The 71,553-nt window shown below is 45.9% G+C and overlaps 5 long non-coding RNA genes across 5 annotated transcripts; 3 read left to right on the forward strand and 2 right to left on the reverse strand.

Moving 5' to 3' along the window:
* Nucleotides 1-3,236: 3,236 nt before the first annotated feature.
* Nucleotides 3,237-7,710, reverse strand: LOC132592131 (uncharacterized). Its single transcript, XR_009557546.1, has 2 exons — nt 6,923-7,710; nt 3,237-4,688 (listed from the first exon to the last, which is right to left on the reverse strand). It is a non-coding gene; the product is annotated as an uncharacterized LOC132592131 (long non-coding RNA).
* A 12,357-nt stretch (nt 7,711-20,067) lies between these two features.
* Nucleotides 20,068-25,062, reverse strand: LOC132592132 (uncharacterized). The gene is made up of 2 exons (XR_009557547.1): nt 21,428-25,062; nt 20,068-21,389 (listed from the first exon to the last, which is right to left on the reverse strand). It is a non-coding gene; the product is annotated as an uncharacterized LOC132592132 (long non-coding RNA).
* Nucleotides 25,063-37,868: 12,806 nt separating this feature from the next.
* On the forward strand, nt 37,869-40,824 carry LOC132592103 (uncharacterized). Its single transcript, XR_009557535.1, has 3 exons — nt 37,869-37,958; nt 38,550-38,645; nt 40,568-40,824. It is a non-coding gene; the product is annotated as an uncharacterized LOC132592103 (long non-coding RNA).
* Nucleotides 40,825-64,899: 24,075 nt separating this feature from the next.
* Nucleotides 64,900-66,359, forward strand: LOC132592104 (uncharacterized). The gene is made up of 3 exons (XR_009557536.1): nt 64,900-65,396; nt 65,582-65,671; nt 66,263-66,359. It is a non-coding gene; the product is annotated as an uncharacterized LOC132592104 (long non-coding RNA).
* Nucleotides 66,360-67,976: 1,617 nt separating this feature from the next.
* Nucleotides 67,977-69,829, forward strand: LOC132592105 (uncharacterized). Its single transcript, XR_009557537.1, has 3 exons — nt 67,977-68,400; nt 68,781-68,895; nt 69,454-69,829. It is a non-coding gene; the product is annotated as an uncharacterized LOC132592105 (long non-coding RNA).
* Nucleotides 69,830-71,553: the final 1,724 nt, after the last annotated feature.

Genomic DNA, 71,553 nt, shown 5'->3' on the forward strand with positions numbered 1-71,553 from the left:
CTCAGTTATGCAGGAGCACTGGCTTTGGAGATTTATTTGCAAGATACTGCCCTGCACTCTCAAGCATCCCTTCCTTGACAGAGAGCTAGATACAATCCTAACCCGGAAGTAAGTAACCTGAGGTGTTTGAGGCCTAGCAAGGCCTCCACCAAGGCCCAGAGCGAAACCCCGGCCTCCGCAAAGCCATCCGAAGCTCTGTGGTTGCGCTGCATCACCAAAGGCCCTCAGATCGCTCTGAGAAGGCCCGGAGCCTCGGATGGCTTAGCGGAGGCCGGGGCTTTGATCCGGACCTCTGAGAAGGCCTGGGCTTGGATTGGGGCATCCACGAAGGTCTGGATCGAAGCCCGGGCCTTCTCAGAGCGATCCGAGGGCCTTCGGTGCTGCAGCGCAACCACAGAGCCTCGGATGGCTTCGCGGAGGCCGGGGTTTCGCTCTGGGCCTTGGCGGAGGCCTCCCTAGGCCTCAAACACCTCAGGTTACTTACTTCCGGGAGCCTCGGATGGCTTTGCGGAGGCCGGGGCTTCGATCCGGACCTTTGCGGAGGCCCCGATCCAAGCCCCGGCCTTCTCAGAGCGATCCAAAGGCCTCCGGTGCTGCAGCCTTTAAAAAGCTTCAAGGCAAAGACTGGAGGAATTCAAGAAATGCCCCCTCCCCAGCTGGCCTGGGGGGGGGGATGACCAGAGGCCTCCACAACTGCCCCACAGGATGCCCAGCAGGGAGCTTCCCAGCCCCAAAGTTCGGTCAGGAACACTTACCTAGCGAAGAGAAAGAGCTGTGAAGAAACAAAGATGAGGCTGCCGAAAAGCCCTTGACCCCCAACTGTAGAAAGGTAAGCCCACCCTGGGGGGTTAAACTGCTGCTTTAGGGGGGGGGGGCTTTCAACGCCTGCAACGGATGAATCCACTTTCCATGACTTTCCATGGGAAAGCTCGCTTCCGTTGATGAAGAGACTTCCGGAACCAACTGTCGTTGTAAACCGACTTGGGTGAGATTGGAGAGGAGGAGACGGTAGTGCCTTGTTGTTGTTGTTGTTGTTGTTGTTGTTGTTGTGCAGGAACACTTAGCCGTTCTTCCTGCCAGCTTCAAGCTTGTGCATCCTTTGTCTCTCTCTTATTAAAAATTAAATTCATCTTTATTTCTTATTTTAAAAAGAACACAAATACACAACACAATAAAGCATAACATAATCAAATCAACACCGATTTACATACAAAAAGAAAAGAAAAATGAACAACAACAAAAAAGAACAAGCAACAACAAAAAAATACTGTTTTAAAAAAATGAACTTCCAAACATTTTAACATCGGTTCCCTTCTCGTATGAAATTTCTACCAGGCTTTTCCCTTATCAGTTGAATCCTATACCATATCTTATTTACCTTATATTAATTAATTAATTACTTTATCAACTGGTGCATTTTACTCTAAGCATATCACCCACTTCGAACTTATACCTTCATTGTAAAAATGTTCCTCCTCATAACTCCACTCTGCTTTAATTTTTGTTTGGGGACTCACCTAATTATTGCCGTCAACTTGGCTAAATTCATGTATTCCGCCAATTTGATATACCATTCCTGTATAGATGGAACTTTATCTCCATTCCAATTCTGGGCTACTGTTAGGACACCAGAAATGTAATATGGATGATTGGCTTCCCAAATTGACCAGACGAAATCTCAGGCAGTTGTACATATTATAAAACAGATTTATTAAAACATTTATTGCAATAAATGGTGGCAGTGAGAATGAGTTTCTCATTCTGCCCGACCCATGGGCATACACAGAGTGCTTTTATACCTTTTTTGACAGAGTGAAGTGAAGATCAGCCTTTCTGCAGTACTTCATCAACCAATCAAGAGAGAGCACCCCAAGATGCAAAGTCACCCGCCCAACTCTACTAGGTGGCGTTATGTACCTGGTACCTTCATACACGTGTCTATGTGGAATTTTACAGGCACAATTGTGGTTGTGCTCTACTTAGAATTTGCGGTGGGCTGCATCCTCTTGCTCTTGTGGTTTATGCTAGAATTTCTTAGAAGTGCTGTGTGTGGTTAGATCTTTGCATTAGATGTGCAAACATGCTGTGCCTGTAAACAGAGAGATTTAGAATTGAATATACAAAATGGAGTTCTTCTTGCTCTCCTGCGTGGCCTGACCAGGATTATTCTGGCCCTGGTCATTGCCACCCTAGATTCCCTCCTCTTCAATATGGAGATGAAGAACAGGTGTGTTTCTGCATCTCCATTTGATTGACCCATTGCACTACAGTGTTTCCTGGTGTTTCCTGCTTGGCAGGGGGTTGAACTGGATGGCCCTTGTGGTCTCTTCCAACTCTATGATTCTACAGAGGAGCCAGCAGCTTCCCATGCTCCAATGTTAGGCCAAAGGATGGGCAACAGAGAGCAAAGTAAGTGAGGAAGCTTCTGCTGACTTTTCCCAGCTTGTTACTCAGCTTGTCTCAGAAGGGTTACCAGAAGCTTTTTACAAACCAAGGTTCTGCATAGGGCTAAGACAATAAGAAAGAAAATTGATATTACGAGCAGAATCTCTTTTAACTATGACCAACCTGGGAGCCAAGAACTAATCTAACTCCATACACTGGGCAGACCTTCACCGTCTAGGCTAACCTTGTGGTACAAGTCAGCCTGCTTCTTAATGTTTTTAACATCACTCTCAACATGTTTACTCTGGTTGTATACAGATGCTAGTTCAGAGCCCTCAGAAGATTGCTGGGCTGCAAAGAGGTATGTAGGGCAGAAGAAGGCTAACTGGAAGCTTGCTCAAATGTTAGGTTTTTGACTTCCAGGGAAACAGTGCAAGGCAGATAGAGAACTTCGGGGTGGGGGCTGCCTTTTCTACTGAACAGTTAAAATACCTGACCAAGGCTGTTAAATGTTTCTTAGTGTCACCAGAACTAAAAAGGTTCCAGGAACCTCCGGCTGTGATCAGGAACTAGCAGTCATTAATGACATAGTACATTGCTTTTCTTAAATCAAATAGCAAAATATTTTACAAACAGACCTAAATTTTGTTACCTGGCACATTCAGACCTTCATTTTGAAACTTCTTAACTTAAGGTATACAAGCTAGTGTTTCTAAAACTTGTGAATAACGTGCATTACTAAGCAGTTTCTTAAAAATGCTACCACACATACACATGGGGTTGGAAACTTTCCTAAGGGGGAAAGGATAATTCATTGTTAGGATAGACACCATCAGCTAATTCATAGGGCTATACACAAACTCTGAGAGCCTGTAGATTAAGGCATTCAGTCTGCAGAACTGTCAGTGTAAAATAACCATGAAAGTTTTTTTTTTTCCTGCTTCAGCTTGATGCTATAAAGCAGAGTAAAAATGCTTGCTGAATTTAAGCCTGGTTCAGCTTTTGATTAATCTATTTCCATAACTCCTAAGCATTTTCTGTTGAAGTTTTTAGCCTTCGTGTTAGACCTAACTGGAAACACATATTTGCATTATACAAACATCATTTTTGTCGAAGCACAAGTGCCACTTTCTACTACATTGCATTTCCATTTGAGGCACAACAAAAAAATCGCAATACAGACTTTTGGCAACAAAGGGTTCTTTCTCTCAGGTGGGCCATGAATCTATAATGGCCACACTAGTCTTCAGAGATACTAGGATACTATAGTTGCTGGAAATCTAAAAGCCAAGGGGCTTTAGCCACTGTTTCCAAAACTTTATGTCAGCAGGAAAATACACAGTTCTCTCTCAGCTCAGTACTGGGCTTCAATGCAAATCAGTGGGTTTCAAAAGTTCCTACACAGTTCTAAAGGCCAGGAATATATATATATATATAACAATTGGAGGTTTGTCCTAGCTGAGCATTTGGCTACAGAAAGAATGGCTATTGTTCCAGTTTGCCAGAGTCAGGAGAGGCTTACATTAGACATCAGTGGGCTACCATCATTTCCAAAGCCAGAACTGAGGGGTGCACCTGGCCAACTTCTTCCAGTTACATCCCCAACCCAGCTATAGCCCTGTATCATCTAGGGAGTTGCTGGAACCCTCCCCATATCTGTATGACCTAGGGAGTTGCTGGAACCCACCCCATGTCTGTATGACCTAGGGAGTTGCTGGAACCCTTCCCATAATTTTCCATGGTCCAATTTCTGAAACTGTTTTGGGTCTGTTCGCTCAAGTGAGGCAGGTACACTGCCCTTCCTTCCAAATTAAGGATACTGCTTTGGGGGCAGGTAGACTTCTACTGTGGGTCCCACTCAATTGATGCCTCCCATACAAATATACATACATACATACATATATAAGGGTCTAAGATTTACTGCATCTCCTTGTCTCCTTGATGTTTGGTGCTGCATAAGATGGACATTCCTCAACCCGTGCGTCGAGTGACAGCGTCCGGAGTGTCACAGCAGGGGCTACTTCGGTTTCCCATGCGCTGGGCGTCTTTTGCCGGTCAGACGCTGCAAGGGGAAACTGGTGCACCGTGCGCTGGGTACCCACTTCTGATTAGGTACAGCAGGGTGTGGATGCAGGGGGTCACCTCAGGCACTTTCACCGGTTGGAATGGATACCTCACCACCTAGGAATGAAGAGGGTCTCGTCTCCCTTCCTTCAAGGATTCACTCAGGGACTCGCTAGCATCAGGCTGGAACCATCGTGTCAGGCTCCGCAAGGCTACACGCTCTTCGCTCGAGTGATTTCCTGTAGATAAAAAACAAAGGAAGGGGGGGGGAAGAGAGATTGTCCTTGTAGCTGCCGCTGCTGTTTTAGAACTTCTTGCTGGTAAGTCCACCACCAAACTCTCCGAGGTAGTGCGTCCCACGTATTGGACATTGAGGTGTGTCTGGCACACAGAAGTCATCTCTGGGATGTAGCAGCAGTTAGTTGAGAAGTCATCTCTGGGATATAGCAGCAGTGCCTTGCAGCAGTCTTTGCAGAATTTCACAAGGCTTGCAACAGGATTCCACGTCTGGTCCATCTTTCAGGATCTCCCCGTGGTTTCTCTTTCCTTCCACAGAACTTCATGCATGTGCAGGGTTAAGGAGGGGTCCTTTAAATCCGTATTTGCCTCCCATCCAGCTGCCGACGGCTGAGTTCTGCTAGGATACTGAAGCCTGTTTTTCAAATTATGCAAAGTCTTGTGGTTTCTAGAAGAAGAAAAAACTTACAGCTGCTTTGTAGCAACGGGCTGTTTCTGTGAGACATAAAATTTTTTAAAGTCAAAGCATTTAGAGCAGTAGTGTTTTTGTAAGCTGAAACGTGGACCTCCAAAGCATAACATCTTTTTCTCCCTACTTTCACAGCAACGGTCTTGGTCACACAATGTCACACAATAGAATGTCCGAAATGGCAACACCAGCCAGGCACAGCCACAGTCTCTAAGTGCAGGTTGCAGGAGAAAGCAAGTTGTGCAAATACAAATCATGCAGAATCGCTTGTGTAACCAAATAAGGGGGGTTACGCCACACATCTCTGCCGGAGGTTTGAGAGACTGCTTGAGATTTTTCGCAGCCTGTCTTCCAATGGTAGTGTTAGATTCAAACAGACAATGTCTTTACACACAAATCTCCATTCAGTATAACTTCCTTCTACCTTATCCTGAATTCTTTAGTTGATAAACATTCATTTCACTAAAATATGCAGTTCTACAAATTTTCCAACGTTGCTGTCACAAAAACATATGAAATGGGGTTGCAGGTAGGAGGGTAAAACCCTTTAAACGTAGTTTGCTTTTAGAAGGACTCAAATGTCTCTTTTTTCCCCATTCTTGTAAGTTTCCCCAAAAACTAAAGTCTGCACAGCTACAACAGGACTTGGGGAAAAGATTATAATTGTTCAAATAAAATCTATTGTCTCTTGCGTTGTGAACTACTTAAGTACATGATTTTTTTCTTTTCTTTTCTTTTGAAGCCAGCTGAAGCATATGAAAACATTTTCTGAGCACCGTTACTGGCATTTTGTCAGTTTCCTGTGGGGGGGGGGGTAGCCTCATTTCTAGTATGGTGAATAGCATTCTAAAGGTTGCAGAGATGATTTTTTCTGAACCAATCCTCCGCTGTCTGTTTGTACAGCCCTTTTAGGCATAAAATCAGTCTGATGCTTCTTTTGGCTTTTTGGGGCTGTTTCAAGGATATTTAAAAACAGAATACTGGGTGCCTATATTTATAACAAAGTCCAGATGCAGGTAACTCTTAAGTCACCTTGACCATGGCTCCTTGCCATGCCTGCCAAACCGACGAACTCTCTTCTGCTGGGACCCCCTTGTCCCATCTTTCTCCGAACACTCTTCCTTCCTCTTTTACATTGACCGAGACATCTCCGTCCGAGCAACTGACCTTCACCAGTGACCTTTGAACCCCTTCTGGTTCCTCACTGGTCCTTGAGCCATTATTTGTTGCTGTTTAACCACTGCCTTTCTCTTCATCTTCTTTCTCAAAATGCCTTTCTTCTCTCTGGGGGGGGGGGAATACTGGTTTGCGCCACCCTTTTTCTCTGAACTTGTTGTTGGCAGGACTTGTAAATTAAATTTCTTTTATGACATTCTGAATTTATCTACCATGAATTCTAGGGAAATCACATTTTTCCCTCCTCTTGACCATACTCCTCCCATTTATGGCCCTGTAAAGTATCCCCTCATTCACAGCACACACTGCAAACTTTGCCACACATACCATGCATTGGACACTTTACCACACTCTACCTCCCAGTTTTTCCTTGTTTCCTAAGTGTCTATTTGTCAGGGGACCTCCTCCCTACTGACTACTAACATACACATTTTCCTCCTCCCTTTGCCTCTTACCCAAAGCGCATGGTTTTCCCAGTTGACCTCTAATTAACTGAGTACTACCAACACGCTGGAGATGTGATCAGGATCTCCCTTCCCCTCATTAAAGGGGGCCAATTCCCTTCAAGGTACCTTTTCCCTTTCTACTTACCCCAGCCGGCTTTTCCTGTTCTTCCCTTCCAACCTCAGTCCTTTTGCCTCTTCGTCCAGGGCACGGAAACTCAAGGGCCACCTCTGATCCTCCGGAAAAAGTCTGCTGGTGTGCACCAGACCAGAGGCGCCGTTAGGAATCTGCGCCCTGTCCAGTGGGGCAAAAAGGGGACTGCCTCTGGTTCAGGGAAAAGCCCTCATCCGAGTCACGCATGGCACCAGAAATGTTAGGACACCAGAAATGTAATATGGATGATTGGCTTCCCAAATTGACCAGACGAAATCTCAGGCAGTTGTACATATTATAAAACAGATTTATTAAAACATTTATTGCAATAAATGGTGGCAGTGAGAATGAGTTTCTCATTCTGCCCGACCCATGGGCATACACAGAGTGCTTTTATACCTTTTTTGACAGAGTGAAGTGAAGATCAGCCTTTCTGCAGTACTTCATCAACCAATCAAGAGAGAGCACCCCAAGATGCAAAGTCACCCGCCCAACTCTACTAGGTGGCGTTATGTACCTGGTACCTTCATACACGTGTCTATGTGGAATTTTACAGGCACAATTGTGGTTGTGCTCTACTTAGAATTTGCGGTGGGCTGCATCCTCTTGCTCTTGTGGTTTATGCTAGAATTTCTTAGAAGTGCTGTGTGTGGTTAGATCTTTGCATTAGATGTGCAAACATGCTGTGCCTGTAAACAGAGAGATTTAGAATTGAATATACAAAATGGAGTTCTTCTTGCTCTCCTGCGTGGCCTGACCAGGATTATTCTGGCCCTGGTCATTGCCACCCTAGACTACCAACATTCGGGCCGCTGCACACACATATAAGAAGATGTTCCTTCTGCCGCTCGGCACGCTCTCCGGAATTAAACTTAATAATAAAATTTCTGGTTTCCCCCCAAACGTACATTTTAACATCTTTTTCATTTTATCATATGCCTCTGTCCAAAATGTATTAATCTTTTTGCAACTCCACCAGCAATGAAGATAATCCCCTACTTTCTCTTTACATTTCCAACATTTATCCTGATCATTTTTATATATTTTTGCTAATTTAGCTGGTGTTAGATGCCACCTATATACCAATTGCCACATATTTTCCCTTATCCCCAGACAGGCCGTAAAATTTATATCCTCCAAAAATGGTCCAAAAATGAATTATACTCCCCTTTTTTCCCTTTAATAGGTAAGTGTGCCAGCCTCCTACATTCCCGAAGCCTTCCAATCTGAGCAGCTCCAGGTCCTTTGTCTCTTATTTTGATGTTACAGGACTTTGGTGGCATCTTCAAAAAAAAAAAAATTATAGAAAATTAACCGTCCAGGGGTCCTTTATAAAGCCTAGCTGAATAATCTAGCTGAAGTTGTGGCATACAAAAAGAGTATACCATCTTTTGGGGGGGTCTCATCTCCAACTATTCCAAGCAAAAAGGCCTCTGGTTTCTTTTTGTTATATATAAAGGTATTCTTTAACACCTTTTTAAATTCATTATAGATGAGTAACACTCCAAAGAAGATTAAATAAAGCCTCTGGACTGAGAGACACACCATTCATTTAAAGCACTTTGTTTCCTGCCATGAACCGACAGAACCTGGGCATTGTGGCTATTACTATTATTTATTAAATTTCTGTACTGCCCTTCATCCAAAGATCACAGGGCGGTTTACAATATAAAAGCACAAAAAGACATACCATAATGACAAACAGAAAAAAGACCACCCCCAGTACGATGATTTATCACACGCTGCTGCCTGTGAGAGCCTGGGGGACTGCTCCCTTGTCCTGCCAATTCCACCTGGCCTAGGGGGCGGGGCCTGCACCCACCATCACAGCTAAAAAGCCTGCAGAGAGGCCTGGGACATTGCTGCTGTTGCTGCACATACTCTCTGCAGCAAGTGGTGGAAATGTTTTTAAATGCCTTATGTGTTTTAATCCGTTGCACCTTGAAGGGTGGTTTTTCCCCCTCTTTTATGATAGTAGATTATTTTATTATTTATTTCTGTTTGGGCTGGGGCAAATGATTTGTTGGGGTAGGGAGTCGATTAATTTTAGTATAATTATTTCTTGCTTTGTCTTTGTTTTTATTCTCTTGTTCAGTTACTGTATAGTCTGTATTTTGCTTTTTAAGGGGACAGGGTTGGTGCTGCTTGGGAGTGGGCCTCAGCCAACAGAATGGCTGGGGCAGGTTCCACCGGGGGGGGGGGGATCTATGGGGACAACCGATCTCAGTGGGCTGCGATGGCTACCAGCCATGATTGCTATGTTCTATCAGTTGCTGGAAGCCACAGGCGGGGAGAGGGCTCTTGTCCTCATGGTCTGCTCCCTGGTTTCACACAGACGTCTGGTTGGCCGCTGTGAGAACAGGATGCTGGACTAGATGGGCCATTGGCCTGGTCCAGGAGGCTGATCTGATGTTCTTATGAGGAAAGATGAATCTGATTCCCAGATCCAGGAAGCCCACTCTTCTCCCCTGGCCCTAGGAGGACCCACTTGCCAATTGCAAAGAAGGTGTCAAGTGGGCTGGGCTGGAGAGGGAGCACAATTCAGGGCTTGGTCTTGGTGTGGTGGTGGCTGGGATGGAGCCTCCAGGTCTCTGACATGCTGTTGTGTGCTTCCCCACCACAGGAAATTATCAAAGAGGAGCCGCTGGAGCCTTTTTCAACCAACCTGCTGCGCCAGGCGATGGAGACCATCACGCAGATGACGTAAGTATGGGGAGGTACTTCTAGTCTCCCTACAGCTTGTCACTGCCCCACCTATTCCTGGCACTTCCCTTGCCATACCCTGAAATTGTACCCCTTGGCCAGACACAGTGCCTATTTCCTCACCAGGTTGATGGACTGCTGGGTGCTGATCATTTCCTCTCGACTCCTTTCTCTTTCCTCTTCAGTGCCTTGAGACCAGCTATGAACACCCTCCTTCAGTCTCAGCTATTGAAGAACAGCATCAAGGAGGTCTTTACTTTGCCCTCCTGGAAGCTCAAAGCCAGGCAAGCCACACAGAGCCAGGTAACTGAACCTTCTGCTTCTAGGGATATGAATGGAGGGAAATGGGGTTGCCAGGTTCAAGCGTCTGAGCTGTGTAAGCTACAAACAAAGGTTAAAGTACGATAGTTAGGGCCAAATGGTTTGGAACACCCCAAGGAAGTTGAGCCCAGTGTGGAGTCCTCTATCTTGATATCCCATGACCTGTAACCTTTCTTGATGTATGTCAAATTTGCTGAGCAGCTGGTGGCCAAGGCTGCCCTATTGCAATAGCCCTAATATCCTGGGTCCCTAGCTGGATCTGCTGAAGCTTGCTGTGACTCTCTTGATTCTGTGTGCCATTTCAAAGGTGTTCCCTCACCTGGTATAGAAATAAAGTCTTACCACAAGAGCCACCCCTGTGGCTCTTCCCCTCTTTTCTCGTTCTGGCTACGGGCTGCAAAAAGACTTTTCTTTCTTTGAAAAGAAAGAGAGTTGAAGAATGTGTGCTTCTCCAGATGGGCTGCCCTTGGCCCAAGAGTCAGGAGTGGTTGGAGTCCAGAGCACATGGGATTTCCATGGGGGTCTTCAGCTTTTAACGGCTTTTGCTTCTCTCCTTTCAGGACTTTTATCAGCAGACGGTCAATGCCTGCCAAAACATGCTGAGCAGCTTGGTGTCGGAGGCCCCCTCTCTGAAGATGTTGCAGGAGATATTAGAGGTAAGGGAGCCCCCAAGATGTCAGAGCAGGGGGGAAGCAGCAGATCCCCTGCGGGGGGACAGACCCCCTTAAAATGATTGCACGGGGGGGGGGGCACCTGTGGCCAACTCACTGGTTGTGGATGCTGATGGTGAACTGGGCCTCTGTTCTGCTAGGAATGCTTGTGCAAGGCACACATTCAAAGATACCGTATGTCCTCTGCTGATGGCATTAGGGGAAAGGCCGTGGCTCAGGGGCAGAGCATCTGTTTTGGATGCTCAAGGTCCCCGGTTCAATCCTCAGCATCTCCAGGTGGGGCTGGGAAAAGACTCTCTGTCTGAAACCCCAAAGGACCAGCTGCCATTCATCATTCCCTGTGGGCAACACCCAGGTTGGTGCATGAATGGCTGGGCTTGGTCTAAGGATGCGGCCTGCATTCCATGGCTATGGCTGGGCTGAGGTGGACGTTGCATTATTGTAATTATCACACATACAAACACACAAATGGCAGATCGCAGGGCAGTTCACAACATGAAAATACAAAATGAGAACACAAAATACACAATAAAACAAAAACAAACCAAGAGCCAATTAATTTCTAATTCTATTAATGTTTAATGTGTTTTAATGGCTTTTTTCTATATCTTTAGTTCTTATTTTGTTTGTAAGCTGCCTCCAGTCCTTGTCAAAGAAGGTATATAATAATAATAATAATAATAATAATAATAATAATAATAATAATAATAATGAAGTAGAACAAATTGCAGCAAACATTCTTTTTTTCAAAACAACCCCTTTTTGCAATTTGGAGTTAAATGTCCCCTCTATGGTCCCGGCATGATTGATCCAGGCAGTAACCGAAGCTTTGTGAATTTGCAAACCCGGATTAACGTGTGATGATGGTTATTTCTCTCCCACAGCGCACATATGGCTATTTACCCCACAACCATCTATGAGCGCCAAAGAGCCGTGAAGTCCACCAGCTTCCTAATAAAATATGTGGCGGAACACCTGGATTTCGATGTGCGTGATTCTGCAATTTCAGATTATTATTTTTTTTATATAAAAGACTCTCTGTCTGAAACCCCAAAGGGACAACTGCCATTCATCATTCCCTGTGGGCAACACCCAGGTTGGTGCATGAATGGCTGGGCTTGGTCTAAGGATGCTGCCTGCATTCCATGGCTATGGCTGGGCTGAGGTGGACGTTGCATTATTGTAATTATCATACACACAAATGGCAGATCGCAGGGCAGTTCACAACATGAAAATACAAAATGAGAACACAAAATACACAATAAAACAAAAACAAACCAGGAGCCAATTCATTTCTAAGTCTATTAATGATGATTTCTCTCCCACAGCACACATATGGCTGGATTTACTCGCCGAATATATACGAGTGCCAAAGAGCAGTGAAGGCCACCAGCTTCCTAATAAAATATGTGTCTCAACATCTGGATTTTGATGTGAGTGACGCTGCAATTTCAGATTATTATTATTTTATATAATTTACTAAAGGCGTGCTGCTGAGGTCCTTCATTGGCTGTGGCTCGCGCCTCTGTTTCCATTCTGCGGCAGTTCGGCTTCCAAAAAACAACCACCAATAAATTTTCCTCCCTCCCCACCCTCCTACTTTCCATCCCATTTTTCAGTTCTTCCTGCCAGCTTCAGGCTTGTACATCCTTTGTCTCTTATTTTGATGTTACAGGACTTTGGTGGCATCTTCCAAAAAAAATTATAAAAGCATCTTCAGAGAGGCACGAAAATACATACGTCGCCAAGACAGGAAAGAGACAGCCATCGGAATGGCGTTCTATTTTGCCGTGTCGGAAACGGGGAAAGAGGCGCTCCTGCTCATGGGCGTACCCAGCATGGGGCAGGGGGGGCAGCTGCCTGCCCCCCAGACGCAAAAAATTAAATGGTTATAAAGTGATGAAACAGGCAGCAGCTGAGCGAGGAAGGCAGGTATCCCGCCGGCCCAGAAGGGAAAGGGAATCCTCAGAGGGAGCCGCTTGAGCTCTTGTAAATGCACGACGGACTGGGGGGGGGGGTGTTTTGCCGGCGAGTTTCGCATCCCTTCCTTGACAGAGAGCTCGATATTGGGATACAACTTGGGTGAAATTGGAGAGAAGCAGAGGGTAGTGACTGGGGCAACCCAATCAGGTAGGCGGGGTGCAAGTAATGTTGTTGTTGTTGTTGTTGTTGTGCAGGAACACTTAGCGGTTCTTCCTGCCAGCTTCAAGCTTGTGCATCCTTTGTCTCTTATTTTGATGTTACAGGACTTTGGCGGCATCTTCCCCCAAAAATTACAAAAACATCTTCAGAGAGGCGCGGAAACACCTACGTCGCCAAGACAGGAAAGAGACGGCGGTCGGAATGGCATTCTATTTTGCCGTGTCGGAAACACTTTGCCAGGGGCACTCATACTCTCCAACATTCCTCGGGTGAAAATAGGGACATTTTCTGTAGTCAATTCATAGACAATCAGTAGCCAAGGTTTGTTCTTAGTTTACTGAGTGTGGTCCCCGTGAACCAGGAGTAGTGAAACAAGCACAATTCGCTTGCACACAGTAAGTGTGGTTTATGTCAGTGATGAACCTGAAGCTCTCCAGATGTTACTAAACTTCCGATCCCATCACCGTCAGCAATTAAAAATGGGATTTGGAGTCTAAAAACATCCCTATTCTAAGACATACAAATGGAGCTAATATTCCTCATAACTGCTTGTTTAGCAGTAAAGAAGAGTTAAATAATGGGTAGGTTGGAAGAGGGGGTAGTAGCATTGCATGGATATTTAAACAACCATTCATACTACTAAATTGTGCAACTCTGCCCTATACTTATGAGCAGTATTCACTATTCTGATGTTTCTAAGGGTTTCTTTATTCCTTGCAATTTAACTGTCTAATGTTCTTAAGCATTTACACATTTTTTATTTAATTGTACCAATTTAATTATGAATACATAATAAAAGATGCACTTTTTTATGCTCCCACAGGGGCTGTGCGAATCCTAGCTGCTGTAGTTACATACACAAATAACTTAACCATCTTTTTTGGAACTTCTGACCCTATAACCCCAAAAGCTTCAGTTTTGTTATGTTTGTTTTTCTTTGGGGAGGGGGTATAATCACTTTGAACATCTTTTTTAATCTTGTCATATATCATTTCTCCAAAATCCCTTGTTTTCTTTCAGGTCCACCACACTTTCTCATCCTGGTCTTCTTTTATCTTCTTCCAGCTGCCCATGATCGTCAGGGAGATTTACGACCAGCTCCCAAGGATCCTGGACTCCCGCACCAAGGAGGACACTCTTAGGGCAGTGGTGAACCTAGCCGCAAAGCGCCTGAGCCCAGTAATCAACACCTTGCTGGACAGCTCCGTGGAGTGCGATGAGTAAGGGCCTCAACGGCTGCGCTCCGTCGTCACAAGCACAAAGCAGCTCTGCTCGGCTGGCCTGGCGCCCCTTGCACCCGGAGCGGGGCGCCAGCTCCCCTTCCGCCCATGGAGAGGGGCCAGTTTCTGGAAGAAGCGCCCCTTTGCCCAATCAGCGGGTGAGCGCGCAGCCAGCGGCCCTTGAGCGAGCGAGCAAGCTCCAGAGAGGTGGCCATACATATAGTGTATGGACTATATTTTTTATAGAAGATGAATGAATACATAATAAAAGATGCACTTTTTTATGCTCCAACAGGGGCTGTGCGAATCCGATTCCGATGCTTCTAAGACCTAGCGCACAAGCCGTCTCTTCCTGTGCCCTCTCTTCTTGAGGTAGTGTTGTTACGGATAGTGTTGTTTTGAATATGTACACTCAAGTAAAATTTTTAGCTGCATGTTGACATTGTTAAACCACTAGTCTCGATCTTGAAAAGATATTCTATTAGTTGAATCTAAGGTACGTTTCTGCAAGTGGAAGCAGACCTTTCCATGATGGAACGGGGTTGGATCTACTGAGGACTTCTGTGAATAGAAGTGGAGAATTCCCCCCCCCCCAATTCCTCCTTTTCCCTTCAGTGGGGTATTGTGGCTGATTGGGGGGGGGGCACGAACTGAGACCTGAGTGTGCCCTATTCCATAAGTAAGCTCCACATGGAACTCTGGATCCAACCCATCGTGAGGAGGATAATGGATAAAGACTCAAATGCACAAACTCCAATAGCGGTAGGAAACCATTCAGTTTGGCCATTGGCAGATTAACATCCTACGCCCTTTCAACTGTGTCTGTGAGAGGGAGAGGGGTTATTGGTTTGGTTTGTTCATGTTTTTCTTATTTATTTTGTGCTTCTTATCTTGTATTTTTATGTTGTGAACTGCCCTGAGATCTACGGGTGAAGGGCAGTATGCAAATTTTTAAAATGGAAAAATAAATAGTACAATATTCTTGGTTCCTTCACTTGACTCAGGACCACAGTGCAGACCCTGAAACAACTGGTTGGGCGTTTTGGAGGTGTCACCGATGGCGAAATGTTTCAGTTGAGAAGCTGCTGGGATATGCTGTCGAGTGAAGAAAACTTTTTCAAAGGCATCCGTCTTCTGGCAAGATAAGAAGGTGAAAAGGACTGGCAGGTGAGGCAAGAAGAGCAGCCCCCCCCCCCTCCAGGCCTGCTTTCTGGGAAATGGGGATAAACTTAAGACTTATTTCAGAAAATGTATGTGCTGTTGGTTGTAATAAAACAAACTTCAGAGCGGCTGAAAAGAAAAGATAAGAAAATATCGATTAGAAAAACTAACAACAATAATTTGAGACTTTTGAAAAATTAAAATAACAATACAGTAGACTAAAACCAGATTAACATTTGCACCAGCTTTCTAAACATCTGGGTAAAGGTAAAGGTAAAGGTAAAGGTAAAGGGACCCCTGACCATTAGGTCCAGTCGTGACCGACTCTGGGGTTGCGGTGCTCATCTTGTGTTATTGGCCGAGGGAGCCGGCGTATAGCTTCCAGGTCATGTGGCCAGCATGACAAAGCCACTTCTGCCGAACCAGAGCAGCGCACGGAAACACCGTTTACCTTCCCGCTGTAGCAGTAGCTATTTATCTACTTGCGCTTTGACATGCTTTCGAACTGCTAGGTTGGCAGGAGCTGGGACCGAGCAATGGGAGCTCACCCCGTCGTGGGGATTCGAACCACCGACCTTTTGATCGGCAAGCCCTAGGCTCTGTGGTTTAACCCACAGTGCCACCCGCGTCCCAAATATCTGGGTAGGCATGTCTAAACAAGAATGTTCTTAGCAGGTGCCCAAAAGAGTACAGTGCTACCTCTGGTAAAGAACTTAATTCGTTCTGGAGGTCCGTTCTTAACCTGAAACTGTTCTTACCCTAAGAAACCACTTTAGCTAATGGGGCCACAACTCCCTAACTTCACCCTTTTGTATCATAGCAAAAATTAAATAGTCTCTCATTATATCTGTTGCTCATAGTTCAAATTCTGCTCGCGAATTTGTGATATTGTAATATGTCTTCAAATAGTCCTAAAAAGCCTTCCATTAAACATAAAACAGTCATGGTGAAGTTCTGTTATTTTAGCTGCCACCTTTGCTGATCTATTCTTTGCTTACCCATTCTTTTCTGCTGGGAACCTTTTTGTTTTTCCATTTCTGTGCATAGAGAATCCTAGCTGCTGTAGTCACAGTTTGTTTGTTTTTCTTTGGGGAGGGTGTATAATCACTTTGAACATCTTTTTTATATCATTTCTCCAAAATCCCTTGTTTTCTTTCAGGTCCACCTCACTTTCTCATCCTGGTCTTCTTTTATCTTCTTCCAGCTGCCCATGATTGTCAAAGAGATCTACAATCATCTCCCAAACATCTCAGGCGCCCGCACAAAAGAAGAGGCTCTTGCAGCTATAGCCAACCTCGCTGCGAAGCGGCTGATCCCCGTTGTAGACTGCCTGTTGGACTGCTCCATGGTGAAGGGGGAAGGGCAGTATGCAAATTTTTAAAATGGAAAAATAAATACAATATTCTTAATTCCTTCACTTGACTAAGGACCACTGTGCAGGCCATGAAAGAACTGGTTGGGCATTTTGGAGGTATCACCGATGGTGAAATGCTTCAGTTACAAAGCTGCTGGGATGGCCATGATTGTCAAGGAAATTTACCATCAGCTCCCTGGGATTTCAGACTCCCACACTAAAGAGGAAACACTTACGGCAGTGGTCAACCTCACCGCAAAGCGTCTCAGCCCAGTGATGCACACCTTGCTGGACTGCTCAATTGGCTGCGATGAGTAAGGATCTCTGTGTTACGGGGAAATAAGATATAGGAATTAGGGGAGATTGCTTTGCCAATGTGCAAAGTTTTTGTGAGGTGGAAATGGAGAGAGCTGAATTTAAAAATCTCTTTTTAAAAATTGCAGAAGAGCTGCAGCGATCTGGGGAGCTGTGCTTAGGAACCAGCAGTCAACTCGTAAAACCTCTGCTGAGGAGGATCCTGGGGAAGGACACCAATCCGCAGGTTCCAACAGCGGTAGGAAACCATTCAGTTTCTATGTTGCTTCCTGCATAGAGAGTTGGGAGATCTTGATCTGACGATGAGCTCTGCTGAATGCCGTTCTCCTGTCTTTGTCTCTCCAGGCCACCAACGCTTTGTGCAGGATCCTAGCATTACCGGAGGCTTCCGGTCTGCTGGAGGAGAACTTCCCCAGGCTCTTGCTGGCGCTCAGCCTGAGGATCAGCTTTGTTCTGGAAAACAACTGAAGAGGTTCGAGGGCACCGAGTACCATCGCAGGCCCCTCATCCCGTCTGGATCCGCTGGCGTAAGGGACCTGCTAATGCATTTGGGGTGGCCCTCCCTTCTCTCTCTGGGCGCTTGGGGGAGGGCTGAGCCCAAGAGATAGGCTGAGATTGGGGAGATAGGGGAGATTGCTTTGCAAAAGGTATATATGCCAATGTGTAAAGTTTTCATGATGTGGAAATGGGGAGGGCTAAATTTAATGTACGTATGTGCGATATAAAGTAAAAAAAAGAAAAAAGGCCTGACTTTTTTTAAGAAAAGGGGGGGAAATAAAAAATCTCTTTTGAAAAATTGCAGAAGAGCCGCAGCGATCTGGGGAGCTGTTGTCAGCAATCAGTGTGCCTGCAGCCAGCTCATAAAACCAATGGTGAGGAGGATCCTGGAGAAGGACTCCAATACACAGATTCCAACAGCGGTAGGAAACCATTCAGTTTCTATGTTGCTTCCTGCATAGAGAGTTGGGAGATCTTGATCTGACGATGAACTCTGCTGAATGCCGTTCTCCTGTTTTTGTCCCTCCAGGCTACCAACGCTTTGTGCCGGATCCTCACATTACCCGAGGCTTCAGGTCTGCTGGAGGAGAACTTCCCCAGGCTCTTGCTGGCCCTCAGCCTGCGGATCTGTATCATCCTTGAAAGAGCAGAAGAGGTTCGAGGGCACCGAGTATCATCCCAGGCCCCTCTTTGCGTCTTGATCCGCTGGCGCATCTAGTTGCTATATTGAGAGAATGGAAATGGGAAGAATTTAAAATTAAGAAGTAGAAATTGCTAAAGATGAGCAGAAACGAACCGCAGATAGGGGGAGTTCGAGGAGGTCTCCTTTTAAAATGTTAAAGGAAAATGATTATTGCATTTTAGTTTTTTAGTTTTTATTCTTTATGTTGTTTTAGGTTGGTGTTATGTTTGTATTATGTGTTGTCAGTTGTGTTTAATTATAAAATGAATAAATATTATTATTTTTTAAAAAGAACTTAATTCGTTCTGGAGGTCCGTTCTTAACCTGAAACTGTTCTTACCCTAAGGTACCACTTTAGCTAATGGGGCCTCCCGTTGTTACCGCACCGCCACTGTGCAATTTCTGTTCTCATCCTGAAGCAAAGTTCTTAACTCGAGGTACTATTTCTGGGTTAGCGGAGTCTGTAACCTGAAGCGTATTGGTGGATCTTACGCCGATCCTCCCGCAGCAGGCACCCTGCAAGACTGTGTGCAGCCCAGTGCACTGGTTCAGGAACAGAACTTCAGGAACAGTGACTGGAGTTCCAGTTGCTTTTCTTATATACAGCAGAGCAAAACCAAAAGCAAAGTTTCCATACACAGCTCTCTCATCTAACACACACCAACTATCTCCAGAATCTCTCAAAACTCCCCAACAACGGCCTTGCAGTATCATGCTGCTTCTCATGGAACTTTCATCCAATCACAGCCTGTTGCTAGGCCTCTCAGTTGCTAGGCAAACTTTAGCCCCGGAGTCCAGCCAATTTGGCTGCTTGCCAGCCTTCTAATTGCTTCTCCAAAGCTGCCTTCCTTTCTCAGACTTTAACAAAGCATCTGTAACCTGAAGCGTCTGTAACCTGAGGTACCACTGTACAGTGAAGGTGCCAGTTTGAACTCAATAGGCAGGGAGTTCCAAAGTTTAGGGAAGCTTTTAATGTTTAATAGATGATTGTATTTTAATGTCTGTTGGAAGCCGCCCAGAGTGGCTGGGGAAACCCAGCCAGATTGGCGGGGTATTAATACATTATTATTATTATTATTATTATTATTATTATTATTATTATTATTAGGTGCTGACACACTAAATGTTCTTACAAATGCAGAGCAGGTATTATGTGGTGCCTGAAATAGTGCCAATTCCACCAATCAAAGAGGTCGAGTGGGTGCAATTGTAAGGTCAGCAGAAATGTAATATGGATGATTGGCTTCCCAAATTGACCAGACGAAATCTCAGGCAGTTGTACATATTATAAAACAGATTTATTAAAACATTTATTGCAATAAATGGTGGCAGTGAGAATGAGTTTCTCATTCTGCCCGACCCATGGGCATACACAGAGTGCTTTTATACCTTTTTGACAGAGTGAAGTGAAGATCAGCCTTTCTGCAGTACTTCATCAACCAATCAAGAGAGAGCACCCCAAGATGCAAAGTCACCCGCCCAACTCTACTAGGTGGCGTTATGTACCTGGTACCTTCATACACGTGTCTATGTGGAATTTTACAGGCACAATTGTGGTTGTGCTCTACTTAGAATTTGCGGTGGGCTGCATCCTCTTGCTCTTGTGGTTTATGCTAGAATTTCTTAGAAGTGCTGTGTGTGGTTAGATCTTTGCATTAGATGTGCAAACATGCTGTGCCTGTTTGCTTTCTATCAGAGGCAGAGAGATTTAGAATTGAATATACAAAATGGAGTTCCTCTTGCTCTTATGGCCTGACCAGGATTATTCTGGCCCTGGTCATTGCCACCCTATATTCCCTCCTCTTCAATATGGAGATGAAGAACAGGTGTGTTTCTGCATCTCCATTTGATTGACCCATCGCACTACAGTGTTTCCTGGTGTTTCCTGCTTGGTAGGGGGTTGGACTGGATGGCCCTTGTGGTCTCTATGATTCTACAGAGGAGCCAGCAGCTTCCCATGCTCCAATGTTAGGCCAAAGGATGGGCAACAGAGAGCAAAGTAAGTGAGGAAGCTTCTGCTGACTTTTCCCAGCTTGTTATTCAGCTTGTCTCAGAAGGGCTACCAGAAGCTGTATTGAGAGACTTAAGAGCCCTCAGAAGATTGCTGGGCTTCAAAGAAGTATGTAGGGCAGAAGAAGGCTAACTGGAAGCTTGCTCAAATGTTAGGTTTTTGACTTCCAGGGAAATAGTGCAAGGCAGATAGATAACTTTGGGGTGGGGGCTGCCTTTTCTACTGAACAGTTAAAATACCTGACCAAGGCTGTTAAGTGTTTCTTAGTGTCACCAGAACTAAAAAGGTTCCAGGAACCTCCGGCTGTGATCAGGAACTAGCAGTCATTAAAGACATAGTACATTGCTTTTCTTAAATCAAATAGCAAAATATTTTACAAACAGACCTAAATTTTGTTACCTGGCACATTCAGACCTTCATTTTGAAACTTCTTAACTTAAGGTATACAAGCTAGTGTTTCTAAAACTTGTGAATAACGTGCATTACTAAGCAGTTTCTTAAAAATGCTACCACACATACACATGGGGTTGGAAACTTTCCTAAGGGGGAAAGGATAATTCATTGTTAGGATAGACACCATCAGCTAATTCATAGGGCTAGACACAAACTCTGAGAGCCTGTAGATTAAGGCATTCAGTCTGCAGAACTGTCAGTGTAAAATAACCATGAAAGTTTTTTTTTTCCTGCTTCAGCTTGATGCTATAAAGCAGAGTAAAAATGCTTGCTGAATTTAAGCCTGGTTCAGCTTTTGATTAATCTATTTCCATAACTCCTAAGCATTTTCTGTTGAAGTTTTTAGCCTTCGTGTTAGACCTAACTGGAAACACATATTTGCATTATACAAACATCATTTTTGTCGAAGCACAAGTGCCACTTTCTACTACATTGCATTTCCATTTGAGGCACAACAAAAAAATCGCAATACAGACTTTTGGCAACAAAGGGTTCTTTCTCTCAGGTGGGCCATGAATCTATAATGGCCACACTAGTCTTCAGAGATACTAGGATACTATAGTTGCTAGAAATCTAAAAGCCAAGGGGCTTTAGCCACTGTTTCCAAAACTTTATGTCAGCAGGAAAATACACAGTTCTCTCTCAGCTCAGTACTGGGCTTCAATGCAAATCAGTGGGTTTCAAAAGTTCCTACACAGTTCTAAAGGCCAGGAATATATATATATATAACAATTGGAGGTTTGTCCTAGCTGAGCATTTGGCTACAGAAAGAATGGCTATTGTTCCAGTTTGCCAGAATCAGGAGAGGCTTGCATTAGATATCAGTGGGCTACCAGAAGCTTCTCCCATCATTTCCAAAGCCAGAACTGAGGGGTGCACCTGGCCAGCTCTTCCAGTTACATCCCCAACCCAGCTATAGCCCTGTATCACCTAGGGAGTTGCTGGAACCCTCCCCATATCTGTATGACCTAGGGAGTTGCTGGAACCCACCCCATGGTTCAATTTCTGAAACTGTTTTGGGTCTGTTCGCTCAAGTGAGGCAGGTACACTGCCCTTCCTTCCAAATTAAGGATACTGCTTTGGGGGCAGGTAGACTTCTACTGTGGGTCCCACTCAATTGATGCCTCCCATACAAATATACATACATACATACATATATAAGGGTCTAAGATTTACTGCGTCTCCTTGTCTCCTTGATGTTTGGTGCTGCATAAGATGGACATTCCTCAACCCGTGCGTCGAGTGACAGCGTCCGGAGTGTCACAGCAGGGGCTACTTCGGTTTCCCATGCGCTGGACGTCTTTTGCCGGTCAGACGCTGCAAGGGGAAACTGGTGCACCGTGCGCTGGGTACCCACTCCTGATTAGGTACAGCAGGGTGTGGATCCAGGGGGTCATCTCAGGCACTTTCACCGGATGGAATGGATACCTCACCACCTAGGAATGAAGAGGGTCTCGTCTCCCTTCCTTCAAGGATTCACTCAGGGACTCGCTAGCGTCAGGCTGGAACCATCGTGTCAGGCTCCGCAAGGCTACACGCTGTTCGCTCGAGTGATTTCCTGTAGATAAAAAACAAAGGAGGGGGGGAGAGAGAGATTGTCCTTGTAGCTGCCGCTGCTGTTTTAGAACTTCTTGCTGGTTAGTCCACCACCAAACTCTCCGAGGTAGTGCGTCCCACGTATTGGACATTGAGGTGTGTCTGGCACACAGAAGTCATCTCTGGGATGTAGCAGCAGTTAGTTGAGAAGTCATCTCTGGGATATAGCAGCAGTGCCTTACAGCAGTCTTTGCCGAATTTCACAAGGCTTGCAACAGGATTCCACGTCTGGTCCATCTTTCAGGATCTCCTCGTGGTTTCTCTTTCCTTCCACAGAACTTCATGCATGTGCAGGGTTAAGGAGGGGTCCTTTAAATCCGTATTTGCCTCCCATCCAGCTGCCGACGGCTGAGTTCTGCTAGGATACTGAAGCCTGTTTTTCAAATTATGCAAAGTCTTGTGGTTTCTAGAAGAAGAAAAAACTTACAGCTGCTTTGTAGCAACGGGCTGTTTCCGTGAGACATAATTTTTTTTTAAAGTCAAAGCATTTAGAGCAGTAGTGTTTTTGTAAGCTGAAACGTGGACCTCCAAAGCATAACATCTTTTTCTCCCTACTTTCACAGCAACGGTCTTGGTCACACAATGTCACACAATAGAATGTCCGAAATGGCAACACCAGCCAGGCACAGCCACAGTCTCTAAGTGCAGGTTGCAGGAGAAAGCAAGTTGTGCAAATACAAATCATGCAGAATCGCTTGTGTAACCAAATAAGGGGGGTTACGCCACACATCTCTGCCGGAGGTTTGAGAGACTGCTTGAGATTTTTCGCAGCCTGTCTTCCAATGGTAGTGTTAGATTCAAACAGACAATGTCTTTACACACAAATCTCCATTCAGTATAACTTCCTTCTACCTTATCCTGAATTCTTTAGTTGATAAACATTCATTTCATTAAAATATGCAGTTCTACAAATTTTCCAACGTTGCTGTCACAAAAACATATGAAATGGGGTTGCAGGTAGGAGGGTAAAACCCTTTAAACGTAGTTTGCTTTTAGAAGGACTCAAATGTCTCTTTTTTCCCCATTCTTGTAAGTTTCCCCAAAAACTAAAGTCTGCACAGCTACAACAGGACTTGGGGAAAAGATTATAATTGTTCAAATAAAATCTATTGTCTCTTGCGTTGTGAACTACTTAAGTACATGATTTTTTTCTTTTCTTTTCTTTTGAAGCCAGCTGAAGCATATGAAAACATTTTCTGAGCACCGTTACTGGCATTTTGTCAGTTTCCTGTGGGGGGGGGGGGGTAGCCTCATTTCTAGTATGGTGAATAGCATTCTAAAGGTTGCAGAGATGATTTTTCTGAACCAATCCTCCGCTGTCTGTTTGTACAGCCCTTTTAGGCATAAAATCAGTCTGATGCTTCTTTTGGTTTTTTTTGGGGGGGGGCTCTTTCAAGGATATTTAAAAGCAGAATACTGGGTGCCTATATTTATAACAAAGTCCAGATGCAGGTAACTCTTAAGTCACCTTGACCATGGCTCTTTGCCATGCCTGCCAAACCGACGAACTCTCTTCTGCTGGGACCCCCTTGTCCCATCTTTCTCCGAACACTCTTCCTTCCTCTTTTACATTGACCGAGACATCTCCGTCCTAGCAACTGACCTTCACCAGTGACCTTTGAACCCCTTCTGGTTCCTCACTGGTCCTTGAGCCATTATTTGTTGCTGTTTAACCACTGCCTTTCTCTTCATCTTCTTTCTCAAAATGCCTTTCTTCTCTCTGGGGGGGGGGGAATACTGGTTTGCACCACCCTTTTTCTCTGAACTTGTTGTTGGCAGGACTTGTAAATTAAATGTCTTTTATGACATTCTGAATTTATCTATCATGAATTCTAGGGAAATCACATTTTTCCCTCCTCTTGACCATACTCCTCCCATTTATGGCCCTGTAAAGTATCCCCTCATTCACAGCACGCACTGCAAACTTTGCCACACATACCATGCATTGGACACTTTACCACACTCTACCTCCCAGTTTTTCCTTGTTTCCTAAATGTCTATTTGTCAGGGGACCTCCTCCCTACTGACTACTAACATACACATTTTCCTCCTCCCTTTGCCTCTTACCCAAAGCGCATGGTTTTCCCAGTTGACCTCTAATTAACTGAGTACTACCAACACGCTGGAGATGTGATCAGGATCTCCCTTCCCCTCATTAAAGGGGGCCAATTCCCTTCAAGGTACCTTTTCCCTTTCTACTTACCCCAGCCGGCTTTTCCTGTTCTTCCCTTCCAACCTCGGTCCTTTTGCCTCTTCGTCCAGGGCACGGAAACTCAAGGGCCACCTCTGATCCTCCGGAAAAAGTGCCGGTGTGCACCAGACCAGAGGCGCCGTTAGGAATCTGCGCCCTGTCCAGTGGGGCAAAAGGGGACTGCCTCTGGTTCAGGGAAATGCCCTCATCCGAGTCACGCACGGCACCAGAAATGTAAGGTCAGCAGAAATGTAATATGGATGATTGGCTTCCCAAATTGACCAGACGAAATCTCAGGCAGTTGTACATATTATAAAACAGATTTATTAAAACATTTATTGCAATAAATGGTGGCAGTGAGAATGAGTTTCTCATTCTGCCCGACCCATGGGCATACACAGAGTGCTTTTATACCTTTTTGACAGAGTGAAGTGAAGATCAGCCTTTCTGCAGTACTTCATCAACCAATCAAGAGAGAGCACCCCAAGATGCAAAGTCACCCGCCCAACTCTACTAGGTGGCGTTATGTACCTGGTACCTTCATACACGTGTCTATGTGGAATTTTACAGGCACAATTGTGGTTGTGCTCTACTTAGAATTTGCGGTGGGCTGCATCCTCTTGCTCTTGTGGTTTATGCTAGAATTTCTTAGAAGTGCTGTGTGTGGTTAGATCTTTGCATTAGATGTGCAAACATGCTGTGCCTGTTTGCTTTCTATCAGAGGCAGAGAGATTTAGAATTGAATATACAAAATGGAGTTCCTCTTGCTCTTATGGCCTGACCAGGATTATTCTGGCCCTGGTCATTGCCACCCTATACAATTGGGTGCAATTCAATGTATTAGTTGCACTTCTCCAGCAGGTCCTGGGGTGGCTCACAGCAATTTAAAATTGAGAATTGCAATCAGTTGAAACAAATTGCAAAGGCAGGAATCCTGAAAGGCTGCATCCTGAAAAGACATATCTCAGGCGTCACAGGCTGGGGTAAAGAGGTGCACCTTCAGCATGCGACCATAGCTGTCAAGTTTTCCCTTTTCTTGCGAGGAAGCCTATTCAGCATAAGGGAATTTCCCTTTTAAAAAAGGGAGAATTTGACAGCTATGCATACGACACACCTCTATGGGGAGCGAATCCCACAATTTACCACTCTTCTCTATCAGTGCTTCAGAAGAACATAATAAAAAAAATTCCTTCCCGTAGCACCTTAGAGACCAACTAAGTTTCCTTGCATATTCAGTAGGATAAGTGGATTGTAGAGGGTTCTTAATTCTAAGACCCTTGGGTATAATGTCCAGGTTCTTGCATTTGTCAGAAAGAAGATGTCAGTCTGTACCTGTGCAAGTTTCTTGGTGAGGTTGATGGACTTCCATTTCATGTGGCTCAATGTGGTGCCTTCCATAGTTCTAGTTACAGGTATACCAGTGAGAAACTTAGTTGGTCTCTAAGGTGCTATTGGAAGGAATTTTTTTATTTTGTTTTGACTACGGCAGACCAACATGGATACCTACCTGTCATAAGAACAGGGCAGAGCAGATTCTGCCTGCAGGGAGTGCGGAATGAAATCCGCAAGAGCAAATCTGGATTCTGGGGTTGGCTAAAAAGAAAGAAAGGCAAATGAAGCCCTCTTGTTTTGCACAATTTGTATCTGGGTTGTTTCCTGCCAGCTCAGTTATGCAGGAGCACTGGCTTTGGAGATTTATTTGTAAGATACTGCCCTGCACTCTCAAGCAGGCACCCCCAAACTTCGGCCCTCCAGATGTTTTGGACTACAATTCCCATCATCCCTGACCACTGGTCCTGTTAGCTAGGGATCATGGGAGTTGTAGGCCAAAACATCTGGAGGGCTGCAGTTTGGGGATGCCTGAGAGTCTCAAGCATCCCTTCCTTGACAGAGAGCTAGATACAGTGGAACCTCGGTTTACGAACTTTCAGTTTACGAACAATCCTACCCCGGAAGTAAGTAACCTGAGGTGTTTGAGGCCTAGGGAGGCCTCCGCCAAGGCCCAGAGCGAAACCCCGGCCTCCGCGAAGCCATCCGAGGCTCTGTGGCTGCGCTGCAGCACCGGAGGCCCTCGGGTCGCTCTGAGAAGGCCTCGGATGGCTTAGCAGAGGCCGGGGCTTCGCTCTGGGCCTTGGCGGAGGCCTCCCTAGGCCTCAAACACCTCAGGTTACTTACTTCCGGGAGCCTCGGATGGCTTTGCGGAGGCCGGGGCTTCGATCCGGACCTTTGCGGAGGCCCCGATCCAAGCCCCGGCCTTCTCAGAGCGATCCAAAGGCCTCCGGTGCTGCAGCCTTTAAAAAGCTTCAAGGCAAAGACTGGAGGAATTCAAGAAATGCCCCCTCCCCAGCTGGCCTGGGGGGGGGATGACCAGAGGCCTCCACAACTGCCCCACAGGATGCCCAGCAGGGAGCTTCCCAGCCCCAAAGTTCGGTCAGGAAAACTTACCTAGCGAAGAGAAAGAGCTGTGAAGCTGTGAAGCAACAAAGATGAGGCTGCCGAAAAGCCCTTGACCCCCAACTGTAGAAAGGTAAGCCCACCCTGGGGGGTTAAACTACTGCTTTGGGGGGGGGGCTTTCAACGCCTGCAACGGATGAATCCACTTTCCATGACTTTCCATGGGAAAGCTCGCTTCCGTTGATGAAGAGACTTCCGGAACCAACTGTCGTTGTAAACCGACTTGGGTGAGATTGGAGAGGAGGAGACGGTAGTGCCTTGTTGTGTAAGGTCACCAGAAATGTAATATGGATGATTGGCTTCCCAAATTGACCAGACCGAATCTCAGGCAGTTGTACATATTATAAAACAGATTTATTAAAACATTTATTGCAATAAATGGTGGCAGTGAGAATGAGTTTCTCATTCTGCCCAACCCATGGGCATACACAGAGTGCTTTTATACCTTTTTGACAGAGTGAAGGCCAGCCTTTCTGCAGTACTTCATCAACCAATCAAGAGAGAGCACCCCAAGATGCAAAGTCATTTACCTAACTCCACTAAGTGGCGTTATGTACCTGGTACTTTCATACACGTGTAACTGCGGTTTTGTGGCAGGGCTACATCCTCTGACAGTGGGTTGAAACAGGCCCTGTCTAGTTTGCTAGAGTTTCTCAGAAGTGCTGTGTGTGGTTAGATCTTTGCATTAGATGTGCAAACATGCTGTGCCTGTGTGCAAAGTGCTGTCTAATTTACTTTCTATCAGAGGCAGAGAGATTTAGAAAATGGAGTTCCACTTGCTTTTAGGGCCTGCATGGCCTGACCAGGATTATTCTGGCCCTGGTCATTGCCACCCTATATTCCCTCCTCTTCAATATGGAGATGAAGAACAGGTGTGTTTCTGCATCTCCATTTGATTGACCCATCGCACTACAGTGTTTCCTGGTGTTTCCTGCTTGGCAGGGGGTTGGACTAGATGGCCCTTGTGGTCTCTTCCAACTCTATGATTCTACAGAGGAGCCAGCAGCTTCCCATGCTCCAATGTTAGGCCAAAGGATGGGCAACAGAGAGCAAAGTAAGTGAGGAAGCTTCTGCTGACTTTTCCCAGTTTGTTACTCAGCTTGTCTCAGAAGGGCTACCAGAAGCTTTTTACAGACCAAGGTTCTGCATAGGGCTAAGATAATAAGAAAGAAAATTTATATTACAAGCAGAATCTCTTTTAACTATGACAAACCTGGGAGCCAAGAACTAATCTAACTCCATACACTGGGCAGACCTGCACCGTCTAGGCTAACCTTGTGGTACAAGTCAGCCTGCTTCTTAATGTTTTTAACATCACTCTCAACACGTGTACTCTAGTTGTATACAGATGTTAGTTCAGAGCCCTCAGAAGATTGCTGGGCTTCAAAGAAGTATGTAGGGCAGAAGAAGGCTAACTGGAAGCTTGCTCAAATGTTAGGTTTTTGACTTCCAGGGAAATAGTGCAAGGCAGATAGATAACTTCGGGGTGGGGGCTGCCTTTTCTACTGAACAGTTAAAATACCTAGGAACCTCCGGCTGTGATCAGGAACTAGCAGTCATTAAAGACATTAGTACATTGCTTTTCTTAAATCAAATAGCAAAATATTTCACAAACAGACCTACATTTTGTTACCTGGCACATTCAGACCTTCATTTCGAAACTTCTTAAGTTAAGGTATACAGTGTTTCTAAAATGTGTAATTATGCTATCCAAGTGAATAACGTGCATCACTAAACAGTTTCTTAAGAGTGCTACCACACATACACATGGGGTTGGAAATCTTTCCTAAGGGGGAAAGAATAATTCATTGTTAGGACAGACACCATCAGCTAGTCCATACATAAACTCTGAGAGAGAGAGAGCCTATAGATGAAGGCATTCAGTCTGCAGAGCAGTTAGTGTAAAGTAACCATGAATTATTATTTTCCCTGCTTCAGCTTGATGCTATAAACCAGGATGAAAATGCTTGCTGAATTTAAGCCTTTTGATTAATCTATTTCCATAACTCCTAAGCATTTTCTGTTGAAGTTTTTTAGCCTTCGTGTTAGACCTAACTGGAAACACATTTTTGCATTATACAAACATCATTTTTGTCGAAGCACAAGTGCCACTTTCTACTACATTGCATTTCCATTAGAGGCACAACAAAAGCTGAGTTTTAAATCCAGATTTTTCCCAATAGTGATTCACCCACTCCCCTAGAAATCACAATACAGACTTTTGGCAACAAAGGGCTCTTTCTCTCAGGTGGGCCATGAATCTATAATGGCCACACTAGTCTTCAGAGATACTGGGATACTATAGTTGCTGGAAATCCAAAAGCCAAGGGGCTTTGGCCACTGTTTCCAAAACTTTATGTCAGCAGGAAAATACACAGTTCTCTCTCAGCTCAGTACTGGGCTTCAATGCAAATCAGTGGGTTTCAAGAGTTCCTACACAGTTCTAAAGACCAGGAATATATATATAACAATTGGAGGTTTGTCCTAGCTGAGCATTTGGCTACAGAAAGAATGGCTATTGTTCCAGTTTGCCAGAGTCAGGAGAGGCTTACATTAGACATCAGTGGGCTACCAAAAGCTTCTCCCATCATTTCCAAAACCAGAACTGAGGGGTGCACCTGGCCAACTTCTTCCAGTTACATCCCCAACCCAGCTACAGCCCTGTATGACCTAGGGAGTTGCTGGAACCCTTCCCATAATTTTCCATGGTCCAATTTCTGAAACTGTTTTGGGTCCGTTGGCTCAAATGAGGCAGGTACACTGCCCTTCCTTCCAAATTAAGGATACTGCTTTGGGGCAGGTAGAATTCTACTGTGGGTCCAACTCAATTGATGCCTCCCATACAAATATACATACATACATACATACATACATACATACATACATACATACATAAGGGTCTAAGATTTACTGTGCCTTCTTGATGGCGTTGCATAAGATGGACGTTCCTCAACCCGTGCTTCGAGTGACAGGGTCCGGAGTGTCACAGCAGGGGCTACTTCGGTTTCCCATGCGCTGGGCGTCTTTTGCCGGTCAGACGCTGCAAGGGGAAACTGGTGCACCATGCGCTGGGTGCCCACTTCTGATTAGGCACAGCAGGGTGTGGATGCAGGGGGTCACCTCAGGCACTTTCACTGGATGGAATGGATACCTCACCACCTAGGAATGAAGAGGGTCTCGTCTCCCTTCCTTCAAGGATTCACTCAGGGACTCGCTAGCGTCAGGCTGGAACCATCGTGTCAGGCTCCGCAAGGCTACACGCTCTTCACTCGGGTGATTTCCTGTAGATAAAAAACAAAGGAAGGGGGGGGGAGAGATTGTCCTTGTAGCTGCCGCTGCTGTTTTAGAACTATTTACTGGTAAGTCCACCACCAAACTCTCCGAGGTAGTGCGTCCCACGTATTGGACATTGAGGTGTGTCTGGCACACAGAAGTCATCTCTGGGATGTAGCAGCAGTTAGTTGAGAAGTCATCTCTGGGATATAGCAGCAGTGCCTTACAGCAGTCTTTGCAGAATTTCACAAGGCTTGCAACAGGATTCCACGTCTGGTCCATCTTTCAGGATCTCCCCGTGGTTTCTCTTTCCTTCCACAGAACTTCATGCATGTGCAGGGTCGAGGGGGGCGCTTTAAATCCGTATTTGCCTCCCATCCAGCTGCCGACGGCTGAGTTCTGCTAGGATACTGAAGCCTGTTTTTCAAATTATGCAAAGTCTTGTGGTTTCTAGAAGAAGAAAAACTTACAGATGCTTTGTAGCAACGGGCTGTTTCTGTGAGACATAAAATTTTTTAAAGTCAAAGCATTTAGAGCAGTAGTGTTTTTGTAAGCCGAAACATGGACCTCCAAAACATAACATATTTTTCTCCCTACTTTCACAGCAACGGTCTTGGTCACACAATGTCACACAATAGAATGTCCGAAATGGCAACACCAGCCAGGCACAGCCACAGTCTCTAAGTGCAGGTTGCAGGAGAAAACAAGTTGTGCAAATACAAATCATGCTGAATCGCTTGTGTAACCAAATAAGGGGGGTCACGCCACACATCTCTGCCGGAGGTTTGAGAGTTATTGAGATGTTGCAGCCTGTCTTCCAACGTAGTGTTATATTCAAACAATGTCTTTACACACAAATCTCAATTCAGTATAACTTCCTTCTACCTTATCCTGAATTCTTTAGTTGACAGACATTCATTTCATTAAAATATGCAGTTCTACAAATTTTCCAACATGTTGCTGTCACAAAAACATATGAAATGGGGTTGCAGGTAGGAGGGTTAAACCCTTTAAACGTAGTTTGCTTTTAGAAGGACTCAAATGTCTCTTTGAGAGACATTTTTCATCTCACTGGAGGTCGACCTGGCTTGCGTGACTGAGACCTGGGTGCGTGAGGGCGAAGTAGTTGCCCTGCATGAAATAACACCCCCGGGCTTCTCCGTCCTCCACCAGTCGTGGACTGTGGGTCGGGGGGGAGGGGTAGCGCTGTTAATCCGGGAGGATTGCTCTTTCAGGGCTCTGCCATCACCATCAATCACCGGCATTGAATGTGTTGGCCTAGTGTGGGGCACCAAGGGGGGCTTGGCTGTCTGGCTGGTGTACCGACCACCTAGCGCACCAGCAGCCACCCTGTCGGACCTGCTGGAGGTGGTGGCAGGCTGGGCCTTGGAGTTCCCTAACCTACTGGTTTTGGGGGACTTCAACGTCCATGCAGATGCCACCCCCTCCTCACGGGTTCCGGATCTGGTGTCTTCCATGGCGACACTAGGGCTCTCCCAGTTTGTTTTGGGTCCCACACATCAAGCAGGCCACACACTGGATTTGATCTTTGGTGCGGGTATAGACGTGATCATGTCCCCAACTGTGGAAGTGCCATGGTCTGATCACTACGCTCTGAAAGCCAGGATTGACTTCCCGCCCCTCCCCTGCTTGGGTGGCGAGCCTATTTGGGCTCGCCCGCATAGGCTGATGGATCCTGACGGATTCCGTCAGGCCTTGCGGGACCCTGCTCCCCCTGGCGGCTCATTAGAAGAGCTGGTCGAGAACTGGAACAACCGGCTCTTGGCGGCCATCGATGAGATCGCACCTAAGCGCCCTCTGCGACCCCGCCGAAACCGGGCCCCTTGGTTTACCGAGGAGCTTCGGAAAATGAAGCAGGACCTTAGACGGCTAGAGCGAGTATGGCGGCGTGCTCACGACGGAGCCTCAAGAACATCTTACAGGAAACTTATGAAAGCCTATGAGATGGCGGTGAAAGCTGCAAAAAAGTCCTACTTCTCAGCTTCCATTGCATCCGCTAGCTCTCACCCAGCACAACTTTTTAGAATAATCAGGTCTTTAACAACCCTAGAGGAACAGCCAAATTTAAATACGAATTTGACCCATAGCTGTGAGGCATTTGCAAGCTTTTTTGCGGAGAAAGTCTTGACACTCCGCCGTGACCTCCCTGCCAATTTGGATACAATAACGGAACTGGAGGCCCCTCGACTGTCTTCGAGTTCAGTATTGGACCAATTCGATCAGATACTCCCTGCCGATGTAGACAGATTCCTCCGGGCTGGAAGGCCCACCACTTGCTCCCCGGACCCGTGCCCGTCTTGGCTGATTAGAGCGTGTCCAGATGAGGTACGGGCCCCCCTGGGTGAGATCATCAACTTGTCCCTGGGCACAGGGACTTTCCCAGAGGAGCTGAAGGAGGCAGTGGTGCGTCCACTCTTAAAGAAAACATCTCTAGATCCTTTAGATCTATCCAATTATCGCCCGGTTTCGAATCTTCCGTACCTGGGTAAGATAATTGACAGAGTGGTTGCCGAACAGCTTGGTAGGTTTCTGGATGAAACATCGGCTCTAGATCCATTTCAGTCCGGCTTTCGCCCTGGTCATGGGACCGAGACAGCTCTGGTAGCCTTAACAGATGATCTCCGTAGACAGCTGGATCGAGGTGGGTCGGGACTGCTGATTCTTTTAGACCTGTCAGCAGCCTTCGATATGGTCGATCATGACCTTTTAGACCACCGCCTTGCCGACGTGGGGATTCAGGGCACAGTCCAACAATGGCTGCGTTCCTTCATCTCAGGTCGGGGACAGAGAGTGGCGCTAGGGAGGGAGTTGTCGCCGCGGCACCCCTTGGTGTGTGGAGTCCCGCAAGGCGCAATCCTTTCCCCAATGCTTTTTAATATCTTTATGCGCCCCCTTGCCCAGATTGTCCGGAGTTTTGGGCTGGGTTGTCATCAATATGCTGATGACACCCAGATCTATCTGTTGATGGACGGCTGCCCTGCCTCGGCCCCGGACACACTCACCAGGTGCTTGGAAGCTGTGGCTGGATGGCTACGTGGGAGCCGACTGAAGTTAAATCCTTCGAAGACAGACGTCCTCTGGCTAGGTCGGGGCGACATGGGGTTGGGGGGCCAACTCCCATCTTTTGCAGGGGCTCAATTGGTACCAGCGCCTTCTGTCAAGAGTTTGGGTGTAACCTTTGACGCCTCCCTTTCCATGGAGGCGCAGGTTGCATCCACAGCAAAGGTGGCATTTTTCCATCTCCGCCGCATCAAGCAGTTGGTCCCTTACCTCTCTCGCCCCGATCTGGCCACAGTGATCCATGCGACGATCACCTCCAGGCTTGACTATTGTAACTCGCTCTACGCAGGGTTGCCCTTAAAGCTGACCCAGAAACTCCAGCGGGTGCAGAATGCCGCGGCGAGGCTCCTTACAGGGTCCCGGCCGCGGGATCACATTCATCCAGTGCTTTACCAGCTGCACTGGCTCCCGGTGGAGTACAGGATCAGGTTTAAGGTGCTGGTTTTGACCTTTAAAGCCCTATGCGACTTGGGACCCTCGTACCTACGGGACCGCCTCTCCTGGTATGCCCCGCGGAGGACCTTAAGGTCCACAAACAATAATATTCTGGAGATCCCGAGTCATAAGATGGCTAGATTGGCCTCTACTAGAGCCAGGGCCTTTTCAGTACTGGCCCCAACCTGGTGGAACGCTCTTTCCCAGGAGACCAGGGCCCTGCGGGATTTGTCATCTTTCCGCAGGGCCTGCAAGACAGAGCTATTCCGCCTGGCCTTTGGGTTAGACTCAGCCTGACCCCTGTGTTTTTCTCCCTCATGGCTTGGATTTATGGCCTACTTGAAATGAGGCTGCATTTTAAATTTTAATACTGTATTTTAATCTGTATTTTAACTAATTGTTTTTATGTTTTATTGTGGTTCTGTTGGTGTCAGCCACTTATGGCCTACTTGAAATGAGGCTGCACTTTAAATTTTAATACTGTATTTTAATCTGTATTTTAATTAATTGTTTTTATGTTTTATTGTGGTTCTGTTGGTGTCAGCCGCCCTGAGCCCGGTTTTTGACTGGGGAGGGCGGGGTATAAATACAAATTTTTTATTATTATTATTATTATTATTATTATTATTATTATTATTATTTTTCCCCATTCTTGTAAGTTTCCCCAAAAACTAAAGTCTGCACAGTTCCAACAGGACTTGGGGAAAAGATGTTAATTGTTCAAATAAAATCTATTGTCTCTTGCGTTGTGAACTACTTAAGTACATGATTTTTTCCTTTTCTTTTCTTTTGAAGCCAGCTGAAGCATATGAAAACATTTTCTGAGCACCGTTACTGGCATTTTGTCAGTATCCTGTGCGGCGGTAGCCTCATTTCTAGAGTGGTGAATAGCATTTTAAAGGTTGCAGAGATGATTTTTCTGAACCAATCCTCCGCTGTCTGTTTGTACAGCCCTTTTAGGTATAAAATCAGTCTGATGCTTCTTTTGGCTTTTTGGTGCTGTTTCAAGGATATTTAAAAACAGAATACTGGGTGCCTATGTTTATAACAAAGTCCAGATGCAGGTAACTCTTAAGTCACCTTGACCATGGCTCCTTGCCATGCCTGCCAAACCGACGAACTCTCTTCTGCTGGGACCCCCTTGTCCCATCTTTCTCCGAACACTCTTCCTTCCTCTTTTACATTGACCGAGACATCTCCGTCCTAGCAACTGACCTTCACCAGTGACCTTTGAACCCCTTCTGGTTCCTCACTGGTCCTTGAGCCATTATTTGTTGCTGTTTAACCACTGCCTTTCTCTTCATCTTCTTTCTCAAAATGCCTTTCTTCTCTCTGGGGGGGAATACTGGTTTGCGCCACCTTTTTCTCTGAACTTGTTGTTGGCAGGACTTGTAAATTAAATTTCTTTTATGACATTCTGAATTTATCTATCATGAATTCTAGGGAAATCACATTTTTCCCTCCTCTTGACCATACTCCTCCCATTTATGGCCCTGTAAAGTATCCCCTCATTCAACCAGAGCATGCACTGCAAACTTTGCCACACATACCATGCATTGGACACTTTACCACACTCTACCTCCCAGTTTTTCCTTGTTTCCTAAGTGTCTATTTGTCAGGGGACCTCCTCCCTACTGACTACTAACATACACATTTTCCTCCTCCCTTTGCCTCTTACCCAAAGCGCATGGTTTTCCCAGTTGACCTCTAATTAACTGAGTACTACCAACACGCTGGAGATGTGATCAGGATCTCCCTTCCCCTCATTAAAGGGGGCCAATTCCCTTCAAGGTACCTTTTCCCTTTCTACTTACCCCAGTTGGCTTTTCCTGTTCTTCCCTTCCAACCTCGGTCCTTTTGCCTCTTCGTCCAGGGCACGGAAACTCAAGGGCCACCTCTGATCCTCCGGAAAAAGTCTGCCGGTGTGCACCAGACCAGAGGCGCCGTTAGGAATCTGCGCCCTGTCCAGTGGGGCAAAAGGGGACTGCCTCTGGTTCAGGGAAATGCCCTCATCCGAGTCACGGCACCAGAAATGTAAGGTCACCAGAAATGTAATATGGATGATTGGCTTCCCAAATTGACCAGACGAAATCTCAGGCAGTTGTACATATTATAAAACAGATTTATTAAAACATTTATTGCAATAAATGGTGGCAGTGAGAATGAGTTTCTCATTCTGCCCGACCCATGGGCATACACAGAGTGCTTTTATACCTTTTTGACAGAGTGAAGGCCAGCCTTTCTGCAGTACTTCATCAACCAATCAAGAGAGAGCACCCCAAGATGCAAAGTCATTTACCTAACTCCACTAAGTGGCGTTATGTACCTGGTACTTTCATACACGTGTAACTGCGGTTTTGTGGCAGGGCTACATCCTCTGACAGTGGGTTGAAACAGGCCCTGTCTAGTTTGCTAGAGTTTCTCAGAAGTGCTGTGTGTGGTTAGATCTTTGCATTAGATGTGCAAACATGCTGTGCCTGTGTGCAAAGTGCTGTCTAATTTACTTTCTATCAGAGGCAGAGAGATTTAGAAAATGGAGTTCCTCTTGCTTTTAGGGCCTGCATGGCCTGACCAGGATTATTCTGGCCCTGGTCATTGCCACCCTATAGTTGTTGTTGTTGTTGTTGTTGTTGTTGTTGTTGTTGTGCAGGAACACTTAGCCGTTCTTCCTGCCAGCTTCAGGCTTGTGCATCCTTTCTCTCTCTCTTTTTTATGAATTAAATTCATCTTTATTTCTTATTTTAAAAAGAACACAAATACACAACACAATAAAGCATAACATAATCAAATCAACACCGATTTACATACAAAAAGAAAAGAAAAACGAACAACAACAACAAAAGAAGCAACAACAAAAAATACTGTTAAAAAAATTAACTTCCAAACATTTTAACATCGGTTCCCTTCTCGTATGAAATTTCTACCAGGCTTTTCCCTTATCAGTTGAATCCTATACCATATCTTATTTACCTTATATTAATTAATTAATTACTTTATCAACTGGTGCATTTTACTCTAAGCATATCACCCACTTCGAACTTATACCTTCATTGTAAAAATGTTCCTCCACATAACTCCACTCTGCTTTAATTTTTTGTTTGGGGACTCTCCTAATTATTGCCGTCAACTTTGCTAAATTCATGTATTCCGCCAATTTGATATACCATTCCTGTATAGATGGAACTTTATCTCTCTCCAAAATGTATTAAACTTTTTGCAACTCCACCAGCAATGAAGATAATCCCCTACTTTCTCTTTACATTTCCAACATTTATCCTGATCATTTTTATATATTTTTGCTAATTTAGCAAAAATGTTAGATGCCACCTATATACCAATTTCCACATATTTTCCCTTATCCGCATACAGGCCGTAAAATTTATATCCTCCAAAAATGGTCCAAAAATGAATTATACTCCCCTTTCCCCCCTTTACCTAATGCGTGCCAGCCTCCTACATTCCCGAAGCCTTCCAATCTGAGCAGCTCCAGGTCCTTTGTCTCTTATTTTGATGTTACAGGACTTTGGTGGCATCTTCAAAAAAAAATTTTATAGAAAATTAACCGTCCAGGGGTCCTTTATAAAGCCTAGCTGAATAATCTAGCTGAAGTTGTGGCATACAAAAAGAGTATACCATCTTTTGGGGGGATCTCATCTCCAACTATTCCAAGCAAAAAGGCCTCTGGTTTTTGTTTTTTTTAATAAAGGTATTCTTGAACACCTTTTTTAATTCATTATAGATGAGTAACACTCCAAAGAAGATTAAATAAAGCCTCTGGACTGAGAGACACACCATTCATTTAACACACTTTGTTTCCTGCCATGAACCGACAGAACCTGGGCATTGTGGCTGTGAGAACAGAATGCTGGACTAGGTGGGCCATTGGCCTGGTCCAGAAGGCTGATCTGATGTTCTTATGAGGAAAGATGGATCTGATTCCCAGATCCAGGAAACCCACTCTTCTCCCCTGGCCCTAGGAGGACCCACTTGCCAATTGCAAAGAAGGTGTCAAGTGGGCTGGGCTGGAGAGAGAGCACAATTCAGGGCTTGGTCTTGGTGTGGTGGTGGCTGGGATGGAGGCTCTGACATGCTGCTGTGTGCTTCCCCACCAGAGGAAATTATCAAAGCGGAGCCGGCGGTGCCGTCTTCAACTTACCTCCTCCGCCAGGCGATGGAGACCGTCGCACAGATGACGTAAGGATGGGGAGGTACTTCTAGTCTGCCTACAGCTTGTCACTGCCCCACCTATTCCTGGCACTTCCCTTGCCATACCCTGAAATTGTACCCCTTGGCCAGACACAGTGGATATTTCCTCACCAGGTTGATGGACTTCTGGGTGCTGATCATTTCCTCTCCCCTCCTTTCTCTTTCCTCTTCAGTGCCTTGAGACCACCCATGAACAGCTGTTGAAGACCACCATCAAAAAGGTCTTTGCTTTGCCCTTGACGGGCAAAGCGACACAGAGCCAGGTAACTGAACTTTCTGCTTCTAGGGATAGGAATGGAGGAATATGGGGTTGCCAGGTTCAAGTGCCTGAGCTGTGTAAGCTACAAACGAAGGTGGAAGTACGATAGTTAGGGCCAAATGGTTTGGAACACCCCAAGGAAGTTGAGCCCAGTGTGGAGTCCTCTATCTTTATACCCCATGACCTGTAACCTTTCTTGATGTATGTCAAAGAACATTTGATGTTTAGGACTCTTTGTGCGCTGTGTTTGAAGCCCTGCATAAGCTTTGTTACAAATTGGCTGAGCAGCTGGAGGCCAAGGCTGCCCTATTGCATTAGCCCTAATATCCTGGGTCCCTAGCTGGATCTGCTGAAGCTTGCTGTGACTCTCTTGATTCTGTGTGCCATTTCAAAGGTGTTCCCTCACCTTTTCTCATTCTGGCTACAGGCTGCAAAAAGACTTTTCTTTCTTTGAAAAGAAAGAGAGTTGAAGAATGTGTGCTTCTCCAGATGGGCTGCCCTTGGCCCAAGAGTCAGGAGTGGTTGGGAGTCCAGAGCACATGGGATTTCCATGGGGGTCTTCAGCTTTTAAATGCTTTTGCTTCTCTCCTTTCAGGACTTCTACCAGCAGACGGTAAATGCATGCATAAACATGCTGAGCGGCTTGCTGTCGGAGGCCCCCTCCCTGAAGACCCTGCAGCAGATATTGGAGGTAAGGGAGCCCCCAAGATGTCAGAGCAGATCCCCGGCAGGAGGACAGACCCCCTTGAAATGATTGCACGGGGGGGGGGGGCACCTGTGGCCAACTCACTGGTTGTGGATGCTGATGGTGAACTGGGCCTCTGTTCTGCTAGGAATGCTTGTGCAAGGCACACATTCAAAGATACCGTATGTCCTCTGCTGATGGCATTAGGGGAAAGGCCGTGGCTCAGGGGCAGAGCATCTGTTTTGGATGCTCAAGGTCCCCGGTTCAATCCTCAGCATCTCCAGGTGGGGCTGGGAAAAGACTCTCTGTCTGAAAACCCAAAGGACCAGCTGCCATTCATCATTCCCTGTGGGCAACACCAAGGTTGGTGCATGAATGGCTGGGCTTGGGCTAAGGATGCGGCCTGCATTCCATGGCTACGGCTGGGCTGAGGTGGATGTTATATTATTGTAATTATCACACACACAAACACACAAATGGCAGATCGCAGGGCAGTTCACAACATGAAAATACAAAATGAGAACACAAAATACACAATAAAACAAAAACAAACTGGGAGCCAATTAATTTCAAATTCTATTAATGTTTAATGTGTTTTAATGGCTTTTTTCTATATCTTTAGTTCTTACTTTGTTTGTAAGCTGCCTCCAGTCCTTGTCAAAGGAGGTATATACTAATAATAATAATAATAATAATAATAATAATAATAATAATAATAATGAAGTAGAACAAATTGCAGCAAACATTCTCTTTTTCAAAACAACCCCTTTTTGCAATTTGGAGTTAAATGTCCCCTCTAGGGTCCCGGCATGATTGATCCAGGCAGTAACCGAAGCTTTGTCAATTTGCAAACCCAGATTAACGTGTGATGATGGTTATTTCTCTCCCACAGCGCACATATGGCTATTTACTCCACAACCATCTATGAGCGCCAAAGAGCCATGAAGTCCACCAGCTTCCTAATAAAATATGTGGCGGAACACCTGGATTTCGATGTGCGTGATTCTGCAATTTCAGATTATTATTATTTTTATATAAAAGACTCTCTGTCTGAAACCCCAAAGGGACAACTGCCATTCATCATTCCCTGTGGGCAACACCCAGGTTGGTGCATGAATGGCTGGGCTTGGTCTAAGGATGCTGCCTGCATTCCATGGCTATGGCTGGGCTGAGGTGGACGTTGCATTATTGTAATTATCATACACACAAATGGCAGATCGCAGGGCAGTTCACAACATGAAAATACAAAATGAGAACACAAAATACACAATAAAACAAAAACAAACCAGGAGCCAATTAATTTCTAATTCTATTAATGATGATTTCTCTCCCACAGCACACATATGGCTGGATGTACTCCCCGGAGATCTACGAGCAGCAAAGAGCGGTGAAGGCCACCAGCTACTTAATAAAATATGTGGCTGAACACCTGCAATTTGATGTGAGTGACGCTGCGGAGGCAGAGCATAGCCATCATGGCTAATAGCCATGGGTAGCCTTCTCTTCCATGAATTTGCCTCATCTTCTTTGAAAGCCATCTTGGTCCATGGCCATCAATGGCTCCTGTAGCAAGGAGTTCCAAAGTTTAGCTGTGCACTGCAAGAAGAAGGACCATCCTGAAACTTCAGTTTCATTGGAGGTCCCGGAGTTCTCATGTTAGGACGGAGAGAGAGAGCTTTCTCTCCACTTCCCCCTTGCCATACATTGCGTCTCCTCTTCCTTGCCGTTTTTCTAAACAGAACCCCCCCTCCCAATGCTGCAACCATAGAGCTCCATAACCCCCTTACTCCTTTTGGTTGCCCCCTTCTGAACCTTTCCCAGTTCTGATTTATAATTTTTGAGGTGAAATTGATAATATTTGTGTTGATCCCAATGGGAAAATGGGAGGTTTTGAGCAGGGAGCACTAATGCTGTATAACCCTCCTTAGGAAAGGAAGTGCGGAGGAGGGTGCAGCTAAGAAAGGGCCACGTGGTGAAATGGGCCAGAGAAGACTATTTCGTCTCTGGCCCCTCCATATACCACAATGACATCTCAAAAGTGGCCAAGGTAGGTGTGGCTTTTTGGACTCTTTCTTGCTAAGACCGCAGCCAGCTCCCAGATAGCAGAGGTTTGTCCATTCGGGCCAATGGGGCCCTGCCCCACAAACCTCCTCAGGCTCAAAACAGAGGCAGGGGGGAGCAGATTTCCTATAAATGAAACTTTCTCTTCGGATGTAGAATTAGCTTGTTTCTGGGAAGGAAAGAAGGCATTGGTTTCCATGGCTGTGGCTCGCGCCTCTGTTTCCATTCTGCTGCAGTTCGGCTTCCAAAAAAACAACCACCAATATATTTTCCTCCCTCCCCACCCTCCTACTTTCCATCCCATTTTTCAGTTCTTCCTGACAGCTTCAGGCTTGTGCATCCTTTGTCTCTTATTTTGATGTTACAGGACTTTGGCGGCATCTTCCAAAAACAACTATAAAAGAATATTCAAAGAGGCCCGAAAATATATACGTCGCCAAGACCGAAAAGAGACAGCCATCGGAATGGCGTTTTATTTTGCTGTGAGTGTCGGAAACGGGGAAAGAGGCGCTCCTGCTCATGGGCATACCCAGCATGGGGCGGGGGGGGGGCAGCTGCCCCCCCAGACACAAAAAATTAAATGGTTATAAAGTGATGAAACAGGCAGCAGCCGAGCGAGGAAGGCAGGTATTCCGCTGGCGACACAGCCGCCCAGAAGGGAAAGGGAATCTTCAGAGGGAGCCGCTTGAGCTCTTGTAAGCCTTCCAATCTGAGCAGGTCCAGGTCCTTTGTCTCTTATTTTGATGTTACAGGACTTTGGCGGCATCTTCGAAAAAGAACTATAAAAGAATATTCAAAGAGGCCCAAAAATATATACGTCGCCAAGACCGAAAAGAGACAGCCATCGGAATGGCGTTTTATTTTGCTGTGAGTGTCGGAAACGGGGAAAGAGGCGCTCCTGCTCATGGGCATACCCAGCATGGGGCGGGGGGGCAGCTGCCCCCCCCCAGACACAAAAATTTAAATGGTTATAAAGTGATGAAACAGGCAGCAGCCGAGCGAGGAAGGCAGGTATCCCGTTGGCGACACAGCCGCCCAGAAGGGAAAGGGAATCCTCAGAGGGAGCCGCTTGAGCTCTTGTAAATGCGCGATGGATTGGGGGGGGGGTTTGCCGGCGAGTTTCGCGGAGAGAAGGCAGGCGCGTTTCCCTCAACGCTGTGCTTCGTCGTCGCAAGCACGAAGCAGCTCTGCTCGGTTGGCCTGGCGCCCATTGCACCCGGAGCGGGGCGCCAGCTCCCTTTCTGCCCATGGAGAGGGGCCAGTTTCCGGGAGAAGCACCCCTTTGCCCAATCGGCGGGCGAACGCGCAGTCAGCGGCCCTTGAGCGAGCGAGCTCCAGAGAGGCGGCCATACATATATTGTATGGACTATATTTTTTATGGAAGAATAATGAATACATAATAAAAGATGCACTTTTTAATGCTCTAACAGGGGATGTGCATATCCAATTCAGACGCTTCTATGACCTAGCGCACAAGCCGTCTCTTCCTGTGCCGTCTCTTCTTGTGTCTTCTTGAGGTAGTGTTGTTACGGATAGTGTTTTGAATATGTACACTCAAGTAAAAATTTTAGCTGCATGTTGACATTGTTAAACCACTAGTCTCAATCTTGAAAAGATATTCTATTAGTTGAATCTAAGGTACGTTTCTGCAAGTGGAAGCAGACCTTTCCATGATGGAACAGGGTTGGATCTTCTGAGGACTTCTGTGAATAGAAGTGGAGAATTCCCCCCCCCCCAATTCCTCTTTTTCCCTTCAGTGGGCTTGCCTGGTGCCTTCATTATATACCTTTAGATGCCAGGCAAAAGGGTTCCTTTTCAACCAGGCCATTGGCAGATTAACATCCTACGCCCTTTCAACTGTGTTTGTTAGAGGGAGAGGGGTTATTGGTTTGGTTTGTTCATGTTTTTCTTATTTATTTTGTGCTTCTTCTTTTGTATTTGTATGTTGTGAACTGCCCTGAGATCTACGGGTGAAGGGCAGTATGCAAATTTTTAAAATGGAAAAATAAATAGTACAATATTCTTGGTTCCTTCACTTGACTCAGGACCACAGTGCAGACCCTGAAACAACTGGTTGGGCGTTTTGGAGCTGTCACTGATGCGGAAATGTTTGAAGAGCTGAAGAGCTGCTGGGATATGCTGTCGAGTGAAGAAAACTTTTTCAAAGGCATCCGTCTTCTGGCAAGATAAGAAGGTGAAAAGGACTGGCAGGTGAGGCAAGAAGAGCAGCCCCCCCCCCCTCCAGGCCTGCTTTCTGGGAAATGGGGATAAACTTAAGACTTATTTCAGAAAATGTATGTGCTGTTGGTTGTAATAAAACAAACTTCAAAGCGGCTGAAAAGAAAAGATAAGAAAATATCGATTAGAAAAACTAACAACAATAATTTGAGACTTTTGAAAAATTAAAATAACAATAGACTAAAACCAGATTAACATTTGCACCAGCTTTCTAAACATCTGGGTAAAGGTAAAGGTAAAGGTAAAGGGACCCCTGACCATTAGGTCCAGTTGTGACCAACTCTGGGGTTGCGGTGCTCATCTTGTGTTATTGGCCGAGGGAGCCGGCGTACAGCTTCCAGGTCATGTGGCCAGCATGACAAAGCCACTTCTGCCGAACCAGAGCAGCGCACGGAAACACCGTTTACCTTCCCGCTGTAGCAGTACCTATTTATCTACTTGCGCTTTGACATGCTTTCGAACAGCTAGGTTGGCAGGAGCTGGGACCGAGCAACGGGAGCTCACCCCGTCGTGGGGATTCGAACCACCGACCTTTTGATCGGCAAGCCCTAGGCTCTGTGGTTTAACCCACAGTGCCACCCGCGTCCCAAATATCTGGGTAGGCATGTCTAAACAAGAATGTTCTTAGCAGGTGCCCAAAAGAGTACAGTGCTACCTCTGGTAAAGAACTTAATTTGTTCTGGAGGTCCGTTCTTAACCTGAAACTGTTCTTACCCTAAGAAACCACTTTAGCTAATGGGGCCACAACTCCCTAACTTCACCCTTTTGTATCATAGCAAAAATTAAATAGTCTCTCATTATATCTGTTGCTCATAGTTCAAATTCTGCTCGCGAATTTGTGATATTGTAATATGTCTTCAAATAGTCCTAAAAAGCCTTCCATTAAACATAAAACAGTCATGGTGAAGTTCTGTTATTTTAGCTCCCACCTTTGCTGATCTATTCTTTGCTTACCCATTCTTTTCTGCTGGGAACCTTTTTGTTTTTCCATTTCTGTGCATAGAGAATCCTAGCTGCTGTAGTCACAGTTTGTTTGTTTTTCTTTGGGGAGGGTGTATAATCACTTTGAACATCTTTTTTATATCATTTCTCCAAAATCCCTTGTTTTCTTTCAGGTCCACCTCACTTTCTCTTCCTGGTCTTCTTTTATCTTCTTCCAGCTGCCCATGATTGTCAAAGCGATCTACAATCATCTCCCAAACATCTCAGACGCCCGCAAAAAAGAAGAGGCTCTTGCAGCTATAGCCAACCTCGCTGCGAAGTGGGCTGATCCCCGTTGTAGACTGCCTGTTGGACTGCTCCATGGTGAAGGGTGAAGGGCAGTATGCAAATTTTTAAAATGGAAAAATAAATACAATATTCTTAATTCCTTCACTTGACTCAGGACCACTGTGCAGGCCATGAAAGAACTGGTTGGGCATTTTGGAGGTATCACCGATGGTGAAATGCTTCAGTTACAAAGCTGCTGGGATGGCCATGATTGTCAAGGAAATTTACCATCAGCTCCCTGGGATTTCAGACTCCCACACTAAAGAGGAAACACTTACGGCAGTGGTCAACCTCACCGCAAAGCGTCTCAGTCCAGTGATGCACACCTTGCTGGACTGCTCAATTGGCTGCGATGAGTAAGGATCTCTGTGTTACGGGGAAATAAGATATAGGAATTAGGGGAGATTGCTTTGCCAATGTGCAAAGTTTTTGTGAGGTGGAAATGGGGAGAGCTGAATTTAAAAATCTCTTTTTAAAAATTGCAGAAGAGCTGCAGCGATCTGGGGAGCTGTGCTTAGGAACCGATATGCCAGCAGTCAACTCGTAAAACCTCTGCTGAGGAGGATCCTGGGGAAGGACACCAATCCGCAGGTTCCAACAGCGGTAGGAAACCATTCAGTTTCTATGTTGCTTCCTGCATAGAGTGTTGGGAGATCTTGATCTGACGATGACCTCTGCTGAATGCCGTTCTCCTGTCTTTGTCTCTCCAGGCCACCAACGCTTTGTGCAGGATCCTAGCATTACCGGAGGCTTCCGGTCTGCTGGAGGAGAACTTCCCCAGGATCTTGCTGGCGCTCAGCCTGAGGATCAGCTTTGTTCTGGAAAACAACTGAAGAGGTTCGAGGGCACCGAGTACCATCGCAGGCCCCTCATCCCGTCTGGATCCGCTGGCGTAAGGGACCTGCTAATGCATTTGGGGTGGCCCTCCCTTCTCTCTCTGGGCGCTTGGGGGAGGGCTAATCCCAAGAGATAGGCTGAGATTGGGGAGATAGGGGAGATTGCTTTGCAAAAGGTATATATGCCAATGTGTAAAGTTTTCATTATGTGGAAATGGGGAGGGCTAAATTTAATGTATGTATGTGCGATATAAAGTAAAAAAAAGAAAAAAGGCCTGACTTTTTTTAAGAAAAGGGGGGAAAATAAAAAATCTCTTTTGAAAAATTGCAGAAGAGCCGCAGCGATCTGGGGAGCTGTTGTCAGCAATCAGTATGCCAGCAGCCAGCTCATAAAACCAATGGTGAGGAGGATCCTGGAGAAGGACTCCAACAGCGGTAGGAAACCATTCAGTTTCTATGTTGCTTCCTGCATAGAGAGTTGGGAGATCTTGATCTGACGATGACCTCTGCTGAATGCCGTTCTCCTGTCTTTGTCCCTCCAGGCTACCAACGCTTTGTGCCGGATCCTCACATTACCCGAGGCTTCAGGTCTGCTGGAGGAGAACTTCCCCAGGCTCTTGCTGGCCCTCAGCCTGCGGATCTGTATCATCCTTGAAAGAGCAGAAGAGGTTCGAGGGCACCGAGTATCATCCCAGGCCCCTCTTTGCGTCTTGATCCGCTGGCGCATCTAGTTGCTATATTGAGAGAATGGAAATGGGAAGAATTTAAAATTAAGAAGTAGAAATTGCTAAAGATGAGCAGAAATGAACCGCAGATAGGGGGAGTTCGAGGAGGTCTCCTTTTAAAATGTTAAAGGAAAATGATTATTACATTTTAGTTTTTTAGTTTTTATTCTTTATGTTGTTTTGGGTTGGTGTTATGTTTGTATTATGTGTTGTCAGTTGTGTTTAATTATAAAATGAATAAATATTATTATTTTTTAAAAAGAACTTAATTCGTTCTGGAGGTCCGTTCTTAACCTGAAACTGTTCTTACCCTAAGGTACCACTTTAGCTAATGGGGCCTCCCGTTGTTACCGCACCGCCACTGTGCAATTTCTGTTCTCATCCTGAAGCAAAGTTCTTAACTCGAGGTACTATTTCTGGGTTAGCGGAGTCTGTAACCTGAAGCGTATTGGTGGATCTTACGCCGATCCTCCCGCAGCAGGCACCCTGCAAGACTGTGTGCAGCCCAGTGCACTGGTTCAGGAACAGAACTTCAGGAACAGTGACTGGAGTTCCAGTTGCTTTTCTTATATACAGCAGAGCAAAACCAAAAGCAAAGTTTCCATACACAGCTCTCTCATCTAACACACACCAACTATCTCCAGAATCTCTCAAAACTCCCCAACAACGGCCTTGCAGTATCATGCTGCTTCTCAGGGAACTTTCATCCAATCACAGCCTGTTGCTAGGCCTCTCAGTTGCTAGGCAAACTTTAGCCCCGGAGTCCAGCCAATTTGGCTGCTTCCCAGCCTTCTAATTGCTTCTCCAAAGCTGCCTTCCTTTCTCAGACTTTAACAAAGCATCTGTAACCTGAAGCGTCTGTAACCTGAGGTACCACTGTACAGTGAAGGTGCCAGTTTGAACTCAATAGGCAGGGAGTTCCAAAGTTTAGGGAAGCTTTTAATGTTTAATAGATGATTGTATTTTAATGTCTGTTGGAAGCCGCCCAGAGTGGCTGGGGAAACCCAGCCAGATTGGCGGGGTATTAATACATTATTATTATTATTATTATTAGGTGCTGACACACTAAATGTTCTTACAAATGCAGAACAGGTATTATGCGGTGCCTGAAATAGTGCCAATTCCACCAATCAAAGGGGTCGAGTAGGTGCAATTGGGTGCAATTCAATGTATTAGTTGCACTTCTCCAGCAGGTCCTGGGGTGGCTCACAGCAATTTAAAATTCAGAATTACAATCAGTTGAAACAAATTGCAAAGGCAGGAATAGGCTGCATCCTGAAAATACACATCTCAGGAGTCACAGGCTGGGGTAAAGAGGTGCACCTTCAGCATGCGACCATAGCTGTCAAGTTTTCCCTTTTCTTGCGAGGAAGCCTATTCAGCATAAGGGAATTTCCCTTTTAAAAAAGGGAGAATTTGACAGCTATGCATACGACACACCTCTATGGGGAGCGAATCCCACAATTTACCACTCTTCTCTAAATCCGTTAGCAATTCATCAGCGTTTCATAAGAACAGAATAAAAAAAATCCTTCCAGTAGCACCTTAGAGACCAACTAAGTTTCCTTGCATATTCAGTAGGATGAGTGGATTGTAGAGGGTTCTTAATTCTAAGACCCTTGGGTATAATGTCCAGGTTCTTGCATTTGTCAGAAAGAAGATGTCAGTCTGTACCTGTGTAAGTTTCTTGGTGAGATTGATGGACTTCCATTTCATGTGGCTCAATGTGGTGCCTTCCATAGTTCTAGTTACAGGTATACCAATGAGAAACTTAGTTGGTCTCTAAGGTGCTACTGGAAGGAATTTTTTTATTTTGTTTTGACTACGGCAGACCAACATGGATACCTACCTCTCATAAGAACAGGGCAGAGCAGATTCTGCCTGCAGGGAGGGCGGAATGAAATCCGCAAGAGCAAATCTGGATTCTGGGGTTGGCTGAAAAGAAAGAAAGGCAAATGAAGCCCTCTTGTTTTGCACAATTTGTATCTGGGTTGTTTCCTGCCAGCTCAGTTATGCAGGAGCACTGGCTTTGGAGATTTATTTGCAAGATACTGCCCTGCACTCTCAAGCATCCCTTCCTTGACAGAGAGCTAGATACAGTGGAACCTCGGTTTACGAACTTTCAGTTTACGAAGAATCCTACCCCGGAAGTAAGTAACCTGAGGTGTTTGAGGCCTAGGGAGGCCTCCGCCAAGGCCCAGAGCGAAACCCCGGCCTCCGCGAAGCCATCCGAGGCTCTGTGGCTGCGCTGCAGCACCGGAGGCCCTCGGGTCGCTCTGAGAAGGCCTCGGATGGCTTCGCGGAGGCCGGGGCTTCGCTCTGGGCCTTGGCGGAGGCCTCCCTAGGCCTCAAACACCTCAGGTTACTTACTTCCAGGAGCCTCGGATGGCTTTGCGGAGGCCGGGGCTTCGATCCGGACCTTTGCGGAGGCCCCGATCCAAGCCCCGGCCTTCTCAGAGCGATCCAAAGGCCTCCGGTGCTGCAGCCTTTAAAAAGCTTCAAGGCAAAGACTGGAGGAATTCAAGAAATGCCCCCTCCCCAGCTGGCCTGGGGGGGGGATGACCAGAGGCCTCCACAACTGCCCCACAGGATGCCCAGCAGGGAGCTTCCCAGCCCCAAAGTTCGGTCAGGAAAACTTACCTAGCGAAGAGAAAGAGCTGTGAAGCTGTGAAGCAACAAAGATGAGGCTGCCGAAAAGCCCTTGACCCCCAACTGTAGAAAGGTAAGCCCACCCTGGGGGGTTAAACTACTGCTTTGGGGGGGGGGGGGCTTTCATCGTCTGCAACGGATGAATCCACTTTCCATGACTTTCCATGGGAAAGCTCGCTTCCGTTGATGAAGAGACTTCCGGAACCAACTGTCGTTGTAAACCGACTTGGGTGAGATTGGAGAGGAGGAGACGGTAGTGCCTTGTTGTTGTTGTTGTTGTTGTTGTTGTGCAGGAACACTTAGCCGTTCTTCCTGCCAGCTTCAAGCTTGTGCATCCTTTGTCTCTCTCTTATTAAAAATTAAATTCATCTTTATTTCTTATTTTAAAAAGAACACAAATACACAACACAATAAAGCATAACATAATCAAATCAACACCGATTTACATACAAAAAGAAAAGAAAAACGAACAACAAAAAAGAAGCAACAACAACAACAAAATACTGTTTAAAAAAAATGAACTTCCAAACATTTTAACATCGGTTCCCTTCTCGTATGAAATTTCTACCAGGCTTTTCCCTTATCAGTTGAATCCTATACCATATCTTATTTACCTTATATTAATTAATTAATTACTTTATCAACTGGTGCATTTTACTCTAAGCATATCACCCACTTCGAACTTATACCTTCATTGTAAAAATGTTCCTCCTCATAACTCCACTCTGCTTTAATTTTTGTTTGGGGACTCACCTAATTATTGCCGTCAACTTGGCTAAATTCATGTATTCCGCCAATTTGATATACCATTCCTGTATAGATGGAACTTTATCTCCATTCCAATTCTGGGCTACCAACATTCGGGCCGCTGCACACACATATAAGAAGATGTTCCTTCTGCCGCTCGGCACGCTCTCCGGAATTAAACTTAATAATAAAATTTCTGGTTTTCCCCCAAACGTACATTTTAACATCTTTTTCATTTTATCATATGCCTCTGTCCAAAATGTATTAATCTTTTTGCAACTCCACCAGCAATGAAGATAATCCCCTACTTTCTCTTTACATTTCCAACATTTATCCTGATCATTTTTATATATTTTTGCTAATTTAGCTGGTGTTAGATGCCACCTATATACCAATTGCCACATATTTTCCCTTATCCCCATACAGGCCGTAAAATTTATATCCTCCAAAAATGGTCCAAAAATGAATTATACTCCCCTTTTTTCCCTTTAATAGGTAAGTGTGCCAGCCTCCTACATTCCCGAAGCCTTCCAATCTGAGCAGCTCCAGGTCCTTTGTCTCTTATTTTGATGTTACAGGACTTTGGTGGCATCTTCAAAAAAAAAAAAAATTATAGAAAATTAACCGTCCAGGGGTCCTTTATAAAGCCTAGCTGAATAATCTAGCTGAAGTTGTGGCATACAAAAAGAGTATACCATCTTTTGGGGGGGTCTCATCTCCAACTATTCCAAGCAAAAAGGCCTCTGGTTTTTTTTTTGTTATATATAAAGGTATTCTTTAACACCTTTTTTAAATTCATTATAGATGAGTAACACTCCAAAGAAGATTAAATAAAGCCTCTGGACTGAGAGACACACCATTCATTTAAAGCACTTTGTTTCCTGCCATGAACCGACAGAACCTGGGCATTGTGGCTATTACTATTATTTATTAAACTTCTGTACTGCCCTTCATCCAAAGATCACAGGGCGGTTTACAATATAAAAGCACAAAAAGACATACCATAATGACAAACAGAAAAAAGACCACCCCCAGTATGATGATTTATCACACGCTGCTGCCTGTGAGAGCCTGGGGGACTGCTCCCTTGTCCTGCCAATTCCACCTGGCCTAGGGGGCGGGGCCTGCACCCACCATCACAGCTAAAAAGCCTGCAGAGAGGCCTGGGACATTGCTGCTGTTGCTGCACATACTCTCTGCAGCAAGTGGTGGAAATGTTTTTAAATGCCTTATGTGTTTTAATCCGTTGCACCTTGAAGGGTGGTTTTTTCCCCTCTTTTATGATAGTAGATTATTTTATTATTTATTTCTGTTTGGGCTGGGGCAAATGATTTGTTGGGGTAGGGAGTCGATTAATTTTAGTATAATTATTTCTTGCTTTGTCTTTGTTTTTATTCTCTTGTTCAGTTACTGTATAGTCTGTATTTTGCTTTTTAAGGGGACAGGGTTGGTGCTGCTTGGGAGTGGGCCTCAGCCAACAGAATGGCTGGGGCAGGTTCCACCGGGGGGGGGGGATCTATGGGGACAACCGATCTCAGTGGGCTGCGATGGCTACCAGCCATGATTGCTATGTTCTATCAGTTGCTGGAAGCCACAGGCGGGGAGAGGGCTCTTGTCCTCATGGTCTGCTCCCTGGTTTCACACAGACGTCTGGTTGGCCGCTGTGAGAACAGGATGCTGGACTAGATGGGCCATTGGCCTGGTCCAGGAGGCTGATCTGATGTTCTTATGAGGAAAGATGAATCTGATTCCCAGATCCAGGAAGCCCACTCTTCTCCCCTGGCCCTAGGAGGACCCACTTGCCAATTGCAAAGAAGGTGTCAAGTGGGCTGGGCTGGAGAGGGAGCACAATTCAGGACTTGGTCTTGGTGTGGTGGTGGCTGGGATGGAGCCTCCAGGTCTCTGACATGCTGTTGTGTGCTTCCCCACCACAGGAAATTATCAAAGAGGAGCCGCTGGAGCCTTTTTCAACCAACCTGCTGCGCCAGGCGATGGAGACCATCACACAGATGACGTAAGTATGGGGAGGTACTTCTAGTCTGCCTACAGCTTGTCACTGCCCCACCTATTCCTGGCACTTCCCTTGCCATACCCTGAAATTGTACCCCTTGGCCAGACACAGTGCCTATTTCCTCACCAGGTTGATGGACTGCTGGGTGCTGATCATTTCCTCTCGACTCCTTTCTCTTTCCTCTTCAGTGCCTTGAGACCAGCTATGAACACCCTCCTTCAGTCTCAGCTATTGAAGAACAGCATCAAGGAGGTCTTTACTTTGCCCTCCTGGAAGCTCAAAGCCAGGCAAGCCACACAGAGCCAGGTAACTGAACCTTCTGCTTCTAGGGATATGAATGGAGGGAAATGGGGTTGCCAGGTTCAAGCGTCTGAGCTGTGTAAGCTACAAACAAAGGTTAAAGTACGATAGTTAGGGCCAAATGGTTTGGAACACCCCAAGGAAGTTGAGCCCAGTGTGGAGTCCTCTATCTTGATATCCCATGACCTGTAACCTTTCTTGATGTATGTCAAATTTGCTGAGCAGCTGGTGGCCAAGGCTGCCCTATTGCAATAGCCCTAATATCCTGGGTCCCTAGCTGGATCTGCTGAAGCTTGCTGTGACTCTCTTGATTCTGTGTGCCATTTCAAAGGTGTTCCCTCACCTGGTATAGAAATAAAGTCTTACCACAAGAGCCACCCCTGTGGCTCTTCCCCTCTTTTCTCGTTCTGGCTACGGGCTGCAAAAAGACTTTTCTTTCTTTGAAAAGAAAGAGAGTTGAAGAATGTGTGCTTCTCCAGATGGGCTGCCCTTGGCCCAAGAGTCAGGAGTGGTTGGAGTCCAGAGCACATGGGATTTCCATGGGGGTCTTCAGCTTTTAACGGCTTTTGCTTCTCTCCTTTCAGGACTTTTATCAGCAGACGGTCAATGCCTGCCAAAACATGCTGAGCAGCTTGGTGTCGGAGGCCCCCTCTCTGAAGATGTTGCAGGAGATATTAGAGGTAAGGGAGCCCCCAAGATGTCAGAGCAGGGGGGAAGCAGCAGATCCCCTGCGGGGGGACAGACCCCCTTAAAATGATTGCACGGGGGGGGGGCACCTGTGGCCAACTCACTGGTTGTGGATGCTGATGGTGAACTGGGCCTCTGTTCTGCTAGGAATGCTTGTGCAAGGCACACATTCAAAGATACCGTATGTCCTCTGCTGATGGCATTAGGGGAAAGGCCGTGGCTCAGGGGCAGAGCATCTGTTTTGGATGCTCAAGGTCCCCGGTTCAATCCTCAGCATCTCCAGGTGGGGCTGGGAAAAGACTCTCTGTCTGAAACCCCAAAGGACCAGCTGCCATTCATCATTCCCTGTGGGCAACACCAAGGTTGGTGCATGAATGGCTGGGCTTGGGCTAAGGATGCGGCCTGCATTCCATGGCTACGGCTGGGCTGAGGTGGATGTTATATTATTGTAATTATCACACACACAAACACACAAATGGCAGATCGCAGGGCAGTTCACAACATGAAAATACAAAATGAGAACACAAAATACACAATAAAACAAAAACAAACCAAGAGCCAATTAATTTCTAATTCTATTAATGTTTAATGTGTTTTAATGGCTTTTTTCTATATCTTTAGTTCTTATTTTGTTTGTAAGCTGCCTCCAGTCCTTGTCAAAGAAGGTATATAATAATAATAATAATAATAATAATAATAATAATAATAATAATAATAATGAAGTAGAACAAATTGCAGCAAACATTCTCTTTTTCAAAACAACCCCTTTTTGCAATTTGGAGTTAAATGTCCCCTCTATGGTCCCGGCATGATTGATCCAGGCAGTAACCGAAGCTTTGTGAATTTGCAAACCCGGATTAACGTGTGATGATGGTTATTTCTCTCCCACAGCACACATATGGCTATTTACTCCACAACCATCTATGAGCGCCAAAGAGCCGTGAAGTCCACCAGCTTCCTAATAAAATATGTGGCGGAACACCTGGATTTCGATGTGAGTGACGCTGCAATTTCGGATTATTATTATTTTATATAAAAGACTCTCTGTCTGAAACCCCAAAGGGTCAACTGCCATTCATCATTCCCTGTGGGCAACACCCAGGTTGGTGCATGAATGGCTGGGCTTGGTCTAAGGATGCTGTCTGCATTCCATGGCTAAGGCTGGGCTGAGGTGGATGTTGTATTATTGTAATTATCACACACACAAACACACAAATGGCAGATCGCAGGGCAGTTCACAACATGAAAATACAAAATGAGAACACAAAATACACAATAAAACAAAAACAAACCAGGAGCCAATTCATTTCTAAGTCTATTAATGATTATTTCTCTCCCACAGCACACATATGGCTGGATTTACTCGCCGAATATATACGAGTGCCAAAGAGCAGTGAAGGCCACCAGCTTCCTAATAAAATATGTGTCTCAACATCTGGATTTTGATGTGAGTGACGCTGCAATTTCAGATTATTATTATTTTATATAATTTACTAAAGGCGTGCTGCTGAGGTCCTTCATTGGCTGTGGCTCGCGCCTCTGTTTCCATTCTGCTGCAGTTCGGCTTCCAAAAAAACAACCACCAATAAATTTTCCTCCCTCCCCACCCTCCTACTTTCCATCCCATTTTTCAGTTCTTCCTGCCAGCTTCAGGCTTGTGCATCCTTTGTCTCTTATTTTGATGTTACAGGACTTTGGCGGCATCTTCCAAAAAAAATTATAAAAGCATCTTCAGAGAGGCACGAAAATACATACGTCGCCAAGACAGGAAAGAGACAGCCATCGGAATGGCGTTCTATTTTGCCGTGTCGAAAACGGGGAAAGAGGCGCTCCTGCTCATGGGCGTACCCAGCATGGGGCAGGGGGGGGCAGCTGCCTGCCCCCCAGATGCAAAAAATTAAATGGTTATAAAGTGATGAAACAGGCAGCAGCTGAGCGAGGAAGGCAGGTATCCCGCCGGCCCAGAAGGGAAAGGGAATCCTCAGAGGGAGCCGCTTGAGCTCTTGTAAATGCACGACGGACTGGGGGGGGGAGTTTTGCCGGCGAGTTTCGCATCCCTTCCTTGACAGAGAGCTCGATATTGGGATACAACTTGGGTGAAATTGGAGAGAAGCAGAGGGTAGTGACTGGGGCAACCCAATCAGGTAGGCGGGGTGCAAGTAATGTTGTTGTTGTTGTTGTTGTTGTTGTTGTGCAGGAACACTTAGCGGTTCTTCCTGCCAGCTTCAAGCTTGTGCATCCTTTGTCTCTTATTTTGATGTTACAGGACTTTGGCGGCATCTTCCCCCAAAAATTACAAAAACATCTTCAGAGAGGCGCGGAAACACCTACGTCGCCAAGACAGGAAAGAGACGGCGGTCGGAATGGCATTCTATTTTGCCGTGAGTGTCGGAAACACTTTGCCAGGGGCACTCATACTCTCCAACATTCCTCGGGTGAAAATAGGGACATTTTCTGTAGTCAATTCATAGACAATCAGTAGCCAAGGTTTGTTCTTAGTTTACTGAGTGTGGTCCCCGTGAACCAGGAGTAGTGAAACAAGCACAATTCGCTTGCACACAGTAAGTGTGGTTTATGTCAGTGATGAACCTGAAGCTCTCCAGATGTTACTAAACTTCCGATCCCATCACCGTCAGCAATTAAAAATGGGATTTGGAGTCTAAAAACATCCCTATTCTAAGACATACAAACAGTGCTAATATTCCTCATAACTGCTTGTTTAGCAGTAAAGAAGAGTTAAATAATGGGTAGGTTGGAAGAGGGGGTAGTAGCATTGCATGGATATTTAAACAACCATTCATACTACTAAATTGTGCAACTCTGCCCTATACTTATGAGCAGTATTCACTATTCTGATGTTTCTAAGGGTTTCTTTATTCCTTGCAATTTAACTGTCTAATGTTCTTAAGCATTTACACATTTTTATTTAATTGTACCAATTTAATTGTACCAATTTAATTATGAATACATAATAAAAGATGCACTTTTTTATGCTCCCACAGGGGCTGTGCGAATCTGATTCCGATTCAGAAACTTCCACCTAGCGCACAAGCCGACTCTTCCTGTGCCAAGGTTGAGGAAGCCTGTTCAAATCCCCACTCTAGTTCAACCCTCTGCAAGGCAGAGTGGATAGATAGGTCACTTTGTTTGTGAAGGCGCCCTTGGTCTACTGAAAAGTGGTCAGATGTGGAGCAGAAGAAAACTCCCTCTTCTTTCTTCTTTGTGCCAGGCCTTTGGGGAGCACCTGACGCCCAGCCAAGTCAGTGAAGTTGTATTGAAGGTGATTCAAAACCTGACGGTTGAAGACAGAGCCATCTCTCAGGCTGCAGGCATGCTGCTGAGGTCCTTCATTGAGGAGCGTGGCATGGAGATGGAAGATGTAAGGCTCAAAACGGAGGCAGGGGGGAGCAGATTTCCTATAAATTAAACTTTCTCTTCGGATGTAGAATTAGCTTGTTTCTGGGAAGGAAAAAGGCATCGGTTTCCGTGGCTGTGGCTCGCTGTGGCTCGTTTCCATTCTGCTGCAGTTCGGCTTCCAAAAAACAACCACCAATAAATTTTCCTCCCTCCCCACCCTCCTACTTTCCATCCCATTTTTCATGGTGTTTTATTTTTCTTCTAACACACTGCTGCCACCCTAACTTCACTCTTCTGTATCATAGCAAAAAACCAATAATCTCTCATTATTTCCGTTGCTCATAGTTCAAATCCTGCTCACGAATTCGTCATATTGTAATATTTCTACAAATAGTCCTAAAAAGGCTTCCATTAAACATCAAATAGTCATGGTGAAGTTCTGTTATTTTAGCTGCCAGCTTTGCTGATCTATTCTTTGCTTACCCATTCTTTTCTGCTGGGAACTTTTTTGTTTTTCCATTTCTGTGCATAGAGAATCCTAGCTGCTGTAGTTACATACACAAATAACTTAACCATCTTTTTTGGAACTTCTGACCCTATAACCCCAAAAGCTTCAGTTTTGTTATGTTTGTTTTTCTTTGGGGAGGGGGTATAATCACTTTGAACATCTTTTTTAATCTTGTCATATATCATTTCTCCAAAATCCCTTGTTTTCTTTCAGGTCCACCACACTTTCTCATCCTGGTCTTCTTTTATCTTCTTCCAGCTGCCCATGATCGTCAGGGAGATTTACGACCAGCTCCCAAGGATCCTGGACTCCCGCACCAAGGAGGACACTCTTAGGGCAGTGGTGAACCTTGTCGCAAAGCGCCTGAGCCCAGTAATCAACACCTTGCTGGACAGCTCCGTGGAGTGCGATGAGCAAGGGCCTCAACGGCTGCGCTCCGTCGTCGCAAGCACAAAGCAGCTCTGCTCGGCTGGCCTGGCGCCCCTTGCACCCGGAGCGGGGCGCCAGCTCCCCTTCCGCCCATGGAGAGGGGCCAGTTTCTGGAAGAAGCGCCCCTTTGCCCAATCAGCGGGTGAGCGCGCAGCCAGCGGCCCTTGAGCGAGCGAGCAAGCTCCAGAGAGGTGGCCATACATATAGTGTATGGACTATATTTTTTATAGAAGATGAATGAATACATAATAAAAGATGCACTTTTTTATGCTCCAACAGGGGCTGTGCGAATCCGATTCCTATGCTTCTAAGACCTAGCGCACAAGCCGTCTCTTCCTGTGCCCTCTCTTCTTGAGGTAGTGTTGTTACGGATAGTGTTGTTTTGAATATGTACACTCAAGTAAAATTTTTAGCTGCATGTTGACATTGTTAAACCACTAGTCTCGATCTTGAAAAGATATTCTATTAGTTGAATCTAAGGTACGTTTCTGCAAGTGGAAGCAGACCTTTCCATGATGGAACGGGGTTGGATCTACTGAGGACTTCTGTGAATAGAAGTGGAGAATTCCCCCCCCCCCAATTCCTCCTTTTCCCTTCAGTGGGGTATTGTGGCTGATTGGGGGGGGGCACGAACTGAGACCTGAGTGTGCCCTATTCCATAAGTAAGCTCCACATGGAACTCTGGATCCAACCCATCGTGAGGAGGATAATGGATAAAGACTCAAATGCACAAACTCCAATAGCGGTAGGAAACCATTCAGTTTGGCCATTGGCAGATTAACATCCTACGCCCTTTCAACTGTGTCTGTGAGAGGGAGAGGGGTTATTGGTTTGGTTTGTTCATGTTTTTCTTATTTATTTTGTGCTTCTTCTTTTGTATTTGTATGTTGTGAACTGCCCTGAGATCTACGGGTGAAGGGCAGTATGCAAATTTTTAAAATGGAAAAATAAATAGTACAATATTCTTGGTTCCTTCACTTGACTCAGGACCACAGTGCAGACCCTGAAACAACTGGTTGGGCGTTTTGGAGGTGTCACCGATGGCGAAATGTTTCAGTTGAGAAGCTGCTGGGATATGCTGTCGAGTGAAGAAAACTTTTTCAAAGGCATCCGTCTTCTGGCAAGATAAGAAGGTGAAAAGGACTGGCAGGTGAGGCAAGAAGAGCAGCCCCCCCCCCCTCCAGGCCTGCTTTCTGGGAAATGGGGATAAACTTAAGACTTATTTCAGAAAATGTATGTGCTGTTGGTTGTAATAAAACAAACTTCAGAGCGGCTGAAAAGAAAAGATAAGAAAATATCGATTAGAAAAACTAACAACAATAATTTGAGACTTTTGAAAAATTAAAATAACAATACAGTAGACTAAAACCAGATTAACATTTGCACCGGCTTTCTAAACATCTGGGTAAAGGTAAAGGGACCCCTGACCATTAGGTCCAGTCGTGACCGACTCTGGGGTTGCGGTGCTCATCTTGTGTTATTGGCCGAGGGAGCCGGCGTATAGCTTCCAGGTCATGTGGCCAGCATGACAAAGCCACTTCTGCCGAACCAGAGCAGCGCACGGAAACACCGTTTACCTTCCCGCTGTAGCAGTAGCTATTTATCTACTTGCGCTTTGACATGCTTTCGAACTGCTAGGTTGGCAGGAGCTGGGACCGAGCAATGGGAGCTCACCCCGTCGTGGGGATTCGAACCACCGACCTTTTGATCGGCAAGCCCTAGGCTCTGTGGTTTAACCCACAGTGCCACCCGCGTCCCAAATATCTGGGTAGGCATGTCTAAACAAGAATGTTCTTAGCAGGTGCCCAAAAGAGTACAGTGCTACCTCTGGTAAAGAACTTAATTCGTTCTGGAGGTCCGTTCTTAACCTGAAACTGTTCTTACCCTAAGAAACCACTTTAGCTAATGGGGCCACAACTCCCTAACTTCACCCTTTTGTATCATAGCAAAAATTAAATAGTCTCTCATTATATCTGTTGCTCATAGTTCAAATTCTGCTCGCGAATTTGTGATATTGTAATATGTCTTCAAATAGTCCTAAAAAGCCTTCCATTAAACATAAAACAGTCATGTTGAAGTTCTGTTATTTTAGCTCCCACCTTTGCTGATCTATTCTTTGCTTACCCATTCTTTTCTGCTGGGAACCTTTTTGTTTTTCCATTTCTGTGCATAGAGAATCCTAGCTGCTGTAGTCACAGTTTGTTTGTTTTTCTTTGGGGAGGGTGTATAATCACTTTGAACATCTTTTTTATATCATTTCTCCAAAATCCCTTGTTTTCTTTCAGGTCCACCTCACTTTCTCATCCTGGTCTTCTTTTATCTTCTTCCAGCTGCCCATGATTGTCAAAGAGATCTACAATCATCTCCCAAACATCTCAGACGCCCGCACAAAAGAAGAGGCTCTTGCAGCTATAGCCAACCTCGCTGCGAAGCGGCTGATCCCCGTTGTAGACTGCCTGTTGGACTGCTCCATGGTGAAGGGTGAAGGGCAGTATGCAAATTTTTAAAATGGAAAAATAAATACAATATTCTTAATTCCTTCACTTGACTAAGGACCACTGTGCAGGCCATGAAAGAACTGGTTGGGCATTTTGGAGGTATCACCGATGGTGAAATGCTTCAGTTACAAAGCTGCTGGGATGGCCATGATTGTCAAGGAAATTTACCATCAGCTCCCTGGGATTTCAGACTCCCACACTAAAGAGGAAACACTTACGGCAGTGGTCAACCTCACCGCAAAGCGTCTCAGCCCAGTGATGCACACCTTGCTGGACTGCTCAATTGGCTGCGATGAGTAAGGATCTCTGTGTTACGGGGAAATAAGATATAGGAATTAGGGGAGATTGCTTTGCCAATGTGCAAAGTTTTTGTGAGGTGGAAATGGAGAGAGCTGAATTTAAAAATCTCTTTTTAAAAATTGCAGAAGAGCTGCAGCGATCTGGGGAGCTGTGCTTAGGAACCAGCAGTCAACTCGTAAAACCTCTGCTGAGGAGGATCCTGGGGAAGGACACCAATCCGCAGGTTCCAACAGCGGTAGGAAACCATTCAGTTTCTATGTTGCTTCCTGCATAGAGAGTTGGGAGATCTTGATCTGACGATGAGCTCTGCTGAATGCCGTTCTCCTGTCTTTGTCTCTCCAGGCCACCAACGCTTTGTGCAGGATCCTAGCATTACCGGAGGCTTCCGGTCTGCTGGAGGACAACTTCCCCAGGATCTTGCTGGCGCTCAGCCTGAGGATCAGCTTTGTTCTGGAAAACAACTGAAGAGGTTCGAGGGCACCGAGTACCATCGCAGGCCCCTCATCCCGTCTGGATCCGCTGGCGTAAGGGACCTGCTAATGCATTTGGGGTGGCCCTCCCTTCTCTCTCTGGGCGCTTGGGGGAGGGCTGAGCCCAAGAGATAGGCTGAGATTGGGGAGATAGGGGAGATTGCTTTGCAAAAGGTATATATGCCAATGTGTAAAGTTTTCATGATGTGGAAATGGGGAGGGCTAAATTTAATGTACGTATGTGCGATATAAAGTAAAAAAAAGAAAAAAGGCCTGACTTTTTTTAAGAAAAGGGGGGGAAATAAAAAATCTCTTTTGAAAAATTGCAGAAGAGCCGCAGCGATCTGGGGAGCTGTTGTCAGCAATCAGTGTGCCTGCAGCCAGCTCATAAAACCAATGGTGAGGAGGATCCTGGAGAAGGACTCCAATACACAGATTCCAACAGCGGTAGGAAACCATTCAGTTTCTATGTTGCTTCCTGCATAGAGAGTTGGGAGATCTTGATCTGACGATGAACTCTGCTGAATGCCGTTCTCCTGTTTTTGTCCCTCCAGGCTACCAACGCTTTGTGCCGGATCCTCACATTACCCGAGGCTTCAGGTCTGCTGGAGGAGAACTTCCCCAGGCTCTTGCTGGCCCTCAGCCTGCGGATCTGTATCATCCTTGAAAGAGCAGAAGAGGTTCGAGGGCACCGAGTATCATCCCAGGCCCCTCTTTGCGTCTTGATCCGCTGGCGCATCTAGTTGCTATATTGAGAGAATGGAAATGGGAAGAATTTAAAATTAAGAAGTAGAAATTGCTAAAGATGAGCAGAAACGAACCGCAGATAGGGGGAGTTCGAGGAGGTCTCCTTTTAAAATGTTAAAGGAAAATGATTATTGCATTTTAGTTTCTTAGTTTTTATTCTTTATGTTGTTTTAGGTTGGTGTTATGTTTGTATTATGTGTTGTCAGTTGTGTTTAATTATAAAATGAATAAATATTATTATTTTTTAAAAAGAACTTAATTCGTTCTGGAGGTCCGTTCTTAACCTGAAACTGTTCTTACCCTAAGGTACCACTTTAGCTAATGGGGCCTCCCGTTGTTACCGCACCGCCACTGTGCAATTTCTGTTCTCATCCTGAAGCAAAGTTCTTAACTCGAGGTACTATTTCTGGGTTAGCGGAGTCTGTAACCTGAAGCGTATTGGTGGATCTTACGCCGATCCTCCCGCAGCAGGCACCCTGCAAGACTGTGTGCAGCCCAGTGCACTGGTTCAGGAACAGAACTTCAGGAACAGCAAATTGAGTTCCAGTTGCTTTTCTTATATACAGCAGAGCAAAACCAAAAGCAAAGTTAGCATACACAGCTCTCTCATCTAACACACACCAACTATCTCCAGAATCTCTCAAAACTCCCCAACAACGGCCTTGCAGTATCATGCTGCTTCTCATGGAACTTTCATCCAATCACAGCCTGTTGCTAGGCCTCTCAGTTGCTAGGCAAACTTTAGCCCCGGAGTCCAGCCAATTTGGCTGCTTGCCAGCCTTCTAATTGCTTCTCCAAAGCTGCCTTCCTTTCTCAGACTTTAACAAAGCATCTGTAACCTGAAGCGTCTGTAACCTGAGGTACCACTGTACAGTGAAGGTGCCAGTTTGAACTCAATAGGCAGGGAGTTCCAAAGTTTAGGGAAGCTTTTAATGTTTAATAGATGATTGTATTTTAATGTCTGTTGGAAGCCGCCCAGAGTGGCTGGGGAAACCCAGCCAGATTGGCGGGGTATTAATACATTATTATTATTATTATTATTATTATTATTATTATTATTATTAGGTGCTGACACACTAAATGTTCTTACAAATGCAGAGCAGGTATTATGTGGTGCCTGAAATAGTGCCAATTCCACCAATCAAAGAGGTCGAGTGGGTGCAATTGGGTGCAATTCAATGTATTAGTTGCACTTCTCCAGCAGGTCCTGGGGTGGCTCACAGCAATTTAAAATTGAGAATTGCAATCAGTTGAAACAAATTGCAAAGGCAGGAATCCTGAAAGGCTGCATCCTGAAAAGACATATCTCAGGCTTCACAGGCTGGGGTAAAGAGATGCACCTTCAGCATGCGACCATAGCTGTCAAGTTTTCCCTTTTCTTGCGAGGAAGCCTATTCAGCATAAGGGAATTTCCCTTTTAAAAAAGGGAGAATTTGACAGCTATGCATACGACACACCTCTATGGGGAGCGAATCCCACAATTTACCACTCTTCTCTAAATCCGTTAGCAATTCATCAGCGTTTCATAAGAACAGAATAAAAAAAATCCTTCCAGTAGCACCTTAGAGACCAACTAAGTTTCCTTGCATATTCAGTAGGATGAGTGGATTGTAGAGGGTTCTTAATTCTAAGACCCTTGGGTATAATGTCCAGGTTCTTGCATTTGTCAGAAAGAAGATGTCAGTCTGTACCTGTGCAAGTTTCTTGGTGAGGTTGATGGACTTCCATTTCATGTGGCTCAATGTGGTGCCTTCCATAGTTCTAGTTACAGGTATACCAGTAAAATAAAAAAATTCCTTCAGTAGCACCTTAAAGACCAACTAAGTTTATATTTTGGTATGAGCTTTCGTGTGCATGCACACTTCTTCAGATACACTTATTCTTCAGATACTTCTTCAGATACACTTCAGGTGTATCTGAAGAAGTGTGCATGCACACGAAAGCTCATACCAAAATATAAACTTAGTTGGTCTTTAAGGTGCTACTGAAGGAATTTTTTTATTTTGCTTCGACTCAGACCAACACGGCTACCTACCTGTAACTAGGTATACCAGTGAGAAACTTAGTTGGTCTCTAAGGTGCTATTGGAAGGAATTTTTTTATTTTGTTTTGACTACGGCAGACCAACATGGATACCTACCTGTCATAAGAACAGGGCAGAGCAGATTCTGCCTGCAGGGAGTGCGGAATGAAATCCGCAAGAGCAAATCTGGATTCTGGGGTTGGCTAAAAAGAAAGAAAGGCAAATGAAGCCCTCTTGTTTTGCACAATTTGTATCTGGGTTCTTTCCTGCCAGCTCAGTTATGCAGGAGCACTGGCTTTGGAGATTTATTTGCAAGATACTGCCCTGCACTCTCAAGCAGGCATCCCCAAACTTCGGCCCTCCAGATGTTTTGGACTACAATTCCCATCATCCCTGACCACTGGTCCTGTTAGCTAGGGATCATGGGAGTTGTAGGCCAAAACATCTGGAGGGCCGCAGTTTGGGGATGCCTGAGAGTCTCAAGCATCCCTTCCTTGACAGAGAGCTAGATACAGTGGAACCTCGGTTTACGAACTTTCAGTTTACGAAGAATCCTACCCCGGAAGTAAGTAACCTGAGGTGTTTGAGGCCTAGGGAGGCCTCCGCCAAGGCCCAGAGCGAAACCCCGGCCTCCGCGAAGCCATCCGAGGCTCTGTGGCTGCGCTGCAGCACCGGAGGCCCTCGGGTCGCTCTGAGAAGGCCTCGGATGGCTTCGCGGAGGCCGGGGCTTCGCTCTGGGCCTTGGCGGAGGCCTCCCTAGGCCTCAAACACCTCAGGTTACTTACTTCCAGGAGCCTCGGATGGCTTTGCGGAGGCCGGGGCTTCGATCCGGACCTTCGCGGAGGCCCCGATCCAAGCCCGGGCCTTCTCAGAGTGATCCAAAGGCCTCCGGTGCTGCAGCCTTTAAAAAGCTTCAAGGCAAAGACTGGAGGAATTAAAGAAATGCCCCCTCCCCAGCTGGCCTGGGGGGGGGATGACCAGAGGCCTCCACAACTGCCCCACAGGATGCCCAGCAGGGAGCTTCCCAGCCCCAAAGTTCGGTCAGGAAAACTTACCTAGCGAAGAGAAAGAGCTGTGAAGCTGTGAAGCAACAAAGATGAGGCTGCCGAAAAGCCCTTGACCCCCAACTGTAGAAAGGTAAGCCCACCCTGGGGGGTTAAACTACTGCTTTGGGGGGGGGGGGCTTTCATCGTCTGCAACGGATGAATCCACTTTCCATGACTTTCCATGGGAAAGCTCGCTTCCGTTGATGAAGAGACTTCCGGAACCAACTGTCGTTGTAAACCGACTTGGGTGAGATTGGAGAGGAGGAGACGGTAGTGCCTTGTTGTTGTTGTTGTTGTTGTTGTTGTGCAGGAACACTTAGCCGTTCTTCCTGCCAGCTTCAAGCTTGTGCATCCTTTGTCTCTCTCTTATTAAAAATTAAATTCATCTTTATTTCTTATTTTAAAAAGAACACAAATACACAACACAATAAAGCATAACATAATCAAATCAACACCGATTTACATACAAAAAGAAAAGAAAAACGAACAACAAAAAAGAAGCAACAACAACAACAAAATACTGTTTAAAAAAAATGAACTTCCAAACATTTTAACATCGGTTCCCTTCTCGTATGAAATTTCTACCAGGCTTTTCCCTTATCAGTTGAATCCTATACCATATCTTATTTACCTTATATTAATTAATTAATTACTTTATCAACTTGTGCATTTTACTCTAAGCATATCACCCACTTCAAACTTATACCTTCATTGTAAAAATGTTCCTCCACATAACTCCACTCTGCTTTAATTTTTTGTTTGGGGACTCTCCTAATTATTGCCATCAACTTTGCTAAATTCATGTATTCCGCCAATTTGATATACCAATCCTGTATAGATGGAACTTTATCTCTGTCCAAAATGTATTAAACTTTTTGCAACTCCACCAGCAATGAAGATAATCCCCTACTTTCTCTTTACATTTCCAACATTTATCCTGATCATTTTTATATATTTTTGCTAATTTAGCTGGTGTTAGATGCCACCTATATCCCAATTTCCACATATTTTCCCTTATCCGCATACAGGCCGTAAAATTTATATCCTCCAAAAATGGTCCAAAAATGAATTATACTCCCCTTTTTTCCCCTTTAACTAAAGCGTGCCAGCCTCCTACATTCCCGAAGCCTTCCAATCTGAGCAGCTCCAGGTCCTTTGTCTCTTATTTTGATGTTACAGGACTTTGGTGGCATCTTCAAAAAAAATTTTTTTATAGAAAATTAACCATCCAGGGGTCCTTTATAAAGCCTAGCTGAATAATCTAGCTGAAGTTGTGGCATACAAAAAGAGTATACCATCTTTTGGGGGGATCTCATCTCCAACTATTCCAAGCAAAAAGGCCTCTGGTTTTTGTTTTTTTTAATAAAGGTATTCTTGAACACCTTTTTTAATTCATTATAGATGAGTAACACTCCAAAGAAGATTAAATAAAGCCTCTGGACTGAGAGACACACCATTCATTTAACGCACTTTGTTTCCTGCCATGAACCGACAGAACCTGGGCATTGTGGCTGTGAGAACAGAATGCTGGACTAGGTGGGCCATTGACCTGGTCCAGAAGGCTGATCTGATGTTCTTATGAGGAAAGATGGATCTGATTCCCAGATCCAGGAAGCCCACTCTTCTCCCCTGGCCCTAGGAGGACCCACTTGCCAATTGCAAAGAAGGTGTCAAGTGGGCTGGGCTGGAGAGAGAGCACAATTCAGGGCTTGGTCTTGGTGTGCTGGTGGCTGGGATGGAGGCTCTGACATGCTGCTGTGTGCTTCCCCACCACAGGAAATTATCAAAGCGGAGCCGGCGGTGCCGTTTTCAACTTACCTCCTCCGCCAGGCGATGGAGACCGTCGCGCAGATGACGTAAGTATGGGGAGGTACTTCTAGTCTGCCTACAGCTTGTCACTGCCCCACCTATTCCTGGCACTTCCCTTGCCATACCCTGAAATTGTACCCCTTGGCCAGACACAGTGGATATTTCCTCACCAGGTTGATGGACTTCTGGGTGCTGATCATTTCCTCTCCCCTCCTTTCTCTTTCCTCTTCAGTGCCTTGAGACCACCCATGAACAGCTGTTGAAGACCACCATCAAAAAGGTCTTCGCTTTGCCCTTGACGGGCAAAGCGACACAGAGCCAGGTAACTGAACTTTCTGCTTCTAGGGATAGGAATGGAGGAATATGGGGTTGCCAGGTTCAAGTGCCTGAGCTGTGTAAGCTACAAACAAAGGTGGAAGTACGATAGTTAGGGCCAAATGGTTTGGAACACCCCAAGGAAGTTGAGCCCAGTGTGGAGTCCTCTATCTTTATATCCCATGACCTGTAACCTTTCTTGATGTATGTCAAAGAACATTTGATGTTTAGGACTCTTTGTGCGCTGTGTTTGAAGCCCTGCATAAGCTTTGTTACAAATTGGCTGAGCAGCTGGAGGCCAAGGCTGCCCTATTGCATTAGCCCTAATATCCTGGGTCCCTAGCTGGATCTGCTGAAGCTTGCTGTGACTCTCTTGATTCTGTGTGCCATTTCAAAGGTGTTCCCTCACCTTTTCTCATTCTGGCTACAGGCTGCAAAAAGACTTTTCTTTCTTTGAAAAGAAAGAGAGTTGAAGAATGTGTGCTTCTCCAGATGGGCTGCCCTTGGCCCAAGAGTCAGGAGTGGTTGGGAGTCCAGAGCACATGGGATTTCCATGGGGGTCTTCAGCTTTTAAATGCTTTTGCTTCTCTCCTTTCAGGACTTCTACCAGCAGACGGTAAATGCATGCATAAACATGCTGAGCGGCTTGCTGTCAGAGGCCCCCTCCCTGAAGACCCTGCAGCAGATATTGGAGGTAAGGGAGCCCCCAAGATGTCAGAGCAGATCCCCGGCAGGAGGACAGACCCCCTTGAAATGATTGCACGGGGGGGGGGGGGCACCTGTGGCCAACTCACTGGTTGTGGATGCTGATGGTGAACTGGGCCTCTGTTCTGCTAGGAATGCTTGTGCAAGGCAAAAATTCAAGATACCGTATGTCCTCTGCTGATGGTATTAGGGGAAAGGCCGAAGCTCAGGGGCAGAGCATCTGTTTTGGATGCTCAAGGTCCCCGGTTCAATCCTCAGCATCTCCAGGTGGGGCTGGGAAAAGACTCTCTGTCTGAAACCCCAAAGGGCCAACTGCCATTCATCATTCCCTGTGGGCAACACCCAGGTTGGTGCATGAATGGCTGGGCTTGGTCTAAGGATGCGGCCTGCATTCCATGGCTACGGCTGGGCTGAGGTGGATGTTATATTATTGTAATTATCACAAACACAAACACAAATGGCAGATTGCAGGGCAGTTCACAACATGAAAATACAAAATGAGAACACAAAATACACAATAAAACAAAAACAAACCAAGAGCCAATTAATTTCAAATTCTATTAATGTTTAATGTGTTTATAATGACTTCTTTTTCTATATCTTTAGTTCTTATTTTGTTTGTAAGCTGCCTCCAGTCCTTGTCAAAGAAGGTATATAATAATAATAATAATAATAATAATAATAATAATAATAATAATAATAATGAAGTAGAACAAATTGCAGCAAACATTCTCTTTTTCAAAACAACCCCTTTTTGCAATTTGGAGTTAAATGTCCCCTCTAGGGTCCCGGCATGATTGATCCAGGCAGTAACCGAAGCTTTGTGAATTTGCAAACCCAGATTAACCTGTGATGATGGTTATTTCTCTCCCACAGCGCACATATGGCTATTTACTCCACAACCATCTATGAGCGCCAAAGAGCCATGAAGTCCACCAGCTTCCTAATAAAATATGTGGCGGAACACCTGGATTTCGATGTGCGTGATTCTGCAATTTCAGATTATTATTTTTTTTATATAAAAGACTCTCTGTCTGAAACCCCAAAGGGACAACTGCCATTCATCATTCCCTGTGGGCAACACCCAGGTTGGTGCATGAATGGCTGGGCTTGGTCTAAGGATGCTGCCTGCATTCCATGGCTATGGCTGGGCTGAGGTGGACGTTGCATTATTGTAATTATCATACACACAAATGGCAGATCGCAGGGCAGTTCACAACATGAAAATACAAAATGAGAACACAAAATACACAATAAAACAAAAACAAACCAGGAGCCAATTAATTTCTAATTCTATTAATGATGATTTCTCTCCCACAGCACACATATGGCTGGATGTACTCCCCGGAGATCTACGAGCAGCAAAGAGCGGTGAAGGCCACCAGCTACTTAATAAAATATGTGGCTGAACACCTGCAATTTGATGTGAGTGACGCTGTGGAGGCAGAGCATAGCCATCATGGCTAATAGCCATGGGTAGCCTTCTCTTCCATGAATTTGCCTCATCTTCTTTGAAAGCCATCTTGGTCCATGGCCATCAATGGCTCCTGTGGCAAGGAGTTCCAAAGTTTAGCTGTGCACTGCAAGAAGAAGGACCATCCTGAAACTTCAGTTTCATTGGAGGTCCCGGAGTTCTCATGTTAGGACGGAGAGAGAGAGCTTTCTCTCCACTTCCCCCTTGCCATACATTGCGTCTCCTCTTCCTTGCCGTTTTTCTAAACAGAACCCCCCCTCCCAATGCTGCAACCATAGAGCTCCATAACCCCCTTACTCCTTTTGGTTGCCCCCTTCTGAACCTTTCCCAGTTCTGATTTATAATTTTTGAGGTGAAATTGATAATATTTGTGTTGATCCCAATGGGAAAATGGGAGGTTTTGAGCAGGGAGCACTAATGCTGTATAACCCTCCTTAGGAAAGGAAGTGCGGAGGAGGGAGCAGCTAAGAAAGGGCCACGTGGTGAAATGGGCCAGAGAAGACTATTTCGTCTCTGGCCCCTCCATATACCACAATGACATCTCAAAAGTGGCCAAGGTAGGTGTGGCTTTTTGGACTCTTTCTTGCTAAGACCGCAGCCAGCTCCCAGATAGCAGAGGTTTGTCCATTCGGGCCAATGGGGCCCTGCCCCACAAACCTCCTCAGGCTCAAAACAGAGGCAGGGGGGAGCAGATTTCCTATAAATGATACTTTCTCTTCGGATGTAGAATTAGCTTGTTTCTGGGAAGGAAGAAGGCATTGGTTTCCATGGCTGTGGCTCGCGCCTCTGTTTCCATTCTGCTGCAGTTCGGCTTCCAAAAAAACAACCACCAATAAATTTTCCTCCCTCCCCACCCTCCTACTTTCCATCCCATTTTTCAGTTCTTCCTGACAGCTTCAGGCTTGTGCATCCTTTGTCTCTTATTTTGATGTTACAGGACTTTGGCGGCATCTTCCAAAAACAACTATAAAATAATCTTCAAAGAGGCCCGAAAATATATACGTCGCCAAGACCGAAAAGAGACAGCCATCGGAATGGCGTTTTATTTTGCTGTGAGTGTCGGAAACGGGGAAAGAGGCGCTCCTGCTCATGGGCGTACCCAGCATGGGGCGGGGGGGGGGGCAGCTGCCCCCCCAGACACAAAAAATTAAATGGTTATAAAGTGATGAAACAGGCAGCAGCCGAGCGAGGAAGGCAGGTATCCCGCCGGCCCAGAAGGGAAAGGGAATCCTCAGAGGGAGCCGCTTGAGCTCTTGTAAATGCGCGATGCATTGGGGGGGGGGGAGTTTTGCCGGCGAGTTTCGCGGAGAGAAGGCAGGCGCGTTTCCCTCAACGCTGTGCTTCGTCGTCGCAAGCACGAAGCAGCTCTGCTCGGTTGGCCTGGCGCCCCTTGCACCCGGAGCGGGGCGTCAGCTCCCTTTCTGCCCATGGAGAGGGGCCAGTTTCCGGGAGAAGCACCCCTTTGCCCAATCGGCGGGCGAACGCGCAGTCAGCGGCCCTTGAGCGAGCGAGCTCCAGAGAGGCGGCCCTACATATAGTGTATGGACTATATTTTTTATAGAAGAATAATGAATACATAATAAAAGATGCACTTTTTTATGCTCCAACAGGGGATGTGCGAATCCGATTCAGACGCTTCTATGACCTAGCACACAAGCCGTCTCTTCCTGTGCCGTCTCTTCTTGTGTCTTCTTGAGGTAGTGTTGTTACGGATAGTGTTGTTTTGAATATGTACACTCAAGTAAAATTTTCAGCTGCATGTTGACATTGTTAAACCACTAGTCTCAATCTTGAAAAGATAATCTATTAGTTGAATCTAAGGTACGTTTCTGCAAGTGGAAGCAGACCTTTCCATGATGGAACAGGGTTGGATCTACTGAGGACTTCTGTGAATAGAAGTGGAGAATTCCCCCCCCCCCATTCCTCTTTTTCCCTTCAGTGGGCTTGCCTGGACCTGCATTGCCTACCCTGGGCTTCAGCTGGCCCTGACTGCTGCCTTGAGCTGCATTGCCTACCCCGGGCTTCAGCTGGCCCTGACTGCTGCCTTGAGCTGCATTGCCTACCCTGGGCTTCAGCTGGCCCTGACTGCTGCCTTGAGCTGCATTGCCTACCCCCGGGCTTCACCTGGCCCTGACTGCTGCCTGGACCTGCATTGCCTACCCCGGGCTTCAGCGGGCCCTGACTGCTGCCTGGACCTGCATTGCCTACCCCGGGCTTCAGCTGGCCCTGACTGCTGCCTGGACCTGCATTGCCTAACCCGGGATTCTGCTGGCCCTGACTGCTGCCTTGAGCTGCATTGCCTACCTCGGGCTTCAGCTGGCCCTGACTGCTGCCTTGAGCTGCATTGCATACCCCGGGCTTCAGCTGGCCCTGACTGCTGCCTTGAGCTGCATTGCCTACCCCGGGCTTCAGCTGGCCCTGACTGCTGCCTGGACCTGCATTGCCTACCCCGAGATTCAGCTGGCACCTGACTGCTGCCTGGACCTGCATTGCCTACCCCGGGCTTCAGCTGGCCCTGACTGCTACCTGGACCTGCATTGCCTACCCCGGGCTTCAGCTGGCCCTGACTGCTGCCTTGAGCTGCATTGCCTACCCCGGGCTTCAGCTGGCCCTGACTGCTGCCTGGACCTGCATTGCCTACCCCGGGCTTCAGCTGGCCCTGACTGCTGCCTGGACCTGCATTGCCTACCCCGGGCTTCAGCTGACCCTGACTGCTGCCTGGACCTGCATTGCCTACCCCGGGCTTCAGCTGGCCCTGACTGCTACCTTGAGCTGCATTGCCTACCCCAGGCTTCAGCGGGCCCTGATCCCAATGGGAAAATGGGAGGTTTTGAGCAGGGAGCACTAATGCTGTATAACCCTCCTTAGGAAAGGAAGTCTTCCAAAAACAACTATAAAATAATCTTCCAAAAACAACTATAAAATAATCTTCAAAGAGGCTCGAAAATATATACGTCGCCCCCCCCCCCCCCGACACAAAAAATTAAATGGTTATAAAGTGATGAAACAGGCAGCAGCCGAGCGAGGAAGGCAGGTATCCCGTTGGCGACACAGCCGCCCAGAAGGGAAAGGGAATCCTCGGAGGGAGCCGCTTGAGCTCTTGTAAGCCTTCCAATCTGAGCAGCTCCAGGTCGTTTGTCTCTTATTTTGATGTTACAGGACTTTGGCGGCATCTTCAAAAAAGAACTATAAAAGAATATTCAAAGAGGCCCAAAAATATATACGTCGCCAAGACCGAAAAGAGACAGCCATCGGAATGGCGTTTAATTTTGCTGTGAGTGTCGGAAACGGGGAAAGAGGCGCTCTTTCCAAGTAGACTTGGATCTACTGAGGACTTCTGTGAATAGAAGTGGAGAATTCCCCCCCCCATTCCTCTTTTTCCCTTCAGTGGGCTTGCCTGGTGCCTTCATTATATACCTTTAGATGCCAGGCTAAAGGGTTCCTTTTCAACCAGGCCATTGGCAGATTAACATCCTACGCCCTTTCAACTGTGTTTGTTAGAGGGAGAGGGGTTATTGGTTTGGTTTGTTCATGTTTTTCTTATTTATTTTGTGCTTCTTCTTTTGCATTTGTATGTTGTGAACTGCCCTGAGATCTACGGGTGAAGGGCAGTATGCAAATTTTTAAAATGGAAAAATAAATAGTACAATATTCTTGGTTCCTTCACTTGACTCAGGACCACAGTGCAGACCCTAAAACAACTGGTTGGG

This window comes from Zootoca vivipara, chromosome 5 (genome assembly GCF_963506605.1).
Source record: "Zootoca vivipara chromosome 5, rZooViv1.1, whole genome shotgun sequence".
NCBI lineage: Eukaryota > Metazoa > Chordata > Lepidosauria > Squamata > Lacertidae > Zootoca > Zootoca vivipara.